The sequence below is a fragment of the Balaenoptera musculus genome, chromosome 4 (genome assembly GCF_009873245.2).
Source record: "Balaenoptera musculus isolate JJ_BM4_2016_0621 chromosome 4, mBalMus1.pri.v3, whole genome shotgun sequence".
Classification (NCBI taxonomy): Eukaryota; Metazoa; Chordata; class Mammalia; order Artiodactyla; family Balaenopteridae; genus Balaenoptera; species Balaenoptera musculus.
In genome coordinates, this window is record NC_045788.1 from 38,366,390 (window position 1) to 38,433,929 (window position 67,540).

Genomic DNA, 67,540 nt, shown 5'->3' on the forward strand with positions numbered 1-67,540 from the left:
TGCGAGATCTTAGTTCCCCAACCAGGGATCGAACCCGTGTCCCCTGCAGTGGAAGCTGGGGGTGCTAACGGTTGGACCACCAGGGAATTCCCAATGAGAAATTCTATACACTTTTTCATACTAAGTCTTTGAAATCTGGTGTGCATTTTACACTTACAGCACACCTCAGATAGGACTAGCCACATTTCAAGTGTCAACTTGTCACATGTGGTGATGGCTACCTATTGGACAGTACAGAACAGTGATGATATTGAAAGCTATGGGGCTGGATGGGTGGAAGAGAGCCCAGGACTGGATTTTGGAGCACTTGAACATTTAGAGTTCAGGTAGAAGAGGAGGAGCTGACAAATGAGACAGCAAATGAGAGCCCAGTAAACTAGGAATAAAACAAGGCAAGTGTAGTGTCAAGGAGGCCATGAGAAGGGGGCTGTGAACTGCATCAACTGACGCTGAGAAGTGGAGTAAGATGAGGACAGAGAAGTGACCACTGTGATTGGGAAGATGGAGTTGTTAGTCATCTAACAAAAGTCAGCTTTATTAGACCGAGGGCTCCTCCTTTGGAGCTGAAGAGACCATGGGAGGTGGAAAGTGGAGTCCTCTTGTGCAGACATCTCAAAGGCAACACATTCCAAACTGATCTATCTTCTCTGGCATCCTCCTCCACTCTCTTCTCTTCCTATATCCTGATCTCCATTGGGGAGCCCACGCTAGAAATCTGGGAGACGTTCTCAAAACCTGCCTTTCTCTCAGACCTCATAAGCTACTACTCACAACGTCATCCATTTCACCTGCGAAATACTTAATCTGTTTCCACTCCTCACCCCCTCCGCCGCCACGTTACCCCCAAAGCTAAACTGTACACTTACTCTCCCTTTCCCAAACGCCTTTCCCAGGCATTCCTATAGAATTCAGTGCTCATTTCAGCCGCTGTTCTCACTACATTCATCTATTCACCAAACTGGTCTCTAAAGTATCAGTTTCTGTCGATCTCTCCAACTAAATCGTGAACTCTTTGAGGTCCAAGAGCTTGTCACACTCCATTTTGTATTCCCAGTACCTGGCACGTAACTTGATACATCATAAGGTGCTCAGTCAACTGTGTGTTATTAAGAGTAGCCAAACAGGCTGCGGAGAGCAATGCTGCGAGAAGGGCGGCGGGCGTTTTCGCCTTTTTCGCGCAGGTGGGATCACGCCTGGCGTCGGGCCCGAGGGGAGGCCCGCACTTACTCCGAAGGAGCGGCGCGAGGGCTGCAACGAGAGCAGGGCAAGAAATGAGAGGACACCGCAGTCGACGGTGGAAGGCTGGGGTTCCACGCCTACACAGCTTGTGATGAAAATGAACATCGCCGCCTCCCCTGTTTCCCTGCCGGCCCTGCCCACCACGTGATCACGCCCACTCACGTGAGCGTAACCCTGCTAGACCTGCCGCGGCGTCACATGAGCAACTGCGGTCACGTGAGCACTGTTTTCGCTGGGCTCGGGCAGCGGCTTCTTCCCGGAGTTGCAGTCGCTGTCGTCTCTCGGTCTCCCGTCGGCCCGATGGAGGAGGAGGAGGAGGAAGCGAGGGCGCTGCTGCCTGGCGGCCCCAACGAGGCCGGCAGAGGCGCCCCCGTTACACCCCCTGCCCCCGGGGCGCTGCCGGCCCTCTGCGACCCCAGTCGCCTGGCGCACAGGCTTTTGGTGCTGTTGCTGATGTGCTTCCTTGGTTTCGGTGAGCCGGCCGGCCTGGTGGGGTGGGGTTGATAATAAGGAATTCCCGATTTTCTCTCGGAGCTGCGCTGAGCTCCTAGGTGCCACGCGGCCTCAGGGAAGCTACTTGCTTCAGCTCCTGGGCTTCCCTTCTTTTCCTTTCGCGACCGCATCCAAGCCTGTGGACGTTGCTAGCTATTCAGCGTCCCGAAGGTGGGGGTCAGGGGACTGAGCTGGGCGAGTTTTGTCCCACTCCTTTGCTCTCCAAGAAGTCCCAAAGGCTAGCAACTTGGCCCCTGGGGCCACAGATACGAAGGAATTCCTAGATCGTCAAGGTTACTCTCATGATACTTTTCTTTTAATCCTTTTTAAAAAATTTTTTTATTGGAGTGTAGTTGCTTTACAATGTTGTATTAGTTTCTGCCGTACAGAGAAGTGAATGTTATACGTATGCATATATCCACTCTTTTTAAGATTTCCTTCCCATTTAGGTCACGACAGATCATTGAGTAGAGTTCCCTGCTATACAGTACGTGCTATACAGTACGTTCTCATCTCTTTTATTCATAGTAGTGTATATGTGTCAGTCCTAATCTCCCAGTTCGTCCCACTCCCCCCTTCCACCCTTGGTAACCCTCTCATGACACTTTGTTCAGAAGGAATTCATAAAGATTTAACTGGCCCCCTTCCCCCAAAGAAACCCCACACATACTTTAAAATTTTTGATTGAATAATTCGTTGGCAGTTATTTATATGTTTCTCGCCCTCTTTGGTAAAACATATGAGTGTGTCTTGATAGCTTCAGTGAGTAGATGTGTTCTTGTACTCTTCCGCTCTGCCAATGTGAAGCAGTCATAACTGGATTGGGGTGGTGTTTGGTTTCAGTCATGAAATTTGGTGACTCTGACAGCAGTTAGTTTCTGGAGATAATTTTTAAAATATCTGCCTATTATATTCCAGCAACTAATTTATTCAGCAACATTCTAATGTCAATATCAGTTTGGTATGAAAGTAGTAATGTGTTTTTCATGGGCTGGCTGGAATCGGTGGAATCAACAGATTTAGGAACATGACGGTGGATTACTTTATGCTACTGCTGGAATATATAACTAGGCATGGAGGATGCTTTGCGCTTTAGTTTCTTTGCCTCTCTTTTTGTTCCCCCTCTTCTCACTTTGTGGAAAGATGGTGCCCATTCATTTGCTTTAAAGCCTGAGATTGGTATCCCTGACAGTGATTAAAGCAGGAATCATAAATTGCTGAGTTTAGGAACAAAACACAAGAACAACACGAAACACTTAAAATACCACGTACTTAAGCAATTTATTTTTAGTAAATTATGGTTACCTGGGTGGGTTTCAGAAGCCAGAGTCATACCTTTCTAATGACAGTTTTCTTTCTTTTGAACTCGTGGCTTCTAATGTATTCTTCTAGACAGAGTTCGTGGAGAAATGGAGGCGGCATTATCCTGTGCCTGTAAAAAAATCTGTCGATTTTATTACTGTAAAAATAAATCTGAGTTCATGGATGTCCAATCTCTCTCCAGTTCTCTTTCTTACCCTCCAAAAGACGTTATTATTATGTTTTAATTTAACCCTTTAGAACTCTGTTTTATTTTTCTTCATTCCTGGCACTGTATTTGCTAAATTATTTGATCTTGGGTATGCTGTTTGTAGAATTAGAGTTCTTGTTTTAAAAACAGGTTTAGTCAGAGTAGTTAAACTCCATTCCTCTGCTCTCAAGGTAAGTGGTGGCTTTAGGTAACATTACTAGGAAACTGCTGAGGATGCTTCTGAAATTTTTAGTGTATGTGTGTTTTGGTAGCTTTAAGGAAAATACAGCTGTTTCATGAAGGTGCTAATAAAACAATAGACGTACAAAACATGATGAAAGTAAGGTGGAAGAACAATTAGTTGTTGATTAACTTCTTAATCCAGGTTCCCAGTATTTGCTGTGTATGCAGGCTCATAATTTGTAAATAACTTGGCATGTTTTCTGTGGATTATTTGGCTGCAATTTAGAGAATATTGGTGGATAGGGAAGTGGTCCAAAAAAGGTTCCAGTGTCAGTCTTCGAGCCCCTAGTATAGACATTTAAAATCAGCATTTGAGTAGTAATTGCAGCTTGAAACTTTTATTTGGAAAGTATTATTACTTAAAAGAAAATTGCTTTTCCTTTTTCTAGGCAGCTACTTTTGCTATGATAATCCTGCTGCCCTTCAGACTCAGGTTAAACGGGTAAGTTGACTTTTCACCTTTGTTTCTTTTGTTGGCTCTGGAACAGGTATACTGTTGAGGCATCATCAGCTCTCAGGTTGCCGGGTCGGAAACATTGTCTAATGAATCCATTTTAACATCCATTGTCACCAAATTTGTGTGGGCAAGGAGTATTCTTGAGTTGGAATGAATGGCCACAAAAAATTCATTCATAGCACTTGTGACTTGATATCGTTTCACATCTTAGATAAGTAATTGCTATTTCTACAGTATTGCCAAAAAGTATTTTGGCAGATTTTTGTTTGCATTTCTCTCATTGTGTAATCACTGGAATGACAAATGATTTGGTAGGATAGCATTTTGCTTTCTTAAATATGTTTTTGTTGTTATTTCATTTTTAAAATGCGGCTACGGATTCCAGAGGATTGTCCGTGTCAGTATTTTTAGTCTGGCTTTATAAAAATATATTTGATATTTACAGTTTCTTGTGTATTTAGATAGTTTTTTTTTCCTTTGTAAGTTTTTTCACCTTTGGATAGGAAGAAATACATAGATTGGCCCTTTACATTCTAGAATGAAAGGGAAGGAAGATAGGAATTAGTGGAGAGGAGGGAAGGGATAAGCTAAGATCGCCCTTTTTCATGTGGGTGTAGAACCCCACAGCAGGTTGTACATGGGGAATAAAATGTAGAAGATACAGGCAGATGCAGACAGAAGTGGTCCCAGTAGTGGAAGAGCTGATTGATCCTGAACTCCATGAAGCGTCTGAAATGACTGCACACTCAGGAAGTTCCTCGGTGTGACCATTTTTTTGGGGTAGCGGCCATAGCTGTCATGAGAGTCTCAAAGCACTTAGCAACTGCAAATGATTAAGAAACGCCTGCCCTTCCAGAAAGAATGTTTTGATTTGTTAGTTGCTAAACTTAACTGGAAAAAAATAGTTTTGTTTTCTTTCCGTATAGGATATGCAAGTGAATACCACGAAATTCATGCTGCTGTATGCCTGGTATTCTTGGCCCAATGTAGTTTTGTGTTTCTTTGGTGGCTTTTTGGTAGACCGCGTATTTGGAATACGGTAAGCTTGGGAAAAATCTCACTTTCGGGTAAATACGATTATTAAGAAAACACAGAACTAGATTAAGTATTTCTAGAAAGAACTGAATAAACTTGTGTATTGACTGTGATAATCTGCATTAGTTTTTGTGTGTGTGTGATTTTTATATCTCCGGAATTTTTTTTTAATACATTTATTTATTTTTGGCTGCATTGGGTCTTTGTTGCTGTGCAGGCTTTCTCTAGTTGCAGCGAGCGGGGGCTGCGCTTCGTTGTGTGTGGGCTTCTCATTGCGGTGGCTTCTCTTGTTGCTGAGCATGGGCTCTAGGCACGTGGGCTTCAGTAGTTGTAGCGCACGGGCTTAGTTGCTCTGCGGCATGTGGGATCTTCCCCGACCATGGATCAAACCCACGTTCCCTGCATTGGCAGGCGGATTCTTAACCACTGCGCCACCAGGGAAGCCCCTGGAATTGGTTTTCGAAACTTGGTTGGTATTTCAGTTAAGGTAAATGCTGCTCAGGGAATATGGTAGCTCAGTTATCTAAAGGTAAATTATGTCCTCACTTGGAATCAGCAAAGCAGGGTCTGAATCCTTTTGCTGCCACTTGCTCAACTTCCTAGCTCCTTTGAGCTGTTCCTAGCTTCCTGATCTTCAGTTTCCTCATTGGTAAAATATGGATAGTAATTCCTGCCTTGCCAGGTGGTTATAAGGATTGAGAGAGATGGAAGGACAGTATTTGGCACGTAGTTAGTGTTTACCTCTCCCAGCCCCAGTGAGATTTTCTCTTTTGCCTTTCTTTAGGCATCAAACTTTTTGTGACCACTCCTCTTAGCTGAGGAAGGCATACATTATAGGCTCTGTCAGTTTTCATCCTAATGATTGATTGTGTGTGTGCTGTTAGTGGGGACTTTAGGAGGGATGTAGTCTGGGAATATTTTCGGAAGGCAGAGGGCAAAATGACGGGTTTTCCAACCATGTTTGGTGGAAAAGAATTGAAGAAACTATAAGTGTTTAAATTTGGGGACTAACTTTTAAACATTTTGAAGAGTGTATAAAGGAGGACTTAAATTTACTTTGCTTGGTCTAAAGGGGTAGAATAAGTTTGAAATTCAGGGAGCCAGATTCCACTTAGTATGATGGAAACTTTGCTTGATCAGGGTGACAGGTGGGGCTGTGAGTTGCCTTGGGACCACAGTGAGTTTTCCAGTGCTAGAGAACATTCAGAAGACTCTGGTATGACCATTTCACAAGGATCTTTGGAGGGATTTGAGTTTCAGAAGAATGATTTACTCATAGGATCTTTAAGAACTCTCCTAATACTGGTATTTTATTACTCTGGGGAAACATTAATGAGCTATTCAGAGTGTGGGATACTAGAGTAGGCAGATTTATAAGTGTATTTGCATGGTTGCTATTTTTCCTTTTAAAGATAGTTTTCAGTTATCAAGAATTATAACCACTTAAAATTACTTAATCTAGAATTCCTTGGAGTCAGTCCTAAAATCAATAAAAATTTTATAAAGAATGTCCATTTTTAAATGGGAACCCTGGGAACTTCTTGAAGATTATTTAATAAGTTGTGTTTAAGATATGATAATGGCTTAAACAAGCGTATGCCATCACTAAAGCCTCTGGAATCCCCTTGGAAGTCAGGACTTCTGTAGGTCACCATGCAGCCTGGGAAGGCTGCTGACTTCAGAGGCCGACCCCTTTCTCTGGAGGGAATGCAGAGGGGTCAGAGAAACCCAAGAAGGACTCGGTGATACACTCTTCCTTCATTGTCTCTCTTTCTCTAACAGGTGGGGCACCATTATTTTTAGTTGCTTTGTTTGCGTTGGACAGGTAAGAAAAGACAAAACGTTCATTGATTCATTGTGACAGTGACTCTTGAATTCTTGTCTCATTCCACCAGCAAAGATGTGTTTAGTGAATGCCTGACTTAATTAAGCAGGGCTCACAAATTCCCGTGTAATGTAATGCATAGTCCATTTTAAGCCTTGAGACAGATGAACCTTGATACTTACATTTCACAGATTTACTAAGAAAGAATATTAAAATCATTGTAGAGGTTGTGTTTCATCATAAGTCACTTATTTCTCTTAGATTCCTTGAATTTACTTTTTCTTTGATCTTACGTTATATTCTACATTACAGGTTGTTTTTGCTCTGGGTGGAATATTTCGTGCTTTTTGGCTGATGGAATTTGGAAGGTTTGTGTTTGGGTAAGTTATGCATGATTTCACTTATCCCAACATATTACTGTTTTAGTGTTCATCTGTCAATTTATTAAAGATTTACAAAAAAATATATTATTGTATCTTCTGGAGAATTACTTCAAATCCTTGAAATCTAGCTATATTTGTAAGATTGTTCAATGGTTGTCTTAATTTTCCTTTAAAGTAAGCAACAATTTTGAGGGGTCATAGTTAACTCTGTGTAGGGTTTGAATATTAAATAGTTCTCCAGAAATGATAATTTTCTTAAGTGTTTTGCTTTTCTGTTGTATTGAAGACTGTGATTTAAACCTCATTTAGAAAAACATAGACAATCATTTTCTAGGTTGGTGATTAATGGACATTTTGCTGCTTCTTAGCGGGTATGTGTAGGTCCTTTTGAACCATGTTGAAGAGGCTTGAAGGAGTAAATTACCAGAAGACTAACTGCTCTTAATGAATTTCAGTGTCTATTCAGTAAGCCCATTCTGAGTTCAGCCTTGGGCTTCCTGCCCAGAGGGATGCAGATGACATAACTTACTCATGCTTTTTACAGGTACCAGGGACATGTAGACATAGGTGACACACCCACAAAAGTGCTCTAAGTGAGAGAGAAGGAAAAAAAATGTATATAAACATATGAAAGGAATTCAGAGATGGAAATGTGGTCAGAAATGGCCTCGTGGATGAAGTGGGCCTTGACATCAGTATAGGATTTGGATTAGTAGAAGAGGGGAAATACTTTTGGACGAGGACAGTGATGAGGAGGGCTCAGTGTTAGGATGCAGGGGAGAGGAAGCTCCTACGTAAAGGTCAATGTGTAGAACTTACAGAAGGAAAATTAAAATCCGGGAAGTAGGAGAATGTCGAATATGGAAGATACTGGCCTGAAAAGTGTGAATTTTTGTGTTTTCACAAGTATGGACTGCTCTCCCCACATGAACATTTTATATAGCATAGATGGTGATGTGGTAGCTCAAACTCCTTTTATTGCTGATCGTGGTTGTCATTGCAGTATATTAAATTACCCACACTTAGCAGTATAAAACAACCCTTACATTGTGGGCTTTGTGGGTCAGGAATTTGGACAGGGTACAGTGTGCACAGTGTGTCTGTGCACCTGATGTCTGGAGCCTGAGCTGGGATGACTTGAAGGCTGGCACTGCTGGCTGGAGCACCTAAACAGGGCCTCTCTTGGCTTTCTCATAGTGTGGCGAACTCAGGGTAGTTGGACTTCTTACAAGGTGGCTCAGGGTTCTAAGTGTGCATGCTTGAATGGAAAGGCACATCTCACCTTTTATAACCCAGCCTTGGGATCACACAACCCTGCCTCCACCACATTCTACTGGTTGAAGCAGTCACAAGCCCACTTAGATTCATGGGAGGGGACATAGACCCAACCTCTTGACGGGAGGGGTGTCAAAATTTTACACCTGCTGCTTTGCCAACTGGGGTATTTCTTTAAAAGCTGTGACTTTTCTTTCCTTATTTTAGGATTGGTGGGGAGTCCTTAGCAGTTGCCCAGAATACATATGCTGTGAGTTGGTTTAAAGGCAAAGAATTAAACTTGGTGTTTGGACTCCAGCTTAGCATGGCTAGAATTGTAAGTATGACACAGATAATGAAGCCAAATGGGAAGCAAAAGATTGAATGTTGTAGTTATCTCTTAAAGATTACAGGATGAAATGTGTTTGTGTATAAGTTAGGTATTGATTTTTTATATATTTTTCTAGACCATAGTATACCATTTACCTGACTTTAATTAAGGCATTTCTAACCTTATTTCACTTAGGAAACAGTCTAAAATGGCTAATTGAGCATTCGTTAGTTCAGAGAACCTGAGCATTGGGATGGATCATATAGATTTTGTTGTCTAATTTCTTTACCCATTTTCGGCGTTCCTGCAATGAAAGTCTTTACATATGGTCATCCACGTTCTGCTCACACATTTCTAGTGATTAGAAGCTCACTCTGTGATGGGACCGCTCGTCTACTACAATTAACTCTGTGAAGCTCAGTCTCCCATAGAGATGAGATCTGCCTGTACAAGTAGCTTTTAGTGATTGTTCCAACTTTTGCCCTCTAGTGAGTGTTCATTTTCTCTGCTGTTCAGCAGCACTTGGCTTATGAAGACAACTCTGAAGGTCTTGGTCAGACATGCTCATTTCCTGTGCTTGTCTAAGCCACATGACATGGGTTTCAGCTCTCTTGACTGTGGTGCTCCCGCCTCTCTGGACTTCATCACAGGTGGTCAGTACTCCTCAGCAGCATTTGGAACCTGGAAGTGATCATGGTGTTTCATGATAGGGGATCTGGTAGAGGGTACCCAGGGGAACAACATTATGCTATTATAAATGCAACCTGGAAGGTGTTTTGGCCATCCCAAACCCTGTTAGGTTTTTTCCTTTATGAACTCCTGTGAATAGAGTTTTTTAAAAAGATCCTTGCCATTAAAAATCAAGGTTTTAAAGACTGAATGGCATGAAAATGCTTGGAACATAGTCTTAAGGGAAGAAATCCAATACAAAAAAATCCAGTACAAATGAAATATTTTTAATGTAATATTTCATCTTATGAAATATATAACACATACATATGTCATACATATATAACATTTCTATATTTTTGTGCATGTAGGCTCTTTCTAATTTTCCAGTATTATAAATAGAGCTGTTGTGCAACACTCCAAAACTTGTCTGCATCTCTGATTATTTCCTGAGGCTAGGTTGCTAGGAATGGAATTATCACTGAGTCAGAGGGTTTGTTAGGGTTTCTTAGGGCTGTTGAGACATATTTCCACCTTTTCCTCTCAGAGATGTTTGCATCTCCATCTGTGGGATATGAGAGGATCCTTTTTATTGTAGCTTTGATAGTACTTTAAAAAAGTCATTTTATCAATTTGATAGGAAACACCTAAACATTATTTTAATTTGTAATTCTTTGATAACTAGTGTGGTTTTCCACATTTTCTAAATTTTATCCACAAGGACATTCCTGGTACTTCCTTATGTATCTTGTGCAAGTCAAGACACGTCTGTGGCAGCTGGTGGATCTCATCATCTAATAACTTCTAAAAGAAGGAAATAGGAGCAGTTGAGCAAGACTCATTCTCAGGGATGCCATTGTGGTTACTAGTGATCTTCACGTTCTTTTCTGTGTGGTCACAAACTAGTTATAATCCATTCACCTGCGTCCCAAGGAGCCCTAAGTTTCTAGAAAGGAATCTCAGGGGCTTCTAGGATGCGGGGTGGAGGTTATGGGAATGGTGGGGGGACCTGAGGAGGAGGTGGAGGGAGCCAGATCTCAGGCAGCCACCTCTCCGTCAGCCAGGGTGGCTCGGCTCTGATCTGGTTGGTGTATTTAGGGTCCTTGTGAGATGCACGCAGGAGACCAAAGGACTCCATTACAGAGTTGCTGGGGTGGATGGAGGTTCAGTCTTTTTTGTGCTTCTCTTGGCCCTGCACATACTCAGAATGATCATAGAGGTCCCGGCTTTACCTCGCCGTGATTTTTTTGTTGGCTGAGCTGTGAGTTTGTTTGATTTTAGACCCTTGGACTGTTATCATTCAGGCAGTGGACTTTTCACTTTTCTTATTATTCATGTCTTAGCTGGGGGTTGGAAGTCCAGCACTCTTTTGATTTTCCTCTGTAATTTGTTACTTTTAAAAACTCCTTATTTCAACAAATATTTATTGAGTACTTGCTAAGCCAGGTCATGTTAAGCATTTTAGAATTAAAGGGTTGTTAAGACAATATGTTTTTGAGGGGCTTGTATTTTTGCTGATATTGAGGAAAGTTTCCAGTAGGTCTCCATTTATACCTTATTCAGATGAGCATCTGAATAATACCACTGGCTAACATTTTGTGAGAAATAGCCATGTGCGATTTGCTGCTGTATTTGCTGTGGGAATATGGTTGAGGACATGTTCATTTCTCAGTCTCCTTATCAGTAGCGTTTAGCACAGTTGACACTCCCCTTTCCTTGATTTCTTCTCTTGGGTTCTAGGGCTCTACAGTCTCATAGTTTTCCTCTTGCCCTTCTGTCTGCTCCTTCTACCTCTTTTGCTGGTTCCACCTCAGTCTTCTCAACCTGTAAATGTGGGTTTGGTCATTGGACACCCTCTCATTTCTTTTTTTTTTTTTTTTAATTTTTATTTATTTATTTTATTTATGGCTGTGTTGGGTCTTCGTTTCTGTGCGAGGGCTTTCTCTAGTTGTGGCAAGTGGGGGCCACTCTTCATCGCAGTGCGCGGGCCTTTCACTATTGGCCTCTCTTGTTGCGGAGCACAGGCTCCAGACGCGCAGGCTCAGCAATTGTGGCTAACGGGCCTAGTCGCTCCGCGGCATGTGGGATCTTCCCAGACCAGGGCTCGAACCCGTGTCCCCTGCATTGGCAGGCAGATTCTCAACCACTGCGCCACCAGGGAAGCCCTCCTCTCATTTCTTTTGGCACTCACTTCCTTGGTAATCTTATCTAGTTTTGAAGTTTTAAATAGTGTGTCTTTGCTCCTGAAGTTATATTGTCCAGGCCTTTCCCCTGAATTCCACACCCGTATTGTGCAGCTTCCTCCTTGACATTTCCACTTGGATGTCTAGTAGGCGTATCAAACTCAACACAGCCAAAGCCCAGCTCTTAATGTTTCACCTACCGTCCTCCAAACCAGCTCATGCTGAAGTTTTCTCATCTTCAGTTATGAGCAACTCTGTTCTTCCAGGTGCTCAGGCAAAAACTTTGATGTCACCCTGGACCACTCCTTAACCCCATCCCTAACCGCACACTCTCCACGTATTTTCCATTGGCAAATCCTGTTAGCTCTACCATCAGAATATGTCTGTATTCCGACCACTTCCCACTGTGCCCACTGCCAGTGTCCCCAGTCCAAGACCTATCGTTTCTGTTCTGCATTATTGCAGCCGCCCCCAGCTGATGTCCTTGCTTCTGCACCGTCCTCACTTATAGTCTGCTTTGGATATAGCAGCCAGAGGGAGTCTCTTAAAACGTAAGGGATTGTGCCGCTTCTCTGCTCAGAACCCCAATGGCTTCCCATCTCACGCAGAGTAAAAGCCAGAAGTTCTTATTACCAATAGCTCGCCTTCCCACCAGTTCCTCTCTGGGGACCTCGTCTCATCCTCTCCCTTCTTCATTGACACTGTTCTAGTCTGTACACTCCTTGCCTTGAGCACGCCGGACAGCCTCCCTCTCGGGGCCTGTGCACTGGCTCTTCCTTCTGCCTGGAGTGCTGTGCTGTTCTTCCGGTAGCCTCCCAGCTTCCTTCAAGTTCTTAACCCAGAGTCACATTCTCAGCAAGGTCTCTACCCCTTTTTAGTCTCCTTCTAGGCTTTATTTTTTTTTCCTTATTTTTTAGAAGCACTCATTGCTGTTTCATATACTGTATATTTTACCTCTTCTACCCCACTAAAATGGGGTTGCTCTCTATGAGAGCTGGAAATTTTTCTGTTTTGTTCTTTATTTTATTCCCAGTAACTAGAACAGTGACAGGCATGTAATCAGGGTTCAATAACTGCTAAATGAAAGAATAAATGAATGAGGGTAGTACTATTACTGTCTTCTAAAGGACGATCAGAGGATGAATTTTTTTTGTCAGATGTCAGGATCAGGAAAAGCTGTGCTTTTTCTGAGCCAAAGTTTATTTTTGTCTTGGGTACCCTGTGAATTCTATAAGTTGTGTTTCATTTTTGTTTAGGCTACTAGGAAGATCTAGATGTACTGTGCTGTTTTGAATGCTAGCATTTTCTATAAATTGGCATTTTTGTGTGGTAATCTTACCTGTGGCTTTATCCTAGGTTGTTAGCTCTTTCCTTGTAGTGTTTTTTAAAAAAATTATCTGTTGTTTAATCTGAACCCTATTATACCTATTTCTCTAAGCTGACATCCTTTTTTTCTGAGCAAGACAGATAGAAATGAAAATTATGTTGTTTTTTTTTCCTTCTCTTTCAGGGAAGTACAGTAAACATGAACCTCATGGGATGGCTGTATTCTAAGGTTGAAGCTTCTTTGGGTTCTCCTGGTCACACAACCCTTGGGGTCACACTTATGATCGGTTAGTGAATCCTGAAGTCCCACCTTTTATCTGTCCTGAAAGCTTGTCATAGGAAATGGTATGACAGAGAGGAAAGAACACGGGAATTGCGCTTAGACCACTTGGTTATAGTTTTGCCCGTACAGTTCACTAGTTCTTGGACCTAATTAGACACAGTGAACATAGTGGCAATCATTCACCCCATTTGTGTTTTTATTTCCACTTTCTTAAAATAAGGATCTTATACCGCCATGTGTGCTTCAGGTTTTTTTTTTTTCTTTTTAAAATAAGGATAGATTTTTAAAAATATATATTTATTTATTTATTTTATTTTTGGCCGCATCGGGTCTTAGTTGTGGTGCTCTCCAGAGCGTGCAAGCTCAGTAGTTGCGGCACATGGGCTCTCTAGTCATGGCACGTGGGTTCCAGAGCGCGTGGGCTCTGTAGTTGTGGCGCGTGGGCTCCAGAGTGTGTGGGCTCTTTAGTTGTGGCACACGGGCTCAGTAGTTGCTGGGCACGGGCTTAGTTGCCCCACCAGGGGTTGAACTTGCGTCCCTTGCATTGGAAAGTGGATTCTTAACCACCGGACCACCAGGGAAGTCCCTGTGCTTCGGTATTGTTGTGATGAGCAAATGAGAGTGTATGTGAGAACTCTGAAAACAGTCAGGGAGTTTGTACCTCTAAGGTGTTCATTAATAGTCTGTAGCAGAAGGGAGAATTGTTTCCTTTTGATCAAATTCATTTCATGTGTTTATGGAGCTTAGATTTTATAGAAGTCAGAGGTGATAGGATGTGATGGGAAATCCACTAAGTTGGGAGCCGGGAATCTAGGTTCTGGTCCTGGCTCATTTTGGACAGGAAGTTAACCTCTGTGTCTCAGTTTTCTTCTCTGTAAAATTGTGGATGTTGGACTAAAACTGTATAGGCCCCTTCTGACCCTAAGTTCTGTTGGCTAAGGCTGGGTTCTGCCGGTTGCTGGGTGGGTCACTGAGAAGTGGATGATGCTCTCTAGATTTACCACCTGTGCTTCTTCTCTGAGCAGTGAATTTGTCTAACTGAGCCCCACAGGATGTGGAGAGCTGCTTGCAGAGCCCTAGGGAGACCTGTGGGTGCTGGGTTGAAGGTTCTGTGCCGTCTTTTATTCTTTATATTCCTTGGTACAGGCTGGTAAAGGGAGGACAGTGAGAGGTAATCCTAGACGGGCAACTTGTGTCTAGAGACTCCTTCTTTCTCCCCCTCCCTATCAAATCCTTTGCCACTTAAAACCTCTTTCTTACTTTCAAATTCTCTTCAGTATTCCTTCTAGTTCTCTCCACAGTGGAGAATTTGAGAATTTTAGAGCCAGAAAAGATCTGTGCCATCAGATCAAAGCCTCTGATTTTACACTTGGGAAAATTGAAGCCCAGAGAGGTTAAATTCCTTGCCCAAGATCAATCAGCTTGTTACTGCCAGAAGTAGAACCCACGTCTACCGACTCTTTGCAGTTTTTCATATTATGTCATATTATGTCAGCCAATTAAAGATTTCATTTACTTTACTAAGCTTCTTTTTATTAAAAATTTTGAGAAGTGTACACTTTATTCACTGTTTATCCTGATTCGCTTTAATGATACGAGGTCAGCATTAGTGAGTAATGCCGAATACCTGAAGGAGAGTGAGCGAGCTGTGCTGTGGGAGGATTGGGGCCCTTGGGGCTGCCACAGGGTAGGAGCAAGAGTTAGACTTGGGAAGGAATCAGAAGGAACATGAGGTGATCACGGAATCAGACTTTGCTTTTACAGTTTGTTCCCCCTGGCATCCATCAATAATTGGTGCTTAGACTGAATTAAGAAATTAGGACTAATTTGCTAGCTGGTCATCAGCTTTCTTCAATCTATATTCTGATTATAAGACTAGACTAGTTTGTTCTAGTCTTTCCCCTCTAATCTCCAACCTTCTACCGGGAAATAATATACAATAGTAATAGCGACTGCTGTTCGTTGAGTGCTTCCCAGTGCACTTCCTTTCCTTCTGTCCTGATTTAGTAATTGTAGGCTTTTCATATGTGTGTCTAGATGCCATTCCTTTAAGTTGCTAAGTATTTTGCTGTTAATGTAATGTGCTGCCTTTTAGGAACCTTCATTTTGGTTCTCTTTTAAAAATCTCTTTTTTTTTATTATAGGGGGTATAACATGTATTCTTTCACTAGTCTGTGCCTTGGCCCTTGCTTACTTGGATCAGAGAGCAGAACGAATCCTTCATAAAGAACAAGGGAAAACAGGTTAGTCTAAATGCAAGAAAAAGTTAGGCTTTTAGGAATTATGGCCTTTTTGAGATAATTTACAATGAGGTAAATTCCTAATGTAGTGTTTTAAACCCAGTGAGGCTTAATACATGTTTATTAAATCTCTTTTTTTCCACTTTAAAAAATTTTTAATTTTATATGGGTGTATAGTTTATTTAAATCTTTTATTTCCAAATCTATTTCCACTTGTCTAAATTTTTGGATACTTTTTTTTGTCCCCTTAAGCGGTTTTGGCAGAATTTACATTCTTGATTGTACTTTGTATATTTGCAAAGTGATGAGTGTTTCTGGAAGAGAGAAAGAAGGTAGATACTAATCTTAGATTTTGCATTTTCTGTTGTCTTCTTAGGTTATCCGAGAAACTATATTCTAGTGATTTACTGAGAAAAGTATTTTTTAACTGAATTGCCAAGGTTAATCACATGATAAAAGAAAAATAATCTTGACTTAGAAATGCAGAATTACACTGACAGCATCTTCCCTTTCTTCTGTAAGGTGAAGTTATCAAGTTAACTGATGTGAAGGACTTCTCCTTCCCCCTGTGGCTCATATTTATCATCTGTGTCGGCTATTATGTTGCTGTGTTCCCTTTCATTGGACTTGGAAAGTGAGTATTCTCTAGCATTCCGTTTTTGTTGGCTAAATTATAATGAGAATTCAATCACATAAATGTAATTGTTTTAAGATATAAATTTTGCTTCTCTGTTATGGTTTATATTTTCACAGGAATTGTTTTACATCCTGGGACACAACTGATTTTCTTAGCTTAAGGTTTAGTGTTGGTTTAATACTTGTTTTAGGTTTTTGAAGAAACACCTAAAACAGTTTTTGATACATAATATTGATTTACTTTAATGCTTGATTTTGGATTTGTATTCTTTTTTATTTCCTCTTTATTTCTTTGTTAGGAAGCCTCTTACTGAGAAAGGAGACAGTGCATTAGCTCATAGTGACAGGGCATATCTCCATTTGTTAGGACTGCATTTCTGCCAGACTCAAATTCAGGGTTTAAATCAAATTCTTCTTTGCTTTATCTTCTACCTTCTCTCCGTTTTCATGGGCAGCTACTTAAACAGAGCAGTGTGTGAGTGTGAGTGTATTTGTTGAGATGCATCTTTGTAATTATAACCTTTAAATTCAGGCTGTCATTTTACAGTTTGAGACAAGAACCTTATGCATTATTTAGCAAAGAACCCGTCCAGTATTGCTTTTAAGGAAAAGAAGCCATCTTAATTCCTTGTAGTAATACATTTGGGTTTCTGAAAATTTGTGTGTATTGTTTGCTGTACATGTAAAAGAGGAAAAAATAGGTATTGATATATTTTATTTAGTTGGTGAAGTACTTACGTAAATACTAAACCTTTAGCCAGTTGCTCGAAGATGGATATCAAATAAGGTGGGAAAACAGTATAAAGAAGGGAAAGTTGACTAAACTTATTTTTATTCAGTGTTATTTTGCCTTTATTTTTAAAAAACAGAATAGTTCTTTCTAAAGTGTCTGGTTTTTTTCCTCTCTCTTTTTATTTTAGAGTTTTCTTTACAGAGAAATTTGGATTTTCCTCCCAGGCAGCGAGTGCTATTAACAGGTATTCCATTAATTCTGTAAGTGCTTAGTGTGGGTCTTTAATTATAACCCGATGTTATAAGAGACAGAAAAGACATATGTGAACTAACATCTACAGTGTGAAACAAAGGCTGTCTTGGGTCTTGATTCTGAATGGCCATCTTTGCATTAAGGGAAAACCAAAGAAGTCTTGGACCACTGTTTATATCTTTATATTTCTATTTACTGCTGACCATTTTAGAAGGATGTTAAATTAAATGAGCTAGGGTTTGCTTTACCTAATCATTTTAGGATTTAGGACTTTCTGTATTTTTAATTTTTTTTTTCCTGTGATATATTTTATTAAATATCTTTTATATTTTCTGGGCAGTATTGTATATGTAATATCAGCTCCCATGTCCCCAGTATTTGGGCTTCTGGTGGATAAAACAGGAAAGAACATCATCTGGGTTCTGTGTGCAGTGGTGACCACTCTTGCTTCCCACATGATGCTGGCCTTCACTCTGTGGAACCCTTGGATTGCTATGGTAAAGTCGCTGCGAACACCTGGGGGGCTCAGGGCTTCAGGGAGGACTCTGTACAGCACGTATCAGAAGCCAGCGCTCCGCTCTTCTGATAGTAGTGCCTGTGACAGTGGGAAAAACAATGACAATTTCAGTTTCTGCAGAATAGCTATTTTTAAAGTATATAAATATTAATCATTGATGCATAAGATGTTTTTGATTTCATTTGGCCTATACAATAGTACCCTCAATGCTGCTATAGAATTTGAAATAAAATAGTCTTATAAAAGCCAAATGCTTATTAGTTCCGTTTATTTTTCAGTACTTCATTAAAAGAAGTCATTCCATCATAGGTGGCAAAAACATCTGTCAACCCAGTATCCATGATTTTGCGTTCTTTTGTCTTTGACTCTTAGTAGGTCAAAAAGTAATAATGAATTCATCAAGTGTTTGTAATTGTTCTTCAGAATGTCATTTTTAAGACCACAGGCCAAAGTGCTGGCATTTCTTACCTGTTAATAAAAGAATATCTTGAACATACATATTTGTGCACTTCGTTAGAATTCTCGAGGACAGATTCCTAGAAGTAGAAATGCTAGAGCGGAGGCTTTGCACAGTTAACATTTTGATAGATACTGTGAAACCTCTCCTCTAATAACTTTCTACCCATTTATAGCTTTACCAATAATACATGAATGTGTTTGTTTTTTAGTATCCTTGCCATTGTTAGACGTTGGCATTATTTTAATTGTTGCCAATCTGATAAATGATCTTATTTTAACTTAAATCATAAGGTTTCTTCTTTAATTGAAGAAAAAGTTAGCATTAGGTGATGTTTATCAAGCGGTGGTTGTTGTTGGTCCTCTGCTTGGCTCTCCAGTTGGGTGGTGATGACCCAGAAGTAAGATAATGGACTATTGGCGTGATGTTACCTTGATTGCTTAATTTGTAATTCTTAATGAATACTGGGAAACTAGCTTGCCTGAAACATTGGTACTGACTTTTTGCAAATTAGCTTTATTTTCTTGTTTGGTCTTTGACTGCGCCCTGGGCCCAGCCAATTATGTATTCATATAATATAAAATGGTTAAGACAGTGTTGTGTGTATCTTGTCCCTAGAGGGATACTGTTAGAGAGGCCCAAGACCGTTTTGTGTTGAATATGAGTTTTTAGCCTAATTATTTTGCAACACAATTTGCATGGATATTCATATATTAGTTATTATGTCACTCTTGCTAATCTGCATCAAAAGAAAATCACCTTTTGGTAAATATAAGACTTCTTTACTCTTTTCCATATTGCTTTCTATAGTGTCTCCTGGGACTCTCCTACTCATTGCTTGCCTGTGCATTGTGGCCAATGGTGGCGTTTGTAGTTCCCGAACATCAGCTGGGAACTGCATATGGCTTGTAAGTGTTTGCACTATGGATCATATAATGTCTCTCTCTGCTGTGTCAATTTAATTATCTTATAAAACTCCAGGTCTCCTGAATCTAGTCGTCTTCAGGCTTTTGGGACAGCTCTGAACCTGGAAATAACCAGAAAATCAGTTAATCTATTTGTATTATTATTGTGGCAAAAAAAATGCTCCGAGCCTCCAGCAAGAGAGCTGGAGATAAGCTACCCCATGAATGAGAGGTCATTGCTGACATGACCATCCCACTGCCCGTTTATCTGAGGGCTTCTCAGTGAGAAGTTGAGTTCCCATCTCTAGCACAAAAGGCCGAACAGGGAACCCACATCTCTGGTTGGTATTCACTTAGCCCTTAGATTCATTCAGTGGGAAGGTGTTGAGTTCAGACTGTACTTGCTAAGGCAAACTCCCTTGCCTTTGAGCCTAAAGTTTAGTAGTGGAAACAGTCATGGGATTAAAGAAACAAATCTAATCAGGTCATTCCTGGTTGAAAACCCTCTTAACACTAATAGTAATGTGGTTTATAGATACTAATATTTATAGTGAATTGGTACTGTGTGTGTGAAGACTTTAGAATTGAAATGTTTGTTTGTTTTTTTAAAAATTTCTTTAATTGTAGCATGCAGTCCATTCAGAATCTTGGGTTGGCAGTCATTTCCATCATTGCTGGCATGATACTGGATACTTGGGGATATCTGTTTTTAGAAGTTTTCTTCATTGCCTGTGTTTCTTGTAAGTGCGCCACCTGGCAACATTTAGTTTCTTTTAATATGCAGCAGAATGTTCTCATTTATACTTTTAGGTTTTTGTTGTTATTGTTCTTTTTTCCATTTTTTTAAACCAAATCCCTAAGATGTATCATTCAGGTTTGCCTAATTCTCAGCCTGTGCATCAGTTTCTCAGCTGGTGACTTTTTAGTTTTCTGAAGATTCACAGGAATTTTTCAGGAGATTCCTGTTCTTAAAGGCAGCAATGGAATCTGCTCTATATTCTGTTTTAAATATTTATGTTTTTTTTAAAATGGTAAATGTCATGTTATGTATTTTTAATTATAATGGAAAAAAGAATGTAGTATGGATACATGTTACAATATCAGTGAACATTAAAAACATCCTTAGTGAAAAAAGCCATACAGAACAGGCCACCCAGATCCCATACTCATCTTGTCTGTTTTATAAATATTTATGGTTGTTAAAAACCACTTTCCTCTTTAGAGTGGAACCATTTGAAGGGTCCTGAGTATGTCCCTGGTGTGAATGTGTGGACATTAGTGTGGCTTAGGTGTGAGTGCTCATTGTTTATTCATTAGTCTATTTTGAATTGTTTTTATACTTAGTCCTGTTATTTAATTTTTACCTGTAATGATTCATTGGTTAAAAATAGGAAGCATTAGGAAACTGCTGAAAACTACAAAAATAAATCAGTATTTTTTCACTGTGTTCGCCTTACACATCAATTGTGTTCATCTGAAAAAAAAAGTTCACATAACATATCAGATGTCTTTTATACTTCGATAAATTGTGTTTAAAATGGCAAGCCCGAGTGATGATTTTATCCGACTTCATTTTCATTTACAGGAATAAAGACTGTCTATACTTGAAAAGTGGTATTTGCAGATGATTGCTTATGAATAATAGCCTGAATGCATTTTATTATCTCATAATTTTAGAAATTAGCACATCAAATTTTAAAAATATATTCTTAAATAGTGGGCCATATACGAATTCATAGTACTAGGTTGTGAAAGTGTTTTTGTCTATTTTTGATGCCGCAGCGTGTGGTTTAATTTCAGTCAATGGTTCCTTATAAATTTGGTTCTCAAACCAAACACCACTCCATTTAAAAAGGTTTTTGTTGACGTATTAAAGTAAGTTAAGTGTGCCACACTTGTTTAAGTGAAAAGCCAAGTAAGTACCTGACTTTCTGAGGCCTTTACTGGCTCTGGGTTTCTGGGAGTTTAATGACCACATTTTAATATTTGGTTAATTTGTAAAATGAACATGGTGTTTTCAGACCTAAAACCCCCAAAGGATTACTTCTGTTTGGCTCTCTGTAAAAACATAAACAGTCTAGCAGCTGGCAGGGTTTTGGGGAAGTGCTGGGAACTACCAGCATTACAAAGGGAGAGGAAAGAGAAATGATCCATGGGGGGGTTGGCCCCTTCTCCTGGGGGCAGATGGGTCTCAGTTTCTCTTTTTCTGTCCCTGCCATCCCTGGGCTCAGGTTTTAAAAATTCATTTCTCATGGAGAAAATGGTGTGTAACTTATTTTTAGTGCTTTTTGGAAAATAATGTGAAGAGTGTTTTCATTTTTAAATGCTAGTTAATAAAGATTTGATTTTCTAAGCTTTACTTTGTAATTATGATTACATAGGAATCATTGGGAAAAAGTACATGTTTTTAAGGACCTTATGTTTTTTTCATTTCCAGTCTCACTTTTATCTGTGGTCTTACTCTACTTGGTGAATCGTGCCCAAGGTAAGTAGAAGTTCAGGTATTTTCTTCTTAAACCACAGTGGATCATCGTTTTTTTTTTTTTAATTTAATTTAATTTTATTTGTTTTATTTTTGGCTGCGTTGGGTCTTTGCTGCTGCACGCAGGCTTTCTCTAGTTGCGGCGAGCGGGGGCTACTCTTTGTTGCCGTGTGCGGGCTTCTCATTGTGGTGGCTTCTCTTGTTGTGGAGCACGGACTCTAGGCGTGCAGGCTTCAGTAGTTGCAGCACACGGGCTCAGTAGTTGTGGCTCGCGGGCTCTAGAGTGCAGGCTCAGTAGTTGTGGCACACGGGCTTAGTTGCTCCGTGGCATGTGGGATCTTCCCAGACCAGGGCTCAAACCCGTGTCCCCTGCCTTGGCAGGCAGATTCTTAACGACTGCGCCACCAGGGAAGCCCACAGTGGATCATCTTGTGGGGCTCCTGGATTGTCTCCATCCAGGAGAGGCTTTATTTCATCTAATGACATTCTGTTCATAGTGATGAAACACATTTTACTTCATAGCATATAATTATGTATTTTGGACCTTCCCATTTATTAAAATCGTTGTCATGTTTTTTCTGGCCAGTTCAATTTAAGTTTTGTAATATAAAATTTTAGATGTTCTTTTTATATTAGCAGAAGGTCATATTAGTATGACTTCTAAAAAAATAACCTAAAGCCCTTCCTATGTTATTGTCTTATATTTTTTAAAAATGAGAAGTAAATACATTTATAGCTGCAGTTTGCATTTTAAGGTTGAAAGTGTTTAATATAGAATGAGAAATTATAGATTTTTTTTATTTGTTCGTATCTACTACATTTATTTTTGCTTTTTTTGTTATTTATAAGATTTTGATATTACCTTTATTAATTTTTCTAAACTGGCTTGCCCCTAAGCATTGTCATGTATTTAGAAGAATGAATACATATGCTGTTTAAATAATTTTAGGTCATTTACTTGAATGCCTCTTAATTTTCACTATTACTGAATATTGATAGTGTCCCAAAGAACAAAACCTCGAGCAATACATAAGTCCAAATTTTTTAAAAAAATGCTAACATTAAGGAGTGATTATTTGTATCATATAAGGATTCTTAAAAAACATTTTTTCCCCCTTGGGAAGTTTCCAGGAGATAAACTATTTCTTTCTCACCTTCCATAGCCTTTTTTGTTACTTGAAAGCATTTGTATGTTTGTGTGTGTGCATGTGCATGTTTGAATTCTACTTATGATAGTTGTGTTGAAAAGGTTCTATGCTTATTTGTATTTTAGGTGGGAACCTAAATTATTCTGCAAGACAAAGGGAAGAAATAAAACTTTCTCATGCAGAGTAAGTATTGAAAGAAAGAAAATTTGTCTTTATTATGAAAATCTTAAAACAGCATTTTATTTCAAGATATTGGGTTTAGACATTTAAGAAATTAGTCTTTTTCTTAAGTTTTGAGAGCCAACGATTATCTCTGGAACTACTGTAACATAATTTTTCTTTGTGTTAGAAAAATTTTAAAGGGTGGATATCAAAGGTTAAAATGAAGGTGATAAAGATAAAGAACAAATTGGGCTTTAGCTTGCCTTCTGAGAGGAGAGAGAGAGAGACCTGCAGTATTTGTAATTTATTGGAGGAAAGGTCTTTGTCCTGACTTCCTGTGCTGGGCTCACCCTTCCATTCTTTCTCGTATTTTCTTTTTCTTAACTAGTTGAGATAATCTTTTATTTTCTCCTGGTACTAACATGCCATTATGTGTTTTCTGACTCACTTGGAACAGATTAAAGTACATAATGTGGGGTTTAAGTTAAATTAATTTTTTCCATGAGTGCATGCTAAAGCATAGTAGTGATTCTATTTCTTGTTGTTATTTCTAGTTTTTTAGACATTATATTTTTTATGATTTAAAAAATTTATTTGTAAATATATGCCACGTGACTGTAAGTTTTATGAATTTTGAGTAGGTTAAAATCCGGTAGAACAAGGCTGTGTTTTCTGGGGCTTGATTCTTGGCCATCTCAAATTCCCTTTTCACATAGTAAATCTTCTATAAACAAATGTTGTTAAAATCATGTTTTAGAAGGATTTTTGAAGTCAGAGATACTCAACATGCCATGTGTTAAGTAAACAAAAGGTAAAAATGCAAATATAATATCCTAATTTTATTCAAGAAAAAGTTTGTAGGCATGTGTATTTCTTAAATCCATTACTTACATATAATAGAAAAAATGCTGAAAGAAAAATCCCCAATATTAACAATTCCATTTGAATGGTAGGGTTAGAAGTGGTTTTTTCTTGGCGTTTCTATATTTTCCAAATTTTCTACGTCGATCCTCTATTACTTTTATGATCAAGAGGAGTGAAAAGATTATCCAGCAAAATGTGTAACTTAATATTTGGCACTGCATGTTTTATAGTGGTTATGGTTTTCATTTTGTAATAATGGGGTTTCATGTTTTTTTTCCTCCCTTTTTTGATAATGTATTGCACTGTGTTTTGCAGGTGAGAAGTTTAAGTGACTGTGTCATGAGAATGGGCTGCACATATCATTGGTTTGAAAACCTCCAATTTTTTTTTTTTTTCTTTAGAGTTTAGTCGTTAGGAAAAATAATGGTCTGGAGAAATATTTATATTTTGAATATATCTATTTTAAAGTATAAATGTGAGGACTGTTTTAGCCTGTGTCTTTTGTATTGCTGAAGAATTCTGCTTTGGAATAGGCTCATCAATGATGAAGTTTAGAAAATTGCATCTGGTACATGCAGGTGATTTTGAGTAAGGACACTAAATAATGGAAATCTTTGGATCTTGTATTGAGATAATTTTCACAAAGTGTATCTTAGGGATATGGCCTTTATCTTAAAGCAAAAAAAAAAAAAAAAGCTTTTAAGGGAGTAGAAAGGATATTTTATATAGAATAAACAGTGGCATTTGTTGTTTAAGCTTTTCCTTCTAAGCTTACCTCTGCTTATAATGAAGAATTTGGGATGAGGTGTGTGGGGTCTCTGTCTCTTCCTTTAGGTTGTAAGCCCCATGAGGGCAGGGACTGTGTCTGTCATGTTGATAATGATTGTGTTGATAGAGCCTAGCGCAAATTAGGCACAAAATAAATATTTTTTGAATGATGGATAAATAAAATGGAGAGTAATTTGGAATAACCTTTTTGGAGGGTAAATTGGCAATATGAATAAAAAGACCTAAAAAGCAGGATGGTGGTGGGCCGCATGTCTTTTGACTTAGCACTTCCATTTCTAATAATTTAAGGAAACCATCAGACAAATATACACATAAATATATTTTAAGAAAGTATCTTCGTTGCAAGGTTGTTCATAACAGCCTAAGATAGGAAACAACCATTTGTTAGGTATGTTGTATGATTTGCTTAAAGTGGAAGATTGAGCAGTCTTTACATGGTTTCATAAGAGAGCATATTGACGTGGAATGGTGGCATTATGTGGAAGATTCAGAGTGCTGTTGTTTTTGTAAAAACAAACACAAACATGTCTGAAGGATATGTACCTAAATGTCTCTGGGTGCTGACTTTTTTTTGGTTATTTGTTTTTTCTAATTTTTCAACAGTAAATACTTACTGTATAATAAGAGTAAAAAAACCCACAAAGAACCAAATACAACAGAAATTTAAGTGCTACTGTTTGAAGAAAGTGGTAGTTAGGGTTCAGAAGGGACGGAGGTAACAGGTAGCGTTTTCCAAAGAAGTTTCGGAATGTAGGTGGGAGTTAAACAGGCCCTGAGTGAGAAACAATTTGCATTGACAGGAAGGAAATTGAATGTGAAGGGAACCACAGGTGAAAAAAACGATAGAAAATAGGCGGTAAAGGCACTTATATTTTGGTCCCAGTGGTAGCAGAGAGCAGCTTCAAGTTGTCTGCAAGCTGTCCGTGATTTCTGGAATGACTCAGCCTCAGCCTCAGCCCCCTTGGCTTCTGCCATTTGCAGGTTCTTGGAGCTCTGAGCAGAGATTTGCTGCCTTGAGGGCAATGGGGAAAACTTTGGTGTTTTGTAAGAAATACTGAAAAGTTTTTGACATCATACAGGCAGGACAGACAGCCAAACTTACTACAGAATCATTAGTACTTATACCCTTGAGGTGTTCTTATATATGGTCATGCACTCAAGTGAATGTGTCCTCTTCTTGGTGGATCTTTATCAGTCCCAGTTCTTGGCAGCTACCCTGCCCAACTTACTCTGCTCCCTGGACTGATTTTTTTCCCGCATAGGTTTGACTGCAAATCAGTTGTGTAATGAAAATCAGTGGACTTATGAGGCATTCCATTTGGGATTTGCATCTACTTCTTAGGAGTTTGTCTTTTTTGTTTTTTTGAAGAGGATTGCTTTCGGTGCTGTCTCCTAAGATTTAGTAGGGTAGTAGCTTTCTGTGCTTCCATTTACTGATTAGCAAAATGGAATATCACTAGAGTTCCTCCTACCACTCATGTTCTTAATTTATGAAACATATAAGTATGGTTAATTGCCATATGTTAGATATGTATTCACTGATGGATGACCTAAAACATTGTCTAGAGAAATAGCTATCCATTCCTTGCATTCAGTTGATGGCTTGGACAGGATGGGCCCTCTTAGGATGGCGTTCAGATTCCTTTGGGCCTTGGCAAGCAAATGAAGCATGCTCGGACATTTCTAGGATACAGTGGGTTGTTCAGAAACAGCCAAAAGTGTGAGATGGTGAGAGTTTCAAGCTTCTTGCCAGGCTCATTCCAACCCCCTCCCCCCTGCTCCTCCCCGAATATTGAGGCTGGTTCAGTTTCCCAAGGAAAATCTGATTATTTCCAGGGTCTGTGTCTTATCACTTTCAGGTAGTTTTTAGCCGTTCAAAGCAGACCCTATCTGCCTGAGTAAATAAAAGTATCAGGACAAAAGGCGAATCCCTCTCCCCCTTCCCCACCCCACTGGAGCCCAGATTTTGCAGGCTACAGTGGACAAGAGGTGGTCAAACGGTTGATGGAGTGAAGTGGGAGGAAGATGAGAGGGAGAGGAGAGAGGGTGGGTTTGAGCTGGCAGCAACAGGGCTGGGAGAGCTGGGATGAGAGAATCAGCTGCAAGGGGAACAGGGCCTATATGAGCAGCAGGAAGCCTGGCCTGGGACTTGGAGGTGGTGGGGAGGTGGGCCTGGAGACGGGCCATCAATGGAGAAAAGACAGCCTCTTCAATAAGTGGTGCTGGGAAAACTGGACAGCTACATGGAAAAGAATGAAACTAGAACACTCCCTAACACCATACACAAAAATAAACTCAAAATGGATTAGAGACCTAACTGTAAGGCCAGACACTATAAAACTCTTAGAGGAAAACATAGGAAGAACACTCTATGACATAAATCACAGCAAGATCCTTTTTGACCCACCTTCTAGAGAAAGGGAAATAAAAACAAAAATAAACAAATGGGACCTAATGAAACTTCAAAGCTTTTGCACAGCAAAGGAAACCATAAACAAGATGAAAAGACAACCCTCAGAATGGGAGAAAATATTTGCAAATGAAGCAAGTGACAAAGGATTAATCTCCAAAATATACAAGCAGATCATACAGCTCAATATCTAGAAAACAACCCACCAAAAATGGGCAGAAGACCTAAATAGACATTTCTCCCAAGAAGATATACAGATTTCCAACAAACACATGAAAGGATGCTTAACATCATTAATCATTAGAGAAATGCAAATCAAAACTACAATGAGGTATCACCTCACACCGGTCAGAATGGCCATCATCAAAAAATCTACAAACAATAAAGGCTGGAGGGGTGTGGAGAAAAGGAAACCCTCTTGCATTGTTGGTGGGAATGTAAATTGATACAGCCACTGTGGAGAACAGTATGGAGGTTCCTTAAAAAACTAAAACTAGAACTACCATATGACCCAGCAATCCCACTACTGGGCATATACCCTGAGAAAACCATAATACAAAAAGAGTCATGTACCACAATGTTCATTGCAGCACTATTTACAATAGCCAGGACATGGACGCGACCTAAGTGTCCATCAACAGATGAATGGATAAAGAAGATGTGGCACATATATACAATGGAATATTACTCAGCCATAAAAAGAAACAATATTGAATTATTTGTAGTGAGATGGATAGACCTAGAGTCTGTCATACAGAGTGAAGTAAGTCAGAAAGAGGAAAACAAATACTGTATGCTAACACATATATATGGAATCTAAAAAATAAAAAAGTTCTGAAAAACCTAGGGACAGGACAGGAATAAAGACGCAGACGTAGAGAATGGACTTGAGGACACGGGGAGGGGGAAGGGTAAGCTGGGACGAAGTGAGAAAGTGGCATGGACATATATACACTACCAAATGTAAAATAGATAGCTAGTGGGAAGCAGCTGCATAGCACAGGGAGATCAACTCGGTGCTTTGTGACCACCTAGAGGGTTGGGATAGGGAGGGTGGGAGGGAGACATAAGAGGGAGGAGATATGGGGATATATGTATACGTATAGCTGATTCACTTTGTTGTACAGCAGAAACTAACACAACAATGTAAAGCAATTATACTCCAATAAAGATGTTGAAAAAAAAGAAATCAGGTTTGGGAGGAAGGTGATTTCAGTTTTGGCTTTGTGGAACTTTCAGTGCCCAAGGGACTGCTGTATGGACAGAAGCATGGGTTTGAAATGCAAGAGGATTTCCCTGGAGAGAGGTTTGGGAGTCATCAGTGGGTCCATCAGGGAGTCAGTGAGATCGCCCAGGAAGAGTGTGAGGATAGAGTAGAGAGTGCCAAGGACAGAGCTCTGGGCCCACCCAACCACACTTAACGGGGCTGGAGTAGGAAGAGGTGTGAAGAGAAGCAGGAGAGAGTGCATTCTATGGAAGCAAGAGTTTAAGAAGGGAGTGGGTGACAGTGACAAATGCCATGGAAGCTCAAGCAGGATAAGGCCTGACCATTCAATTTGTAACTGGAAAGCCGTTGGTGTGTTGTCGAGAGCAATTTCAATGGAGTGGGATGGTGGGGTGGGCAGCAGCCGGCTCATAATGATTTGGCATATGAATTCAAGGTAGAAATTGCAGTAAAAAGTGTAGCCTATTCTCACAAGAAACTAGGCTATAAAAGAAGAGAGAACAAAAAGAGTGTTCAGCGGCTGTGTCTTTGATTGTTGGGTTAATGCTTTCTAAAGGTCTTGTGGCTAATGTGTTTTTCTACTTGCAGAATGGAACATTCTCAGACTCTGATTCTTTAATTTTCTAAGTGGCACTTTTTGCTTCTTGTTTGTGATTTAACCGCTATAAAAATGCCCAGCTACAGCTTGCTGCAGGAACATAAGTTCTGCTTCTTATCATGGAATTGTTCTTGAGGCGGTTACCTTTGAAGTTGTTTGGTACATTAAAAACAAACAAACAAAAAACCTCAACAAAACAAAAAGTTGAGAAATTGCAAGAGATTTGGCTTGTTTACAAGAAAGTAAAAGACAATGGGAATACATAACTTTATAAGCTTAGGTTATGTTTAATTGCAAACGAGTTTGTGAAAAATTTCCCATCTTTACTGTCCTTGAAATATGGGCTAAAAAGTGAGAATGCTTACAGGTGTTGTGTGTTCTGGAATTGCTTTGAATTGCAATTGGTGAGTGTGAGAACGAATAAATCCCAAATGATTTGTGATTTAGTTTTATAGGCACACATTCATAAACTGGGTTCAGGCAGTAATTCCAGAAAAGCATACGCAGGAGTACAGGAGTACTCCACAAAAATTTAGCGAGTACCCATATATTCAAGCCTCTGTTAGATCCTGTAGGAGGGGAAATAAGGGGACTTAATGCTGCTCATACTTGGTAGAAGGGAGATGTGCCTTAATAGATGTGGACGAAGGGTCAGAGAAGGGAAAGAGCCTTCTGATGGGTGATCAGGGTAGGCTTCTTGGAAGAGGTGGCATTTGAGCTGTTTGCTGAGAGAAAGCTGTTCATTCTCTTCGACTAGTCTGTTTCATGTGATACCCTTGACTACTCTCTTTCTTAAAACTGTGCCCTCGTTTGATTTTCCAACGCTCTGTTATCCAGCACCACCTCCTGTCCCTGTGTTGCCTGGAAGGATTTTTTTTTATGGTTCTTGTATCTCCTAGGTCCTGTGTTCTTTCTCTTCCTTTCTTCCTGAGAGATGTAATTTCCATCTGCAGCTTTGAATAGTTGCCTGGACAGATAACTCTAAACCCAGAACTTGAGCCTAAGCTGTCTCTGAACCTCCATCCTACATTTCCAACTTGAGGCCTCACTAGCAGCTCATGTTTAACTTGCCTGAACTCTCCCTCATGATACATAGGCTCGTCACCTCCCTCCTTCCCTTCCTTCCTTTTTCTTTCCCCAGTAACTGTTGAGTGCCCACCATGTGCTAGGTGCTAGTTGATCATTCTTTTGATTCCTCAGGCTTGGAGTCTCAGAGCCATTTTTGTTCTGTCTCCCTTACCACCCATGTCTCAATAATTTATTTCATTTCTCTTCATTCTTTGTTTCTATGACCACATTTTATTTTATTTTATTTTTAATTTTTATTGGAGTATAGTTGCTTTACACTGTTGTGTTAGTTTCTACTGTACAGCAAAGTGAATCAGCTATACGTATACATATATCCCCTCTTTTTTGGATTTCCTTCCCATTTAGGTCATCTTCATTCTTTCCAATATGTTTTAAAATCTTTTTAGTTCTACTCATGCCCGTTATCTGTACACTTGCATCACTGCAGTGGTCCTGTGAATGGTGATCACCTTCCTCTTCCTCCTCTTCATCGTCAGCATCACCATTGCTTACTGAGTGTCCACCATGTTCAGAATGTTGCTAGGATGCCATAGTCTATAGACTGATAAATGGAGTAGAAGGGGAGATAAAACAGACCTGAATGATACAGGAGCCCATTATCAACTCCAAGGTGATAGGCCCAGTGGGTGAGTCAGCAGTGCACTGTGAGATCAGAGGAAGTAGACCCCAAGATCTGGGAAAGATGAGTCCCTAGGCATGTGGAGAAGGTTTGGGGGAGGGTGTTGAGTGGTAAATGGTGGCCCCATGGTGAACATGTGAGAGGTGGAAATCCACATGGTATGGTGGGAGACCTGTGAGTTTAAAGTTTAGCTGGAACTGGACTGTGATGGATCTGGTAGACCAGCATGAGAAATCTAGGCTTTATCCCATTAGAAGTAAGGATATAGGGAGAGGGAATGGACAGAAATAGGGAGAGTATGATCTACGAAAAATGTCCTTTAAAAGAAAATCTGGAGGTGGTGTGTAGGCTGGCTTTGAAGGGAAGGAAGGCCAATTAGGAGATCTCACAGAAGCCTGCTGTGACATTTTGTTTCTCTTCTCTAAACACAATGGCTGCCAGATTAAGTTCCTAAGTCACAGCTTTGATCCTGTCACCCTCCTGCCCAAATGCCCTTGGTGGGTCCCCATGCCTCGAGGAGTGGTTCTTTTGCTGGCTTTGGGACGGCGCTTCGTAATCACACTTCAGCCCACCTTCCAGCATTGTCTCCACCTCCTACCCGTCAGGAACCAACCATTGGTCCCCACACAAATTTTCCATTCTCTCCAATGCTTGGGAAATTCTAATAATGGCAGTTTCACCCAGCCTTCAGCATACTCATGACGCCGTTCATGGTCCCCACACCCTCTGCTCGCTGCCGAAACTTCCCTCATATTGACGGTGTGGTTTGTTTTTGATTAATCAACAACTGACATGATTTTTTTCTGTAGCTGCTGAAGTTGTTAATTAGTGCTCATACTGTTGTTTGTACGTTTTGGTTTTGTTTCTCCAACAGTCTGTAACCTCCTCACGGGCTGGCACTGTGCTTGACACTTGTAGGTGGCTACAGCCATCATATTTGCATCCAGTACTGCCCCAGTCGTGGTATCTCGAACATGATATTTGCTGACCTTCTATTTTGTTTTAACCTGTCCAAGCAGCCAGGCAGATTATGCGAGATGCTCGGGGCCCAGGGTGACAACACATTTGAGGATGCTGGCTTTCACCAGGGTGGTGGGCATTGAATGGGGAGATTCAGGAAGAACCTTTGTTTCTTAAAGTCTCCTTGTCCCCTTGTGTAGATAGGTTTTTGATAACCACAGGGGAGTCAGGAGTATCCCCTTGACTTTTGTTGGGCAGTGAGTTCCCAGCTCCCCTTTCAATAAGGCCCTTTCTCCAAAGGGAATAGTCTGCTTTGATTCTTGTCTCTTGAGATAGCTATCCCTGAAAACCAGGATACGATGACAACTAAGTTAAACTTTTTTGATACCAACTAGCAAGAAATAAGTTAAAAGTGGATGCTTATACTTTGCTGTTAAGTAGGTCAAAAGATTCTGCAGAAGCAAAATGAGCATTATATGAATCAGAGAAATAATTGCAAGCACATAGGTTAACAAGGACTAAAGGCTGGAAAACTTTGGCCAAGGGTATAAAGCGCTTGCTTTTTACATAAAGGCGATGCATCCTGAAGAGTCTAGATTAATTTTCTTCCCATTTCTAGGGTCGGCAGGCTGGTGGGCATTAGAGGTAATGGCTAAGTGGCACGTGGAATGGCTTTCAGCTTTTACTGGGGAGCCTATGTACCAGTTCTCCAGGAATGTTAAACCTTGCTCACTTGTAAGGGGTGATAGGACTGTAGGTCAGCTGAATCTTCCCTGTGTGTTGATGAGAAGAAAGGGACAAAAATTAATAATATAAGACAACTGAGACAACTGAGAGAATATTCAAAAGACCAAACAGTTTTAAGCTCTCTCAGCTACTATAGTAGCACTTACTTATGTAGAAACAGCTGACCTGCTAATTAGAAAACATCCTTGCCTATTCATTAAACTAATTATCCTAAGGAATTCTGCTAGGCAACACTTAGTTTACTTCTAATTATTGTGTGCCCTTGAAAGCAATAAACTGCACTTTTAGAATAAAATTTTATAATTTAGATATGTACGTGGTTTACTCAGACAGTTCCTGTAAATAGAGTGGGGTGGTAATGAGGGGTTTCACTTTGGTTTTTACGAAAAAGGCTTATGTACCTCTTCATAGGGAGATTATAATGAATTATTAAATAACGTATGTTTAGATCTGAGAACTCCTTGGAGATCATTATTGTTTAAATATGAGAGTTTTTTTAAGGGTTTTTTTTTGGGATTACCTTGGATTTTTCTTTTTTAAGAGGATGAACATTACATTATGACTTAAGACAGTGGTAAAACTTTTCTGTCACAAACTGAGACATTATGTTCAAATAAGAATAAGGTGGACCATTATTCACACAGCCACTTTACCCTGCAGAGCTTTTTCTGACCTTAGCCAGAACACTGGTTAAGAAGTGTAGGAAGAGAGCACTCACTGCATACCCAGTGGTCTGCTGGTAACAGCAGTTATGTAAACAAGTGAGCTGGTGCTGTCAAGGAAAACTCAGCCAGCTCTTTTTTTTAAATTTTATTTTTTTACATCTTCATTGGAGTATAATTGCTTTACAATGGTGTGTTAGTTTCTGCTGTACAACAAAGTGAATCAGCTATACGTATACATATATCCCCATATCTCCTCCCTCTTACGTCTCCCTCCCACCCTCCCTATCCCAACCCTCTAGGTGGTCACAGAGCACCGAGTTGATCTCCCTGTGCTATGCAGCTGCTTCCCACTAGCTATCTATTTTACATTTGGTAGTGTATATATGTCCATGCCACTCTCTCACTTCATCCCAGCTTGCCTTTCCCCCTCCCCATGTCCTCAAGTCCATTCTCTACGTCTGCGTCTTTATTCCTGTCCTGCCCCTAGGTTCTTCAGAACCATTTTGTTTTGTTTTGTTTAGATTCCATATATATGTGTTAGCATACGGTATTTGTTTTCCTCTTTCTGACTTACTTCACTCTGTGTGACAGACTCTAGGTCCATCCACCTCACTACAGATAACTCAAAATCATTTCTTTTTATGGCTGAGTAATATTCCATTGTATACGTGTGCCACGTCTTCTTTATCCATTCATCTGTCGATGGACACTTAGGTTGTTTCCATGTCCTGGCTATTGTAAATAAAGCTGCAGTGAACATTGTGGTACATGACTCTTTTTGAATTATGGTTTTCTCAGGGTATATGCCCAGTAGTGGGATTGCTGGGTCATATGGTAGTTCTAGTTTTAGTTTTTTAAGGAACCTCCATACTGTTCTCCATAGTGCCAGCCAGCTCTTGATCAGTGTTTGGATTGGGCCATCTGCTTCAATCTTAGGGGTATGTGCTTCAGAGCCAGTGCTTGGGTTCAAAGCTTCCATCCAACACTATGATCTGAGCATTCTCCAGCTGGGTGACCTTGGATAAGCTACTTAAAGCTTTGTGCTTCAGTTTCCTGATCTGTAAATGGGGCTAACAGTAGCTCCTGTATCCAAGGGCTGTTGTGAGGATTAAATGAGTTACTTCTCATAAAGTGCTCTTACATATCAAGGGCTCCATCCATGCATCCATCCACCCACTCATTCAGCCCCTACCTGTTGTGCACTCACCATGTGCTGGGCCCTGCTGTGGAGGCTGGTGTTAGGGGTACAGCACTCAGACAGAAGAGGTCCCTGTCCTATTGGAGCCTACAGTTTAGGGGGAAGAGACCTTAAAAAAACAAACAAATGAACAAGTCTAGGTACTAATAAGTGTTACAAAGACAATAAATAGGGAAATAGAGAGTGACTGGGTTAAGGGGAGAGAGGTCGACATTGGCTAGGGTGGCAGGAGTGGATTTGGAGGAGGTGATGTTTGAGCTGAGATCTGAATGACCAGAGATAAATGTCAGCTCTCATTAAATTAAGAAAGTTTTCCTTTGTGTTGGTGACTCTTTCAAACATTCTTATTTAAAAATCTCTTATCAATATAAAATCCTTTCTAGCAGGACACCACTAGGAGATCTTGAGCCCCTCTCCCACTAGCACATGCCTGTGTTCAAACAGGTCATTGTCAACATCTTGGAGCTTTTCCCCTGAACCTCTTCTTGACAGCACCCAGCTGTGCCCACCCCTGGGTCTCTCTCCCTTGGCTCCAGCTGGGTGCTCACCCACCTTGTCATGCCTCAGTTCCTGGAAGAGCCTGACTCTGTTGTGCCCACCTGACAGAAAGTACAGGACTGGGTTGCGGCAGCTGCTCAGGCTCACCAGAGGCCTCCATATCTTGTAGGCCAGGCTGGCCACCATCGAGAGCTGGCAGTTCTGTGAAGGTAGGAAGCGGAGCGTGAGGTAGAGGGAGCGTGTTATGTGGAAGGGCACAAAACAGAGGGTGAAGAGGCTGCACACCAGCAGGGTGGTCCGGAGGGACTTGGCTCGGGCCGCGCTGCCCACCATCATGAGAGTCTCCCCTGGCTTGGTCAGGCTCCTGACCATCAGCGAGTAGCACGCCAAGATGACCAAGGAGGGAAAGACAAAGCAGGACAACATCAGGACCACGCCGTAGGCGGAAAACTCATCAAAATGCTCTGGGCTGGTCATGTCGTGGCAGACCATCTGGCCGTTGATGTAGTCCATTTGGGAGAAGACCAGCGTGGGCAGCAGCTGGGGGACCAACAGGGCCCACGTGGCGGCGGTGCCCAGCAGGGCATGCCGGCGGGTCTGGTAGGGCAGCGAACGCAGCGGGTGGCACACGCGCAGGAAGCGGTGCACGGAGATGCAGGTCAGCAGCAGGATGCTGCTGTAGAGGTTGGTGTAGAACAGGAAGTGCACCAGCTTGCAGAGCAGCTCCCCGAAGGGCCATCTGTCACCCAGGGAGTAGGTGATGATGAGGAAGGGCAATGTCAGCACATAAAGCAGGTCGGCTACCATCAGGTTCACCAGATTGATGGTGGCACAGCTCCAGCGCTTGGTTTGGTGCCAGGAGAGCCACAGAACAGTGCCATTCAGGGGGAGGCCTAGCATGAAGATGATACTGTAGGTCAGGGGGAGGTAGATTTGTTTGTAGTCCTCCGAGAAATAGCAGAATCTTTCTTCCTTTGAGATGTTGGTATCCAGCTTCTCTATCTCCTGGGAGGCTCCCTCTGGGAGCACAGCTGTTCCTGCTTCTCCTTCCCCTGGGGAGAAGCAAAATGGATGGCAGAGCATCATGACCTCAGCTGGGTGTTAGTGTCTGCCTTGATTTGGCATGCAACTCCCAAAATCTGGTCAGAGTCCTTGTCTGAGAGAGACCAGCTCCAGAAAAAAAAGAGTTAACCCCAAGGGCAAAGCAGTCTTCAAAAGCAGGGCTTCTAGACTTACCAGGTCCACAGGGCTGCCCTTACCCTGACTTGTATGCTCTTGGCTCCAGGCTGGGTTGGTAGGAAGCTCAGATATAAATGGTGGCAGGAAGTTGCTGCTGTCATTTGAACAGGACACACCACCTCCAACGCTGTGACTTGTTCTCACCCCACATGCCATGGTGGAGTACAAAGTGATCCTTGGGGGTTAGGGAGGATTAGGGAAAGCACACGTTTTGCCTGCAGGCTGTGTGGGAGGATTTTGATTTGTATCTCTTTCAGGATTTATTAACTGCATATTTGAATCCTGAGGCTGATTTGCTTATTAACCATCTCAGCATCCCGGACATCCAAGAAAACAGATCTGAGCCATGAAGCCAGGTGCATCTTCTTTCCTACCCCTGTCCCTGCTGACAAAACAGATCCAACAGGCAGACCCACAGAGCTGAGGCAGCTGTGTGTGGAGCCTGCAGTTTCTGGTGCGTTGAGAAATCAGTGGGCCAGTCAGCATGGAGCCTACAGGGGTGGAATGAAGTTGATTTCTAGGGGTTAACCTTCAGAAAGATGAGTTAATACGGGGCAAGAGAGAAAAGTTTAAGTTGGGTAATTTTGGGGTACATTGAGTGTTGGCTGTAAACTGTACCATATAGATGTTTACTCACAACAGAAGGAACAGAGACCTCATGCATTCTATCAGTCAACAAACACTTACGGAGCATCTATTGGTCAGGCACTAGGGATAAAAGGTGAATAAAGCACGGTCCTCGCTCTCCAGGCTCTCACAGTCCGGTGGGGAAGACAAGCAGATACATTGCCTTGCAATGTGGGAAATGGTCAACCAAATGCTCGGAAAACCAGCAGGGTGCTGAGGGAGTCAAGTGAAGGCTTCTTAGACTAGTGCCATGGGAGCTGCTTGGGGGAACAAAGAGGAGCTTGCTGGGAAAGAAGGGTGAGGGGTATTTGGGGCAGGGTTGGGGGCACAGCACATGCAAGGAGACAGAGCCGAAGGGTCCTGGGATGGCAGGATTACCAGTGTGGAGGGTGAAAACTGAGGAGGCATAAGGAGGATGATGGATGTGCTTAAGCAGGACAGTGACGGGATGAGGCTGTGTGTCAGGAAGACACCCGGCAGCAGCACGGAACCAAGGCTGGAACAGTCAGACTGTAAGGGCGCCGGAGCAGTGCATGCAGGTGGGAGATGCTCAGGACCCCAAGTGAGGCCATACAGGGTTGATGAGGAGAGAGGACTTGACTCCAGAGGCACTGCTGAGGCAGGAGCAACAGGACAGATTGGATGTGGGACGTGAGCCAGAGGAGGTGTTGAGGGTGTCCCTGAGACTGGGCAGGCGGTGAGGCCAGTGCCTGAGCTGAAGCCTGAAGCCTGGGACCGATGCTCCGAGGTGGTGGGGACGTGCTGCAGCCTGCCAAGGGGCTCGCCACCTCGTCACCTGACTTGAAGATCTGCCTGACTGGGAGAGCAAAGCTTTTTGGCTGGGTGAGTAAAAAGAATGTCGTTTTCATTCATTTTGTCCCATCACCTTCCACGTGGAGGGCTGGCAAATGCTTAGTTATTTCCAGCGAAGCTGCCTTCCCAGCTCGGTGTGGGTGCTCAGAGGGAGGCTGAGGAGGGGAACCAGGCTTGTCCAATGCAGACTCGGGTCTGCCAGTTCACACCGTGATTTTGCTTAGTCCTCAAAACAACCGTGTGGATGAAGCATAGCTCCATTTTACTGTGAGGAAATCGCGGGTCAGAGAAGACACCCTGGTGTCCTGGGGCTTGCTAAGCCCTCCAGTCTGGTGGGTTTGCTCCTGATGGGGGCTGTGGGCTTCTGCCCCCTCACAGCTGTGGTGAAAAGCACTCAAATCCCAGCTCTGCCAGGGACCATGAGTACAGTCTGAAGAAGCAAGTTACCTTATCTCTCTGAGTGACAGTCTCCCCAGTTGTAACATGGGACAGTGTCTCTGGTGAGGTTGCTGTGAGAATTAGCTGGAAGAAAGGCACACTCACAAGGGAGTGACCCAACACGTTTTGGTTCTCTTCCCCCCCCCCCTCCCTCTTCTGATAGAGACCATGGTGCCCTGGAAGCCTGAGCTCTTTGGTTTATGTGGAAGGATGGGAGGATGAGTGTGACTTTACCACCTCATAACTGACAAGGTCACTTTTCTTCCTGGCTATGACCTTCTGCTGTGGTCTGAATTGTGTCACCTACAAATTCATGTATTGAACCCCTAACCTGTAGTGTGACTACATTTGGAGTAAGGAAGTAATTAAAGTCAAATAAGGTCATAAGAATGGGGGCCTACATATACCTGGAGAAAACCATAATTCAAAAAGAGTCACGCACCACAATGTTCATTGCAGCTCTATTTACAATAGCCAGGACATGGAAGCAACCTCGGTGTCCATCCACAGATGCATGGATAAAGAAGATGTGGCACATATATACAATGGAATATTACTCAGCCATAAAAAGAAACGAAATTGAGTTATTTGTAGTGAGGTGGATGGACCTAGAGTCTGTCATACAGAGTGAAGTAAGTCAGAAAGAGGAAAACAAATACCATATGCTAACACATATATATGGAATCTAAAAAAAAAAAATGGTTCTGAAGAACCTAGGGGCAGGACAGGAATAAAGACTCAGACGTAGAGAATGGACTTGAGGACACTGGGAGGGGGAAGGGTAAGCTGGGACGAAGTGAGAGAGTGGCATGGACATATATACACTACCAAATGTAAAATAGCTAGTGGGAAGCTGCTGCATAGCACAGGGAGATCAGCTCAGTGCTTTGTGACCACCTAGAGGGATGGGATAGGGAGGGTGGGAGGGAAACACAAGAGGGAGGGGATATGGGAATATATGTATATGTATAGCTGATTCACTTTGTTATACAGCAGAAACTAACACACCATTGTAAAGCAATTATACTCCAATAAAGATGTTAAAAAAAAAAGAGTGAGGCCCTAATCCAGTAGGATTAGTGTCTTAATAATAAAGGACAGCAGAGAGCTTTCTCTCTCTTGTGAGGACGTAGCAAGAAGGTGGACTGTAAGCCAGGACGAGAGCCCTCATCAGGAACCAAACCCTGCAGTTCTTGAGATTTTGGACTTCCCAGTTTCCATAACTGTGAGAAATACATTTATGTTGTTTTAAACCACCCAGTCTGTGGCATTTTGTTCCAGCAGTTTGAGAAGACTAAGATATCTTCCATGCATTTCCAGGCCTACCCAGTCTGGAGGGACAGCTTTTGGTGAGAGATTGACCATCCTTAGTTGAGACATTGTGTAAGAGAACTACACAGTGTTTGGACCAGTGCATTATTGAGGCTGCTATTATGGAGAAAGGAAGAGGGAGAAAAACTCAGGCCATAAAGGGTTAATTCACTTGCCAAAAGCTGTGATGACGTTGACCACCTCCTCCTTGAAACCTCTTTTCTAGCCTCTGCAATTCCCTGACTTTTCTCCTGTCTCCCTAGAACTCCTAGCTTCCTCCATTCATTGGGATGCAGCATTGAGGGGCTATTAGCTATTCACAGAACAAAGGAAAAGACTCAGTGGAAGAGAAGCAGGCTGGGGTTTTACAATAGAGATAAGAGAAGTTGGGGGACAGTTGCTGTGATGAATGGAATTCTCAGGAGAGAGATGTCCTCACTTCTAGAAAGTGAGTGTATGTTGTAACATGTAGTTTCCCCTCTTTGTCAGCATTTCTTCACAAGCTTTCAAAAAGACTGACATGGTTTAGAGTTGGAATTTGTTTCACTGTTGGACTCAGTGGGGATTTGGGCCTTGAGAAAATAATGAAGCGAGAATCCTGAATGTGGGTTAAATGGGTACCATGACTTCTGATCTTCAGCCTAGAGTTCTTCCCACTGTGGGTCTCCAAGAGCCTGGGCCTGTTTCTGGCTTCCTGCTAAACAGGGGTCTCAGCTAGTCATCCCCGGAGCAGCAATGACCTCTGAGTACCACGGTGGACATCTTCCCAAGGGGACAGGGAAGTCTTTATCATTTTCATGGTTTGAAATAGTTATTACTACCCAGAGGAATGACTCAGCTAAGATGAAGAAAGAGGTATTCTCTCTCCTTTAATAAGTATTTGTAAGATACATATTTCAAGAGTTCAGAAAAGGGAAAAGTTATGAATAAATTTGAGTAGCAACGAAATGTTAACCGCCTTTCAGTTGTGGAGGAGTGGTTGTTGAATTGAGAAAATAAGATCCCCTTTAAAAAAGATTTTGGATCAAAGGAGTAGGCATTGCTTATTTTCATTTTTAAAATGCCACTATTGTATTATAAATGTGTTTAAATCTATAAATTGATTTTAATATTTAATATTTTACTTGTATCTAGAGACCTTTCTCAGAGAAATGGAGCTATTTAATGGAGTCTCATAAATGCCTTCAGACAGTAAATTTGTTTTTACAAGTTATTCCTTAAAACTGTTGATAAATATATGCATTTCTTTAAAATTTTTACTTTTACCTTTAATTTTTAATACACATTTTAAAGGTTACACTCCATTAACAGTTATTACAAAATATTGGCTATATTCCCCGTGTTGTATAATACATCCCTGAGCCTCTCTTACACCCAATAGCTTGTACCTCCCACTCCCCACCCCTATATGCCCCGCCCACAGTGGTGTGGAAAACAGTATGGAGGTTTCTCAAAAAGCCACTGTAATATATGCATTTCTTAATTTCCAAAGATGAATTAGAAATTTATTATTCATACTCATATTCACAACATAATTTTTTTATTTTTCAATAAGTTTTAAAAAATAGGGCCCCAAGGTACATTTAATTAGGTGGTGGATTACAATAGTCAGTGGTTTACTTTGAATTACTTTTCCTATGTGTTTCAAATCCACTAGATAGTTTGGTGTTATTTGGCCAATAGACCACTGGGTGGCGATGAAGACTGACAGACAGGTTACAATTTTTTCCTCCAGAAGGAAGCAGAAATTGGGACTGGGCTCAGGTCCAGCCATAGCAGCTGTGGATAAGATATAATTCATTGAGGACATACAGAAAATCACAGCAACCAAACCACCTCCTATTGGTCTTTTGTCCAAAGTTACTATGTTAGGTTCACACAATGAAATGGTGTTGCAATCAGCTGAAAGCAGCCTTGCTGGGATTGATTTTTAAAAAGATCTTGTGAGATAGGCATGGCCAGCATTATTTCCCCCATTATACAGCTGAGCAAACTGAGGTTCAGTGGAAGTCTTATCTGCAAAGATTTGGGAAAAGCCTGGGCTTCTTTTACAAAGCAGAGACTCAGCAAATTTCCAGATTTCCAGGGAATGTTTTTTTTTTTTTTTTTTAGCTACCTTCCCCCTTCTCACCCCCCTAACCACATAACAAAGAAAGAAGACAAGGAAATAAAAGAGCAGGTCATCCCTGAAGTCACTAGATGTAGTGCCTTTGTTATAGATAACTGAACCCTAGCTCAAAAAGCATGGTCTAGAGATAATGGTAAAGAGAAAGAGGACAAAACGGAGTTTTAAAAAACTGTCAAGAACGAGATCTACCTAGCAACCCAGTTTTTTTAAAAATTAATTTATTTATTTATGGCTGCGTTGGGTCTTCATTGCTGCACGTGGGCTTTCTCTAGTTGCGGTGAGCGGGGGCTACTCTTCGTTGTGGCGCGCGGGCTTCTCATTGCGGTGGCTTCTCGTTGCGGAGCACGGGCTCTAGGCGCGCGGGCTTTGGTAGTTGCGGTGCGCGGGCTCAGTAGTTGTGGCTCACGGCCTTAGTTGCTCCGCGGCATGTGGGATTTTCCCAGACGAGGGCTCAAACCCGTGCCCCCTGCATTGGCAGGCAGATTCTTAACCACTGTGCCACCAGGGAAGTCCAGCAACCCCGTTTTAAAGTGTACCTTGAGTCTTAAGATAAAAGGCACTCGTTAGCCTTTTAATGATTTTGTATTATATTTTTCCAGTGTGGGCTTACGCCTGCTGTGTACCTAGATCCCTCTTCCATGTGTGAATTGTCTCCAAACCTAAGAGCCCAAGTGCTTTTATTTTTCACAAGGAAAAGCAAATTGGATCCTTTAAATAATTTAGAAGACTGTCGAGAGACAGTGAGTGCTTAATTTCAATAATTAATTTAGCAGCTTGCACATTTTTGTTTTCTGTTGACAAGGATCTGACATAATTGGCAGCTTCAAATTAGTGTAAACACAGGGAGGGATTGGGAAACATCACTCTGACATTGTATTGTCACAACAGAGAAGGTGGCTGCCCTGAAACTGACGTTACTCTGTCTGGAAAAATAATCACTACTGAAAAAATAATCTTTTTACTTCATCTATACAAATGTGTAATACCACCCCTCCACTGACTTTGAAATCAGAATTTTTAGCATTAATGGTGCAGTAAAAATAATCTTGGCTACAACATCCTGTGGCTCTGGAAGTCCATCATTGCCTCTGGGCTCACGACCCTGAAAGGAGATCTTTATGAAACTTTTTCCTTTTCCTTTCATTTGGCATCAAAGATATTTAAACGCGTCACGACTGAGTCTTTCCCTGTGTGCTCTGTGCAGAAATGTAGAAAGCTGGTTTGGTTTGGGGCAAGAGAGGAGATCAGTGGTCGAGTCTGGGGCTTGAGGACTAATGGTAAAGTTGCCCAAGGCATCTGCAGAGTAGAGGGCTTGTATTTTAGGACCCTATCTTCATCCACTCTTCCCCTTAGGCATCAGGTTCCGCCCACAGCTTCCCTAAAGTGCCCTTTACAGCAGTAACACGCTGATGGATGTGTGGTCCACTGTCAGAGTCTTTCCTGTTGCTAGGGTGTTGCTAGGGTAGGGGGGAGGAATCCACGATGGCTTTGGACATTCAGCACAGGGGGTGAGAGGCAGGAGGGTGTGCTACCATCATGTTTGGGAGTGCAATCCCAGGGAGCAGGGTGAGGGGCACGGGGAGTGACCAGCGAAGGAGGGACCCTGCCTTCATCCACTCTTACCCTCAGGCATCAGGTTTTCTCACCAAACCCCAGTTTTTTTTGCCCTGTGTGGTGTTCCCCCTTCCTCCCCACACACTTCTGTGCTGCTTCTACGTGGGAGATGAGGGGCTCCTGCTGTACCTGGACCGGAATCCTTTTGTATGAAGTGATTCTTCTAGTTTCTTCTTGCTCATTTTTTCTATTGAGTTGTCTGTCTTTTTGTTATTGAGTTTTAGGAGATCTTTACGTATTTTCAATAAAAATATTTTCTGTTACTCATGTTACAACTATTTGTTTTCCTACTCTGGCTTTCCCTGACTTAACTGCATATATATATATATATATATATATAGAGAGAGAGAGAGAGAGAGAGAGAGTTTGGTTTTTTTTAAAGGAATGAAGTTTTTAATTTTAACATAGTTGAAATGATCAATATTCCTTTTGTTTGTGCTTTTTGTATCTGGTTTAAGACTCTTTCTCTACCCTGAGGTCATAAGGATATTCTTCTGGATTAGCATATGAAAGACTTTCCCATTTAGATCTATTTGATTTTTCCTACTAAAGGGTTTAATGTGTGTGTGTGTGTGTGTGTGTGTGTGTATCTAAGAAACACAGAGAAAGATGATTAGATTAAATGCTGTGTGGAGAGCAGGGAGTATTGGAAACAGGTGAGGGAGCATTTCCTCTAGTCTAGAAGGGACATCATGGTAGCTTTGACCTGAGTGGTGAGGGTGGGAACAGAGAGAAATGGGTGTATTCAGTGGACATTTAGGAGGGAAATGAGTGTGACTTGCTGTGAATTACATATGGGGGAGGGGCTGAGGACTACCCCTAGTGAACCCTTTTTCTGCTGCTCTAACCAATGCACTCACCCTTTTCTTTTTTTCTCGATTTCATTGCTTCTCCATTCAGTTTGTGCTTCCTCCTTGCTTCTCCTGACTTGGCTTTCCCTCTGGGCTTCCTTTGGCTTCTAGTACTGTTGCAGATGGCTAACTCTGCCCACAGAGCCATAGAAAATTTCCCAAGAGGCTCTGATTGACCCAGGTATTCACCATTATTCCTGTTTGGATAGGACTGCCACAGCCAGGCCTCTGGCATGCTGTGGGTCTGCACAGACATGGGCTGCCTGGGTGGCCCCTTCATTATGGCCAGGGGCTTCTGTGATGGGATCACAGAGTTAGGAGCAGGGCCACACTTGATGGATGAGCACTAAGGGTTGCTTTTTCTGTGGAGGTTTTGAGAAAGACAGTTCCCCTCAGAGGAGGGCTGTGAGCAGCTGGCACTTGGTGTGTTTTCTGTGAGTACAGAAGAGCATTAGAAAGAGAGGATACACCTAAGAGAATGGATTTTCTTTTTCACTAAACCCGATTTTTCTTTAATGATGTCTAAATTATGAACTTGCTTTCTAAAACACATACTTATGTTAGAAACTTCTCATGACTCTTAAAGCGACTGTAGATAGCAAACATAATATTTGAAGATGGTCTCCAACACAGAGTTTCATTTATTAATAGTATACCAGTCAGAGCTTTGACTCTGAGATATTTTGTTCATGCATAAACCATACATTTGAATTGACAGTCCTATTAATGAAGGAATGCTGTTATGTATGCTTATGGTAAAAGAACCAACTGGATATTTTTTGAACCTCATTATATGCAAGACATATTAAAAACAGGAGTTGTAGAGAGTGAAAACAGGCCTTGATGTCATGTTCAGTAAAACACGTCAGAGGTGAAGTCTCAGAAAACACTACAGTGAAATACGAGGGGAAGGTGTGGAGTTGCATTTAAACACAAGCCTCATGTATTAATATCTTCATTGATATATTTTTTATGCCAATATGTTCTGACATAAATATGGTGATCTATAATGTATCGGCCATAAAAGTCAACATTATTTTTAAAGCTGACTCAGGGAAATAAAACCTCATTGTTAGTCCTGATATATACGGTATGTTACTCTGTGGAAAAATTAACCTCTCCTGTCCTGTTCCCGACTGAGCTAAGTAAGAGGGATTCATTTTAATAGCCACTGACCTTTGGTGCATGTTTTGCTTCCTGGCCAATGTCCAGTTTGCGATGGGATTGGCCCATGGTGTGAAGTGAAGAGCAGGGCATATTCAACATTCCAGAAAAGACTCTGCCAAGCACGGAAGCCAATCAGCAAATATCTTTTCATTTTAGAAGGTCAGAAGGACTGTGAAACTCTCCTGGACAGATATTGTGGAGCCATAACTTGTGTCTTCTGTATGAGAGCAACAATGAGAGCAGAAGCGGCATGGAGACCCCAAAACAGAGAGGACATGTGGGGACAGTGTCAGCCTTGGATGGTCACAGAGAAGAGACTCTGTCTGGAATGCCAGAGGCAGGGAGCACACTCCAGTGCTGTGCTCAAGCCAATCACATCAGTGATGTGGACTTCAGTGAAATGATTCTATGAAATGAAAACCAAGCCAAGGAGAATTTAATTTAGCAGCATAGTAGAGAATGCTAATGGGGCTGGGGCCAATTTGGATGACTTCCACTAAGTTTCAGAACAGAACAAGTTTGCTGAAAATAACAAAATACTGAGAATTTTAAAGCTAGAGGACCCCCGGGTGCAAGGCAGGGGTAATCACTTGATAGATGAGGCAGCTGTAAAACCCCAAGAGATTAAGTCAGCAGTTTGCCCAAGGAGACACAGCTGGTTAGTGGCTGCACTGTATCTGAGGTCCAGATCTCCCAGTTCTCTATGCAGGGCTCTTTCTGCTCCATTTTATCAATTAGGAGCCATGACTGATAACACACATGCTTGGAGGATATTCCACAGAACCACCTGAATCTGGTTGCAAACCTACCAGTGCACTGAACTGGTCTTTTCAAGGTTCCCTATGGTCCCCATGCTGCCAAATTCTCTGCATACTTTTCTGACTCAATTTAAACTTCTAATCAGCATACTGCAGTTGAGCACTCCTTGAAGCATCTCTTCTCTTGCTTTCTCCATTAGTTAAGATTCGTTGCTGGTGAGAGAAACCCATGCCAAAAGTGACAAAACTAAACGATAATTGATTCGCTCATGTAATCACTGTCCTGGGGAGGCTGGCTTTAGGCACGGTCTGATACAGGAGCTCAGATAGGGTTACTAAGACTGCTTTCTTTATATATATTTCTTGGTTGCATTTTCTCCAAATTGGCTCCATTCTCATACATACTCTCCCCTCATAGTGACAAGACGGCTGCCATGAACTCCACTCTTCCATTTAATTATATGCAAATCTGGCAGGAAAAATTATGCCTCAACCAGAAAGTCCTGGGATTAGCAATGATTGGTCCTGTTGTCTTGTCCTAAGCTCAGTGTCCATCCCTGAACCAACCACTATGGCCAGGGTATGGGATGCACTGATTGGCCCAGGCCTTGGTTAAGTGTTCCACCCCTAGGACCTAAGGGAGAATTGGCTTCACCCAAATCACATGTATTAGAGTGAGGAAAGGGTGGTTCCCCTAAAGCATATTTGGGGTCCTGTTACCACAAGAAAGGGACTGAATACTAGACAGCAAAAATAACAAATGCCCAGAGCAATTTCTCTGATACCACACTTTCCTAATATGCCTCCTACTTCTCTCTTTTCAGTCTCACTCATTGTGTCACCCACTTCAACTTGATCTCTCATGTTGGATATCCCCAGGGCCCAGCTCCAGAGCTTCTAACCTTCCATGACTATACTTGTTCTCAAGGCGATTTCATCCAGTCCATTGTGAAAGAAGATGGACATAGCCCAAGGCACTTTGAGTCAACCTTGGCTCACATGGTAGTTGAGACTGTAGGCCATGGAATTTAATGAGAAACAGTATTTAAATGGGAAATCTTAAGAGGAAGGAAGACTGTTGACACAAGTGTATCTGAGAAAGCAAAGCACTGAGCTACTCCTTATCCTTTGTTCCAAAGATAAGGGATAAGGTTGGAGAATATTTACAAGTAGTTACCATAAAGGCACAAAACATAAAGTGTATTTGCCAGGTGGGTTAAAAGTCTTGTTAAGGTTAGATCTATAAATACTTGCTCTTCTTCTTGTGAAATTGAATTTCTGGCGTGTTTGCTGAGAAGGTAAAGAATTCTCCTAGGATATTTCCCTTCCTTATTATAGAGGTTTATTGTAATCATCTATGGACTACAGTCTTTAACCTCGAGGCTATAGTAACTGCAAAGCTTGTTTTACATATTTGTTGTGGGGAATTGCATTTATTCACTATCTGTCTGGTATAAGAAATTGTATATATTAGAATATGTCTGGGTAGGAGATTGGATTTATGTACCTAAGCGGTCATGTGCCCACCAGCACTGTTAATGACTTCACTAACTGTCCCATAACTCTATTTCTACATAAATTCATAAACCCAGTTTCTAGCAGGAACTGTTAAGCCCCTTTGTCTTGACTTTCTTGTTACAGGGTTTATATGAGGAAAATATATTTGTGATTCTAGAAGAATAATTTCTAAACAGTATGTGAAGCTTGTTTTCTTCACACCATCCGTGTCTTGATAACTCCCTAATCCATACCCACAGCTCTGTTCTGTGCCCTGAGCTCCAGACTTGTATATCCAATTGCCCACTTGGAACTACCTGGATATTTTGCAGATTTCACCAACCTAATGTGGCCAAGAGTGAACTCCTAATTTCCTCATTTTTCTCCAACCAAATCTGTCTCTCTGCTCAACATTCTTTATCATTTCAGTAAATGGCACTATTACACATCCAGCCGTTCAAACAAAGATCCCAGAAATCATTCTCCATTCTTCTCTTTTCCCTTCTCCCACATCAGTCCATCACCAAGTCTTATCAAATATCTGTCACACCATCCACTACTGCTAATTCACTTCCACCACCCTAGTGTTTGCACTGTAATCTTTTGCCCACTTCAGCTGTACCCCTCACTGGTCTCCATGCCGCCTTCTACCTGCTCCATGCACAGCAGCCAGGGTGATCTGTATGAGGCATAAATCAGACTCTGTGCCCTTCTAAAGGCATTCTGTTGCCTTCCTATTGTCTTTCAGAATAAACCCCAAATGTCTTCCCATGGACTATAAGGTCCTGTGTGGTCTTATCCCTGCTCCACACTCCAACCTCGTCTCATCTTCTCTATCCCCTAGTTACGGGGATGTAGCCACACCAACTACCACCTGCAATGTGTCAGGTGGGTTATGGGTTAGCAACAGGCAATCTCTCTCTCTCATACACACACACACACACACCCTGACTGGGGGAGTCAAGGCCCAGAAACTTTTCAGAAAAAGGGTGGCCACAGAGGACAGGAGCAGATGCAATCTATTCTGGTAGGGCTTTTTCCTCTTTACTAGTTCCCCCATGGCATGTCCACACAGAACAGGATAGGGGCCTGCTGTTTCTAAGTAAATGGCCAGATTTTTGCTGTACCACGAGTCTTTTATCTTCACATCAAGACTTAGCCTAACCTTCTGTATACGGTGCCCTTAGACTTTCCAGCTTTGAACCAAATTCAGCATCAGCAAAGCCACATTATCAGTGGAGGAGAGTCAATATTCAGTTAAGCCTGAGAAATATGTCTGCCTGTAGCTTTTAAGCATTCTAGAAAACCTGTTTCCCCATAGTCCATTCCTTGACTCTCATTCAGTCTGGATTATTCTGATGCCGAATTTGGTTCCAGGACCCCAATCACAAGTCCATTTCCCTGAAGGCCTACCTGTCCCCTGAATATGTCATGCTCATTCATGCCCCAGAGTCTTTGTTATTCTTGCTTCCAACTGCTTGGAGCACACTTTCCCCAGCTTTTTCTCTGTATGATCGTATTCATCTTATCCTTCAGATCTTAGCTAAAATATGTTCCAAGAGGGCTTTTTACTATCTAAAACAATTTGTGCTGTAATTCCTTCCTATGAACCTTATTTACTTTCCATATTTTCACACAGTCTGTTTATTATTTTGCTTTTTTTTCTGTTAAATATAATTTGAGGTGAGAGACCTTGTCTGTCTTGTTCTTTTTTATATCCTTGGGCCTAACAGCACTTTGCAATTAGTTGGCACTCAACAGATCTTAGCTGAATGATGGAGTGCCCTGTTTACTGTCCCAGAAGGGAGGGAAACAAGTGTGTTGCTCTGTTGAGGGTCATGCTGCCTTTCTTATCCCATCAGGGTGGACTTTATTGCTGGATTCATACAGACAATTACAGGCTAGCCTCTGAGACAATGGTTGTTGGGTAACCACCATCATGGATGGACACAGAGGAAAGTAGCTTGAGCCTTCAGCCCCCAAAGTCTTGACTTTTGGTGTGTTGAATTCCTTTATGGCCCCTGCTCTCCAGTCTCCTCTCTAGAAGCCATAGGTGATCAGGTAGAACATTACAGTTTCATGCTCTCAGGTCTTGATTCCTTTAATATGAGATGTGTGTTCTTGAGGATAAGTGAGAAGGACCTATTGGGTTGGCCAAAAAGTGCTTTTGCCTTTTTTTTTAATTGACTTTTATTTTATATGCAATTGTAACAAATTTTTTTGTGTTCCTTTTTTTTTTGTTTCTTAGTGTGTGTGTTTTTTTTTAAAAACATCTTTATTAGGGTATAAATGCTTTACAATTGTGTGTTAGTTTCTGCTTTATAAAAAGGGAAACTGTTATACATATACATATGTCCCCATATCTCTTACCTCTTGCATCTCCCTCCCGCCCACTCTCCCTATCCCACCCCTCTAGGTGGTTACAAAGCACCGAGCTGATCTCCCTGTGCTATGTGGCTGCTTCCCACTAGCTATCTATTTTACATTTGGTAGTGTGTATATGTCCATGCCACTCTCTCACTTTGTCCCAGCTTACCCTTCCCCCCTCCCCGTATCCTCAAGTCCATTCTCTAGTAGGTCTGCATCTTTATTCCCGTCTTGCCCCTAGGTTCTTCTGACCATTTTTTTTTCTTTCTTTAGATTCCATGTATATGTGTTAGCATACGGTATTTGTTTTTCTCTTTCTGCCTTACTTCACTCTGTAGGACAATCTCTAGGTCCATCCACCTCACTACAAATAACTCAGTTTCGTTTCCTTTTATGGCTGAGTAATATTCCATTGTATATATGTGCCACATCTTCTTTATCCATGCATCTGTGGATGGACACTTAGGTTGTTTCCATGTCCTGGCTATTGTAAATAGAGCTGCAATGAACATTTTGGTACATGACTCTTTTTGAATTATGGTTTTATCAGTGTATATGCCCAGTAGTGGGATTGCTGGGCCGTATGGTAGTTCTATTTTCAGTTTTTTAAGGAACCTCCATACTGTTCTCCATTGTGGCTGTATCAGTTTACATTCCCACCAACAGTGCAAGAGGATTCCCTTTTCTCCACACCCTCTCCAGTATTTGTTATTTGTAAATTTTCTGATGATGCCCATTCTAACTGGTGTGAGGTGATACCTCATTGTAGTTTTGATTTGCATTTCTCTAATGATTAATGATGTTGAGCATCCTTTCATGTGTTTGTTGGCAATTGGTATATCTTCTTGGGAGACATGTCTATTTAGGTCTTCTGCCCATTTTTGGATTGGGTTGTTTGTTTTTTTGATATTGAGCTGCATGAGTTGCTTGTAAATTTTGGAGATTAATCCTTTGTCAGTTGCTTCATTTGCAAATATTTTCTCCCATTCTGAGGGTTGTCTTTTTGTCTTCTTTATGGTTTCCTTTGCTGTGCAAAAGCTTTTAAGTTTCATTAGGTGCCATTTTGTTTATTTTTGTTTTTATTTCCATTTCTCTAGGAGGTGGGTCAAAAAGGATCATGCTGTGATTTGTCATAGAGTGTTCTGCCTATGTTTTCCTCTAAGACTTTGATGGTGTCTGGCTTTACATTTAGGTCTTTAATCCATTTTGAGTTTATTTTTCTGTATGGTGTTAGGGAGTGTTCTAATTTCATTCTTTTACATGTAGCTGTCCAGTTTTCCCAGCACCAGTTATTGAAGAGGCTGTCTTTTCTCCACTGTATATTCATGCCTCCTTTATCAAAGATAGGGTGACCATATGTGCGTGGGTTTACCTTTGGGCTTTCTATCCTGTTCCATTGATCTGTATTTCTGTTTTTGTGCCAGTACCATACTGTCTTGATTACTGTAGCTTTGTAGTATAATCTGAAGTCAGGGAGCCTGATTCTTCCAGCTCCGTTTTTCTCTCTCAAGATTGCTTTGGCTATTCGGGGTCTTTTGTGTTTCCATACAAATTGTGAAATTTTTTGTTCTAGTTCTGTGAAAAATGCCAGTGGTAGTTTGATGGGGATTGCATTGAGTCTGTAGATTGCTTTGGGTAGTAGAGCCATTTTCACAATGTTGATTCTTCCAATACAAGAAAATGGTATATCTCTCCATCTATTTGTATCATCTTTAGTTTCTTTCATCAGTGTCTTATAATTTTCTGCATACAGGTCTTTTGTCTCCTTAGGTAGGTTTATTCCTAGATATTTTATTCTTTTTGCTGCAATGGTAAATGAGAGTGTTTTCTTAATTTCACTTTTAGATTTTTCATCATTAGTGTATAGGAATGCAAGAGATTTCTGTGCATTAATTTTGTATCCTGCTACTTTACCAAATTCATTGATTAGTTCTAGTAGTTTTCTGGGAGCATCTTTAGGATTCTCTATGTATAGTGTCATGTCATCTGCAAGCAGTGACAGTTTTACTTCTTCTTTTACAATTTCGATTCCTTTTATTTCTTTTTCTTCTCTGATTGCTGTGGCTAAAACTTCCAAAACTATGTTGAATAATACTGGTGAGAGTGGGCAACCTTGTCTTGTTCCTGATCTTAGTGGAAATGGTTTCAGTTTTTCACCATTGAGAACGATGTTGGCTGATGGGTTTGCCATATATGGCCTTTATTATGTTGAGGAAAGTTCCCTCTACGCCTACTTACTGCAGGGTTTTTATCATAAATGGGTGTTGAATTTTGTCGAAAGCTTTCTCTGCATCTATTGAGATGATCATATGGTTTTTCTCCTTCAATTTGTTAATATGGTATATCACGTTGATTGATTTGCGTATATTGAAGAATCCTTGGATTACTGGGATAAACCCCACTTGATCATAGTGTATGATCCTTTTAATGTGCTGTTGGATTCTGTTTGCTAGTATTTTGTTGAGGATTTTTGCATCTATGTTCATCAGTGATATTGGCCTGTAGTTTTCTTTCTTTGTGACATCTTTGTCTGGTTTTGGTATCAGAGTGATGGTGGCCTCATAGAATGAGTTTGGTCGTGTTTCTCCCTCTGCTATATTTGGAAGACTTTGAGAAGGATAGGTGTTAGCTCTTCTCTAAATGTTTGATAGAATTCGCCTGTGAAGCCATCTGGTCCTGGGCTCTTGTTTGTTGGAAGATTTTTAATCACAGTTTCAATTTCAGTGCTTGTGATTGGTCTGTTCATATTTTCTATTTCTTCCTGGTTCAGTCTCAGAAGGTTGTGCATTTTTAAGAATTTGTCCATTTCTTCCAGGTTGTCCATTTTATTGGCATGTAATTGCTTGTAGTAATCTCTCATGATCCTTTGTATTTCTGCAGTGTCAGTTGTTACTTCTCCTTTTTCATTCCTAACTCTATTGATTTGAGTCTTCTCCCTTTTTTTTCTTGATGAGTCTGGCTAATGGTTTATCAATTTTGTTTATCTTCTCAAAGAACCAGCTTTTAGTTTTATTGATCTTTGCTATCGTTTCCTTCATTTCTTTTTCATTTATTTCTGATCTGATCTTTATGATTTCTTTCCTTCTGCTAACTTTGGCGTTTTTTTGTTCTTCTTTCTCTAATTGCTTTAGATGTAAGGTTAGGTTGTTTGAGATGTTTCTTGTTTCTTAAGGTAGGCTTGTATAGCTATAAACTTCCCCCTTAGAACTGCTTTTGCTGCATCCCATAGGTTTTGAGTCGTTGTGTTTTCATTGTCATTTGTTTCTGGTATTTTTTGGTTTCCTCTTTGATTTCTTCGGTGATCTCTTTGTTACTAGGTAGTGTGTTGTTTAACCTCCATGTGTTTGTATTTCTTACAGATTTTTTCCTGTAATTGATATCTAGTCTCATAGCATTGTGGTCAGAAAAGATACTTGATATGATTTCAATTTTCTTAAATTTACCAAGGCTTGATTTGTGACCCAAGATATGATCTATCCTGGAGAATGTTCCATGAGCACTTGAGAAGAATGTGTATTTTGTTGTTTTTGGATGGAATGTCCTATAAATATCAATTAAGTCCATCTTGTTTAATGTATCATTTAAAGCTTGTGTTTCCTTATTTATTTTCATTTTGGATGATCTGTCCATTGGTGAAAGCGGGGTGTTAAAGTCACCTACTATGAGTGTGTTACTGTTGATTTCCCCTTTTATGGCTGTTAGTATTTGCCTTATGTATTGAGGTGCTCCTATGTTGGGTGCATAAATATTTACAATTGTTATACCTTCCTCTTGGATCGATCCCTTGATCATTATATAGTGTCCTTCTTTGTCTCTTGTAATAGTCTTTGTTTTAAAGTCTATTTTGTCTGATATGAGAATTGCTACTCCAGCTTTCTTTTGATGTCCATTTGCATGGAATATCTTTTTCCATCCCCTCACTTTCAGTCTGTATGTGTCCCTAGATCTGAAGTGGGTCTCTTGTAGACAGCATATATACAGGTCTTGTTTTTGTATCCATTCAGCCAGTCTGTGTCTTTTGGTTGGAGCATTTAATCCATTTCCATTTAAGGTAATTATCAATATGTATGTTCCTATTACCATTTTCTTAATTGTTTTGGGTTTGTTATTGTAGATCTTTTCCTTCTCTTGTTTTTCCTGCCTAGAGAAGTTCCTTTAGCATTTGTTGTAAAGCTAGTTTGGTGGTGCTGAATTCTCTTAGCTTTTGCTTGTCTGTAAAGCGTTTAATTTCTCCGTCAAATCTGAATGAGATCCTTGCTGGGTACAGTAATCTTGGTTGTAGGTTTTTCTCCTTCATCACTTTAAATATGTCCTACCACTCCCTTCTGGCTTGCAGAGTTTTTGCTGAAAGATCAGCTGTTGACCTTATGGGGATTCCCTTATGTGTTATTTGCTGTTGTTCCCTTGCTGCTTTTAATATTTGTTCTTTGTATTTAATTTTTGATAGTTTGATTAATATGTGTCTTGGCATGTTTCTCCCTGGATTTATCCTGTGTGGGACTCTCTGTGCTTCCTGGACTTGATTAACTATTTCCTTTCCCATATTAGGGAAGTTTTCAACTGTAATCTCTGCAAATATTTTCTCAGTCCCTTTCTTTTTCTCTTCTTCTTCTGGGACCCCTATAATTCGAATATTGGTGTGTTTAATGTTGTCCCAGAGGTCTCTGAGACTGTCCTCAATTTTTTTCATTCTTTTTTCTTTATTCTGCTCTGCAGTAGTTATTTCCACTATATTATCTTCCAGGTCACTTATCCGTTCTCCTGCCTCAGTTATTCTGCTATTGATCCCTTCTAGAGAATTTTTAATTTAATTTATTGTGTTGTTCATCATTGTTTGTTTGCTCTTTAGTTCTTCTAGGTCCTTGTTAAAAGTTTCTTGTATTTTCTCCATTCCATTTCCAAGATTTTGGATCATTTTTACTGTCATTATTCTGAATTCTTTTCCAAGTAGACTGCCTATTTCCTCTTCATTTGTTAGGTCTGGTGTGTTTTTGCCTTGCTCCTTCATCTGCTGTGTGTTTCTCTGTCTTCTCATTTTGCTTAACTTACTGTGTTTGGGGTCTCCTTTTTGCAGGCTGCAGGTTTGTAGTTTCCATTGTTTTTGGTGTCTGTCCCCAGTGGCTAAGGTTGGTTCAGTGTGTTGTGTAGGCTTCCTGGTGGAGGGGACTAGTGCCTGTGTTCTGGTGAATGAGACTGGATCTTGTCTTTCTGGTGGCCAGGTCCACGTCTGGTGGTGTGTTTTGGGGTGTCTGTGGCCTTATTATGATTTTAGGCAGCCTCTCTGCTAGTGGGTGGGGTTGTGTTCCTGTCTTGCTAGTTGTTTGGCATAGGGTGTCCTGCACTGTAGCTTGCTGGTCGTTGAGTGGAGCTGGGTTTTGGCATTGAAATGGAGATCTCTGGGAGATTTTCGCCATTTGATATTACATGGAGCTGGGAGGTCTCTTGTGGACCAGTGTCCTGAACTTGGCTCTCCCACCTCAGTGGCACAGCCCTGATGCCTGGCTGGAGTACCAAGAGCCTGTCCTCCACACAGCTCAGAATAAAAGGGAGGAAAAAAAGAAAGAAAGACAGAAGAAGATAAAATAAAATAAAATAAAATAAAAAAGTAAAATAAAATAAAATAAAGTTATTAAAATAAAAAATAAAAGATAATTATTAAGAAAAAAAATTTTTAAGTAAAAAACAAACAAAAAACAAACAAACAAACAAACAAAATGGACAGACAGAACCCTATGACAAGTGGTAAAAGCAAAGCTATATAGACAAAATCACACACAGAAGCATACACATACACACTCACAAAAAGAAAAAAAGGGAAAAAAAAATATAACATTGCTCCTAAAGTCCACCTCCTCAATTAGGGATGATTCGTTGTGTATTCAGGTATTCCACAGATGCAGGTACATCAAGTTGATTGTGGAGATTTAATCCGCTGCTCCTGAGGCTGCTGGGAGAAATTTCCCTTTCTCTTCTTTGTTCGCATAGCTCCCGGGGTTCAGCTTTGGATTTGGACCCGCCTCTGAGTGTAGGTCGCCTGAGGGCGTCTGTTCTTCGCTCAGACAGGACGAGGTTAAAGCAGCAGCTGCTTCGGGGGCTCTGGCTCACTCAGGCGGCGGGTAGGGAGGGGTACGGTTGCAGGGCGAGCCTGCGGCGGCAGAGACTGGCATGACATTGCATCAGCCTGAGGTGCGCGTGTGTTCTCCTGGGGAAGTTGTCCCTGGATCACAGGACCCTGGCAGTGGCGGGCTGCACAGCCTCCCGGGAGGGGTGGTGTGGAGAGTGACCTAGGCTTGCACACAGGTTTCTTGGTGGCGGCAGCAGCAGCCTTAGCATCTCATGCCTGTCTCTGGGGTCCGCGCTGATAACCGCGGCTCGTGCCCATCTCTGGAGCTCCTTTAAGTGGCGCTCTTAATACCCTCTCCTTGCGCGCCAGGAAACAAAGAGGCAAGAAAAAGTCTTTTGCCTCTTCGGCAGTTCCAGACTTTTTCCCGGACTCCCTCCTGGCTAGCTGTGGCGCACTAACCCCCTTCAGGCTGTGTTCACACCACCAACCCCAGTCCTCTCCCTGCGATCCGACCGAAGCCCAAGCCTCAGCTCCCAGCCCCCGCCCGCCCCCGCGGGTGAGCAGACAAGCCTCTTGGGCTGGTGAGTGCTGGTTGGCACCGATCCTCTGTGTGGGAATCTCTCCGCTTTGCCCTCTGCACCCCTGTTGCTGCGCTCTCCTCCGTGGCTCCGAAGCTTCCCCCCTCTGCCACCCGCAGTCTCTGCCCACGAAGGGGCTTCCTAGTGTGTGGAAACCTTTCCTCCTTCACAGCTCCCTCCCACTGGTGCAGGTCCCGTCCCTATTCTTTTGTCTCTGTTTTTTCTTTTTTCTTTTGCCCTACCCAGGTACGTGGGGGAGTTTCTTGCCTTTTGGGAGGTCTGAGGTCTTCTGCCAGCATTCAGTAGGTGTTCTGTAGGAGTTGTTCCACATGTAGATGTATTTCTGATGTATCTGTGGGGAGGAAGGTGATCTCCGCATCTTACTCTCCCGCCATCTGAAGCTCCTTCTGTGTTCATTTCTTGTTTGTTTTGGTGGTCCACACAGGCTGACCTTCAATTCATCGTCTGGTGACATGGTGTACAGATTCCAAGTCTATTTGTTGTTAAGATTTTAAGGATTCCAGTGGGAAATCTCTTGCACATACTGAGCTTAAGCTTAGGTTGCTGTCTCTCTCTGGAGTTTTTGCTGAGGACACAGTGGGATTTGATGCACTGAGATTTGAGGTAGATTTTCCAAAAATTTTCACTGTCTTGCCTTGTCCTGCTAGTGTTGGAGGGTCTCCTGCAGAGGCGGGAGGTGGCTGTGGCTCACTGTGAGGACAAGGACACTGGCAGCGGAAGTTCTGGGAAGTACTCTTTGGCGTGAGCCCTCACAGAGTCTGCCATTAACCCCACCAAAGGGCCTGTAGGCTCCAGTGCTGGGTTGCTTCAGGCCAAACAACCAACAGGAAGGGAGTGCCTTTGGTTTTTAAGTAAAAATAAAAGACACATTTTTGATTTTCACCAAGAACTTTATTGAACAACGTATTCTCCCTTTTTTCCACTACCTTCTGCCATTTTTCAGGCAACTTCATAATTCCATCTTCCCAAAAATTTTTATTTTTTTGACCAAAGAACTGTTCCAGGTGCCTTTTACAGTCTTCCAGTGAATTGAAATTTTTTCCATTAAGAGAATTTTGTAAAGATCAAAATAAATGTAAATCTGAAGGTGCAATTTCTGTTGAATACGGTGGATGAATCAGAACTTCCCAGCCAAGCTGTAGCAGTTTTTGCCTGGTCATCAAAGAAACATGTGGTCTTGCATTATCCTGATGGAAGATTATGTGTTTTCTGTTGACTAATTCTGGATGCTTTTCATCGAGACTTAGTTGCTTTCAGTTGGTCTAATTGGGAGCAGTACTTGTTGGAATTAATCGTTTGGTTTTCTGGAAGGAACTCATAATAGAGAACTCCCTTCCAATCCCACCATATATACAACATTAACTTCTTTGGATGAAGACCGGCCTTTGGTGTGGTTGGTGGTGGTTCATTTCGCTTGCCCCACGATCTCTTTCATTCCACATTGTTGTACAGTATCCACTTTTCATCGCCCATCTCAATTTGTTTTAAAAACGGAATTTTTCATTATGTTTAAGTAGAGAATCGCATGCGGAAATATGGTCAAGAAGGTATTTTTCGCTTAACTTATGGGGAACCCAAACATCAAAGCGGTTAACATAACCAAGCTGGTGCAAATGACTTTCAGCGCTTGATTTGGATATTTTGAGTATGCCGGCTATCTCCTGCGTGGTATAACGACTGTTCTCAACAGTGTCTTGATTTCATTGCTATGAACTTCAACTGGTCTACCCATCCAGTGAGAAATCTCCAGCATGAAACTTCACAGACCACTTTTGACACATTCAATCAGTCACAGCACCTTCTCCATACACTGCACAAATCCTTTATTTGTGTTTCAGTTGCATTTTTACCTTTCTTGAAATAATAAAGCATAATATGCCAAAAATTTTGCTTTTTCTCTTCCATCTTCAATATTAAATTGGCTACACAAAAATTCACCGATTTTGATGTCTTTTTTTAAATGCACGCTGGTATGACAGCTGTCACATACAATCTAACGAAATTGTTTTAAATGAGGTTAAAGATAACTAAGTGCTACTAGAGCCATCTTACAGAAAAAACAGAATGGACCTTTTGGCTAACCCAATAGTAATGATTCCATAGCCAACTTTTCACTCTGCTCTTGGAAAAGAAGTTCTGTACAATGTGAAAGTGAATAGATAAAAGAAAAAAAATGAATTATGAATTGTCTTCATCTTCAAAAATAATGTATTAGGTTGGTCTCTCTACTCACTTTTTTAAAAAAATAATTTTATTTATTTATTTATTGGCTGCATTGGGTTTTCGTTACTGCGTGTGGGCTTTCTCTAGTTGCCGAGAGCGGGGGCTACTCTTTGTTGTGGTGCACGGGCTTCTCATTGTGGTGGCTTCTCTTGTTTCAGGCTTCAGTAGTTGCAGCACGCAGGCTCAGTAGTTGTACTCACAATTTTATATGAGTTGTTTTGTGATGACTGACCAAGCATTTTTGTGGTTTTTGCTGTTTGTTGGTAACTGTGTCAGTCAGCTTTTATTAGGTTATGCTGCAATAACAAAGAACCCTAAACTCTTAATGGCTTAAAACAGCAAAGGTTTGTTTCTCATTCCCAATGTGCCAATGTGAGTGAGGGTCAGCTCTTTTCCATTCTCTTCTTCATCTTAGGATCCAGGCTGAGGGAATGGTCCCTGTCTGGGACATGTTTGTCTTATAGCAGGGGGAAAAAAGAGAGAGGAAATATACAATGCATTTTAAAGCTTCTGCTTAGAAAGGCATGCTTCACTTCTGCTTGCATGTCATTGGGACAGTATAATTCTCTCATAGGGAGGCAGAGCAAATGATTGAGAATGTTAATATAATCTTCCACAGGAAGTTTCTAGTGATCTAAAAGTACTGCTGCTGAAAAGTTTTGGCAACTTCTAATGAATGAAAATTTAATAAAGAATGAATATTTTAAATTGTCATGATATACCAGCAGTATGTGCAAGCCACATAATGCAGGACAAAGAGCATGATATGGAGAATTTGGAGTCTTTGTATGCCGATAGTTTACTGAGTGAGCCTGGGCAAGACATTTAGTATCACTGGGCTCCCATTTCTGCAAAACAAGGGGTTTAAATTAGAGGATCTCCAAGTTCATTGTAATAAAAACATCTACGTTTCTCTGATTCCAGGTACATGCTGTGTGGTGTGTCTGGGTGACAGTAGTAGTAGTATTGAGGGCGTGATTTGTGGGGCCTCTTTGGGCTGTTAGAAAGCATTGCTCTGCACTTTGTAGGCAGGTGGGGAGATGTAAGACTTTCACCCTTAGCCAGCCTTAGAGCGGATGAATCCTCTACTTAATTTCTTCCCACTGCAGCCTTGCCACTCGCCCACATGGGACTGCTGTTCAGTTTAGAAGGATTTTTCATTCTCAATTCACTTAGCCAAAGGGCAAGTTCTGACAAGGTGGTTGTTTGAGTTTTGTTGATGAGTGATGATGAAAAAAGCAGCAGTAGGATGTGAAGGGAAATCCTGACTCCAGCCTGGCCCTAAATTGTTAGTTTTGGGAAAGAAAAAAAAATCAGGAAAGAAAAATCAGACTTTGAAAATCTCATTGATCTATAGCTAATTCTGTATAATTCTTCGTGTTGGATGAGCCTCAGGGGTTTGGGAAACTTATTCAGTGAGAAGCTAACCTGAACATGTCAAGATTTTTTTTCTCTCAGTACATCTATTACCTTTTTTCCTTGTTATTTAGGTGTACTTGGCATATATCTTAAATTAGAAATGCTTAGCTCTTTCAACCAGAGTTTCAGCTTAGATCAGACCCTGCAGAGCTTCAGCCACTGGATTAAAAACTTGACGAAGTTCTGGTTGACCTCTAAATGCCCATTCTTTATCTCTACAAAAGTGATTTCATTTATTTTTGAATATGTGTCCTGAAAATGGTGGCTTCGAACTATTCCCTGTAACTGAAATATACCCCTGTCATTGTCATCACTGCTAGCAATTAGAATATTAGTTCAATTTAGTGGACTACCTTCCTGTAATGTGTTAAAACATTTTACATAAACATTGTCTCTCAGAGGAGCTCTCACACATGTGCATCAGGAGATAGATAAATGCAAGGATGTTCACTGCAGTTATTGTTTGAGATCAGGAAAAAAAAAAGAATGCCCAAATATCCACCAATAGGAGAATTGATAAATATATTGTGCTATAATCATACAGTATTCATGCAGCAGTTAAAATGAATGAACCAGAACTAAATGTATCAATATGAAAATATCTCAAAAACATGTTGGGTGAAAAAAAGCAAGTGGCCCAATTATACATATCGTATGAAACCACTTAAAGTTTAAAAACATACAAGACTCCATATTATATATAGGTATACACATTTATAATAAAAGTAAAATGTAAGAGAAGGATACACAAGAATTTCAGAATGGTCACCTTTGGGGAAATTAGTTTATGTCTGTAATGTTTTATTTCTCAAAAAAAAACCCCATAAAAACAAAAAACAAACAAAAAACCCCCCAAATATTATAAGACGTTAACCTTGGCTAAATCTTGCTGGTGGGCATGAGGGTATCTGTTATTTTTTTTAATGCTTTTTGGTATATGGGAAATACTTAATAAAATGGTCATTCCCCTTCCCCTTTTCCCCCCTTTTCCTCATATCAACCTCAGAGAGATGTTGTAGCATTGCATGTGGAAAACAGCCTCTAGAAGACTGGGTTACCTTCATGTGGTTTTGAGAAGGTTATCTCTTCTTTTTTAATTTAAAAACATTACCTCAAACTCAGATTCAAGATACATTTTGAAAAAGAGCTGGACTCTCAGGGCCTTTTCGTTCATAATGGTTTTTTTTCAGGAGTCCCTGAGGTCCTTCCCCTGCTTCGGCCACTCCCATGGTCAAAACCCTCCCGTGGCCCCCTGCTGTCCTCAGAATGAAGTCCAGGTGGCCTGCAGCCTGCAGCATCCGGCCCCAGGTACCTCCCCTGCCTCTTGGACTTCGGTCTCCTACCACGTTCCCCCTTCTCTCCCACCAGGTCTTCACAGGGCAGTGGCCTCTGCCTGCCTTACTGTTGTCCCTCATCCCCCTTCAGCCCTAACCTCCAGGTGCTTCTCCAAGGACGTCTTCCCTGAGCCCCTCACTGGGGTCTGTGTTGGTCTCGTTTTCTGTTGGATCCCCATTGCTGGGCAGATGATCTAAACATATTTATTAACTCTCACTAACTAACCTGAAATGAGAATTGTAGAGATTAAATGAATCAGGTCACACTCTAACACCCTCTTATCCCTCTTTATGAATGGAGATATGTCTATTTATTCTTGCTTCATTTTTGCTATACATAAGACAGCAATAGGTGTAAAGTTAATTATCTTACCAGATTAATAGAAATTCCTACCATGTTTTTTGTATATATCTAAATTTAATATTATTTAGTATTAGTGACATTAATATATTAATGGTATTAATTAGTGGTATTAATATAAAGGGAATATTGCCTCATGAATTAAGTATTAGTAGTTATTTTTAAGTCAGTTACCTCTAAAATAGATGATCTGTCCTCCAATTCAGTAGCATGTGTTGGTAATAAAGATTCCTAAGATTTTCTGTTGAGTTTACTAGCAGTATTGGCAAGCACTATGCATGGGAAGAAAGTCACTGAAACACATTCCATGTAAAGCAGGCTTGTTTTAAACCAAAGACTTTAATTATTGAAGTAAGGGTAATTTTTTTGATAGTTTCATTGTATCAGTCAGTTCCTTGGAAAGGATTCATGAGGTGGTGTTACAGTCAGAATCCTCTGAGCTTAATAACGCAAGTGAAAATTTACATAGTGTCTTTCTTGACTTTGTGTAAGGGGCTGAAAGTCTGCAGATCTTAATAGGGTATGTCTAATAACATGTTACTAACTCACAAATTGTCAGCTTTGGACTACAGACCTGGAGTGAAAGGGCCTTCATAAATTATACATGTCTGACAAATAGGCGATACATTTTTCAAATCACATAAACTCTTCAGAATCAAGTCTGCTCTGTGGAGGTAATTAAAGAAAATCAATGTGTGTCGATTGATAGATATCTGACTTGAAACACATTCTCCACGCTGTCTCAGACAGTGGGGCGCCTGAGCTTGAAGACCACTGTTCTCTGAAGGTGGCGCGAGGCGGCGGGGTCCAAGGCTTGAGTGTGCTGGGTGTGGTCCTCATGACGCCACACGCCAGGTTCTCACCTTGGTGCTGGCCCTGACCCTCACCCCCACAGAGCTGAGGGCACCTGACTTGACCTCCTATCTCTGTCTCCTTCCCTGAGTGAAAGAGTATGACTCTGTGTTTTTGTCTCACTAGGACCGTGGGAGGCTTAATTCATCAATGTTGGTAAAGTGCTAGGAAGATGAGAAGTGCTGTGTCCATCCTAAGCAACATTATTGATTCCATTTTTTCCTTGTGGTTAACATAAAATTCTCCACATATCAGATAATGGCTCAGCATTGCATAAACAGCCAAGAATTGCTGGCAGAAGAGATGTGGCCTGTGTTTTCCCCTAGGAAAACTGATGTCTGTAAAATGCCTTCTCTTTCTCTGAAAAGACATTATTTCTTGATTTAAACTGATTATACTGTTACTGGATTTTATTTGCCTATCAGAGTATTTTCTTTTTGTTTGTTTTGATTTGCTTTTCAGCAACTATCAGTGGTAATATTGAGCCCAGTAAATGCTTTATATTACGGAAGGCCTAGATTGGTAAACATTTTGCTTATCCATTTTATTTATTTATTTTTAAAGTTTTATTTATTTATTTATTTATTTTTGGCTGCATTGGGTGTTCGTTGCTGTGCGTGGGCTTTCTCTGGTTGCGGTGAGCGGGGGCTACTCTTCGTTGTGGTGCGCAGGCTTCTTATTGCGGTGGCTTCTCTTGCTGCGGAGCACAGGCTCTAGGTCCGTGGACTTCAGTAGTTGCGGCACACAGGCTCTAGGTGCCCAGGCTTCAGTAGTTGTGGCACATGGGCTCAGTAGTTGTGGCTCACAGGCTCTAGAGCACAGGCTCAGTAGTTGTGGCACATAGGCTTAGTTACTCCGTGGCATGTGGGATCTTCCCGGACCAGGGATAGAACCCATGTCCCCTGCATTGGCAGGCGGATTCTTAACCACTGCGCCACCAGGGAAGTCCCTGCTTATCCATTTTAGATAATCCTGTTCATCAAATAATACGGAGGATACATACATACCTACATACACAAATGTGTGTTCATATATGTGTGTGTGGGTGTATCTATCGTTATATGTAGTGTTTGTGTATACATACATAGAAATATAAAATGGTAATTTGCATTATCCATAATGTGTAATCCTGTTCATTAAATAACAGGATGTATGTATGTATGTATACATAATACATATGCATGGATATACATATATTATGCTAATATGCTTATATATGTCTGTATTATTATTCTACAAAAATAATGTAGCATGGTAAGTAACTACTAATTATGACATTTAGTTAATTCAGCATTCTTGAAAAGATTTTACGAATTGCACTCTTGAAATTAGTTTCCACAGGGATTTTAAAAGTGTATGAGGAATCTAGACTAGTTACTTTATCATCATAATTAAAAAACACTGAAATGGTGTGATATAGCTGGATCATCTAGCTTATTATTCATCACACTTGGTTCTGGATCACTTTTCCAAATTCCAAACACATTCTAACAAAATAGAAGGTTCAACACCGTTGGTTACTGTGAAAGAGAAAGTGCAGTGGGCTGTGAAGATTGCATTGAAGGTGAAGACTCTTCTTTGTTACATAGGGTCTGGTTTGTTTGATAAAAAAAATTCTGTTTCTAATGGTATTATGATCATGGCTTTTAAAAAGTCCTTATCTTTCCATTATACATACTGGAAAAAGAAATCGGTTTCATTATTTTATGGTCACACTATTTGTGTGTAGCTCAGCCGTGAAAATAGTCTCCATAAACACTGCCAAGATTTTAAGAATTTGCTTGTTTCATTTGTCATTCATCAATTCTTTTCCTACATCATTTATTGGTTGCTTGGTATGTGCTAGATGCCATGTAACACATTAAAGAGGAGAAGGTAGTCCTTACTCTTAAGGAAGTTGTGATCTGGTTGAGTCAAAGAAAATGTTCTAGAAACAAGAGATTAAATAAATTTTTATGGACAGAGGCTGGTAGGTGTCCCCCAACATCTAGTCTCCCCTTCTTCCTCAGTAACGGAATTCCAGTTTTTAGCTGGGCACATGGTCGCCCAGAGTAAAAATGCATCTCTCAACCTCCCTCGCAGTTAAGTTGTGGCCAGTGCCATGTCTGGATGATCCTGTATAAGAGGAAATGATCTGTGGCAGCTTCTGGAAGCTCCCTTATATGTCAGTTATGTCTCCTTTGGCCCTTCTTTTTCATGTTTTCTTCTTGTTCATTGGATGTGGATGTAATTGCTGGAGTGCCTGTGACCATGCTGGATCACACAGATGAGGGCCTCACCCAGGAATGGTGGAATGGATTCCAGGAGCGGCTGGGGGCCCTGCATTTGTGGGACTGCCATACGGCCATGGGGCAGCTACACCTGGGCTTCTCCATGAAAGATCAACAAACTGCCATCTGTATTATTTTGGGTGTCTGATACTTTCAGCTAAATGTAATCCTGACAGGCACTTCCTACAAAGCGTGCATTTTAAATGTGGAGGGGACAATATACAGAGCAGTGATCAGAATGGGGCATTGCAATGAGGGAAGGCTTCTTGGAAGAATATGCTATCCTGGCATGATTCTTCTTTTTTTTTTTTTGGTATGATTCTTCTCTCACCTGCTCATTATTTCTTCCATCTCACCATTTCCTGAACATGATAACACTTTCTCTCTTCCTTACCTTTGCTCATGCTTTTCCTTCTGCAACGCTTTCTCTACGTACCTTCCTTCCCGTCTAATTTTATAATTATATTAAATTATATAATCCACATAAGCACTTAACACAGTTAATTAAACTATGTAAACACGCAGTACATTTAGCTGTTATCCTCATTGTCATTACTGGCCAGCTCAAATCTGGCTTCTGTTCTGAAACCAATCTCAAGCCTCCCCCACTTTTATCAGAAACAACTGTCCCCTTAGTGCCCTAATACCAGGCACTGAGCAGTACTCAGGGAATTGTACTGTTTGGGGAAAGCGGCTGGCTAGTTATTTGTGTAGTTACTGCTCAAGAGGAATGGAGGGGCAGGGGGAATGTTGCTCTCCGACGTTCCTTCTTTACCTTCTGGCTGCTTCTTTGCCATTGTGGGCTCCCCATCCCCAGGCCGCCGTTTCTGTGGCCAATTCTTCGTGTTCCATAGCAACACAGTTTCAGCAACACAGTTTCAGCTCTGCTTTAGCTTTGCCAACTTGAATTCTAACTTCTGCCATTTGGAGGGTCAGGGACATGGTGGCAAACAGATCAGAGTGTGGGGCTGAGGGCAGGCAAACTGTGCTTGCAAGATTACCCCACCTCCTTTTTGATAACTACTTTTTGATAAGGACTGGCATTGTAGGACCAATGATGCTGTGCCGCTCTTTGATTTCCAGGTGTTTCTGCTTAGATGGGATTGCTATGCCAACACAACAGATTTGTGGGGCTGCGTCTCAGACACACCCGCACTCAGCTGTGCTTAGGCGTCCTCCTGGCACTTTCCCCCCTCCAGCCTGTCCTGTGGGCTGGGGGCACAGTCACGCAGGTGTCTGTGCAGCTGACCGTGGGTTGGGCTTGTACAGAGACTTCTTGCTTGGTCTTTGGGAGTTCAGATGCACACACACAAAATTCCCCTGTCAGGAATAATGAGGGCCTTGACGCTGATGGGATGAGGCAGATTTCACTCCAGATGGTGGTCTTTGGAAAAAGAAAGTGGTGCTGTCAGATTTGAGGTGTTCAGTCACTGAAAAAGAAGGAATGATTTCGAGGATCATTTACACAGTCCCTCCCTGTTTCTTGGCCTTGTCGGTTTAGAGAACTAAGTGAAGAGGTCCGTCCAGCTTCCTCCTGTTGCTGCTGCCCTACCTATGTTGGCTGGGTTTTTGTACCACATTTCACAGTGGCATGTCCCTAAGGCTGGCATACATGGGGGCCATATTTCATTGTAATTGCCAATTTCATTGAGGCCCTTTTACTCTTGGCTAATTTACCCAGTAGGGCAAATTCTTACTTCCTTATTCAAAAGCTTTCTCCTGATAACAGGTGATTACAATATGGCCCTTCTTCTAAGCCCATCCACCTATGATTCCCAAAGAGCAAAGTTCCCCAGGTGAATATTGGCTATCTTTTTATTAAAAACATTCTTTAAAAATAAAGAGGTTGGGAAGATTGAGCTCTAATATTTCTTTCAGTGCTATTGTTTTCTCAGTCTTGTTTTATTGAGTTAATGGCATTTTAAAAAAATACAGTTAATCCAGGCCTCCAGTATGAAAAACTGCATAACTTTGGTTTAGTAAAAAGTAAAACCAAATTAAAATTAATTTTAATTTGGTTTAGTAAACTTTTTTTTAGTAAAAAGTACCAAGTGAAAAGGAGAATTTAAAGTGTTTCTGGAATTGTTAAACTAGAAAATACCCTTAAAGAAACCCACAGCATACAATGGGTAAGGAACCACCTAATAGCTGAAATATAAACTAAGGGTATCTGATGTTTTCTTCTGGGTTTTTCAAAAAACCCGGATTAAGTAGGATTTACAGATGGGGGCAAATCTGGCCTCCAAACACTGGGGAAAATGCTCTTGAGTTTCATCGCTTACATCTCATTGCTTTGCACAGGAGGAATTTCATGATTTTCCAAACAGCTCTACTATTTCATCAGGACAGAGTACGAAAAATGCTTCTCCCTCTTTTATTTATTGAAATACAGAAATGAGAGTAAGTAACTATAATATTTCTCCTTGCCGAGAGAACGCCGCTCCCCGCGTGGTTGGAGCCGTGCGTCTCAACCACCTTTGCGAACCCTGCGCCGCTCAAAGCATTGTGGGAGTGACGGAGGCAGGGCCCGGAGCTCCGGCAGCGGCGCGCGGACCCGGCCAAAGAACGCCCCGAAATCCGGTGACATCAGCTACCTTGGGAGGAGTTACAGGCTTTAGCGTTTCCCGTGTGCCCATTTCTCTGGAAGACGTACTCCAGGATGGAAAGACAGGTGATTTAAGTTTCTGTTCAGAAATGTGGGGTCCCCTCCGAGTAGATGTGGTGTTGGGGTCAGGTGTGCAGTGAATGTGGTATTCTCAGGACCGTTCTTTGTTGGATTCCGGAGCCCGCCGAATTGCAGTGCAATTTGGAGAGCAAGACTCGAAGCTGCCTGGGTTAGCTTTGCCTGCACAGCAGTAACCACTGGAGATGATTGCGTTTGTGCTGCCCGTGCTCATCTTTAACGAGACCTGCACCCCAAAGGTTGAGGGGAAGGCCGGGAAATGGCAGAAAAGCTGTCAGTTCTCTGTTAGGAAGCCAGGTGACTGAGGCTCATGTATGCAGCTGTCAGAGGTTTGTCATCCTGCCTCAAAATACAGGGACCTGAAGGCTGGAGTAATGGTACCGCATTGGACAGCCAAAGACAAACACTGGTCGAGTGCTTTTTAAAGGAGGGTTGAAAACTCGTGTTCTGGCCGGTCTCAGCACTCCTGCAAGGGAGTTGTTTGTTCTGGTTTACAAGCTG

The 67,540-nt window shown here is 41.3% G+C and overlaps 2 protein-coding genes across 3 annotated transcripts; one reads left to right on the top strand and one right to left on the bottom strand.

Moving 5' to 3' along the window:
- The first annotated feature begins 1,435 nt into the window (after positions 1 to 1,435).
- On the top strand, positions 1,436 to 24,647 carry MFSD1 (major facilitator superfamily domain containing 1). Of its 2 annotated transcripts, XM_036851541.1 has the most exons (16): positions 1,436 to 1,711; positions 3,874 to 3,926; positions 4,868 to 4,980; positions 6,759 to 6,801; positions 7,114 to 7,181; positions 8,667 to 8,775; positions 13,132 to 13,234; positions 15,375 to 15,473; positions 15,993 to 16,104; positions 17,027 to 17,083; positions 17,432 to 17,588; positions 18,876 to 18,973; positions 19,598 to 19,710; positions 21,408 to 21,455; positions 22,726 to 22,783; positions 23,942 to 24,647. In XM_036851541.1, exons 1-16 carry the CDS (start codon positions 1,438 to 1,440, stop codon positions 23,943 to 23,945), a joined length of 1,509 nt encoding a protein of 502 aa, XP_036707436.1. In that variant the 5' UTR covers positions 1,436 to 1,437; the 3' UTR covers positions 23,946 to 24,647. The 2 variants fall into 2 exon arrangements, with proteins under 2 accessions (XP_036707436.1, XP_036707437.1); XM_036851542.1 differs by lacking the exon at positions 23,942 to 24,647 and having other exon boundaries at positions 1,452 to 1,711; positions 22,726 to 22,787.
- A 9,672-nt stretch (positions 24,648 to 34,319) lies between these two features.
- LOC118893958 (P2Y purinoceptor 4-like) lies at positions 34,320 to 35,507 on the bottom strand. The gene is given in 3 exon segments (XM_036849647.1): positions 34,320 to 34,530; positions 34,532 to 34,833; positions 34,836 to 35,507. Coding segments are annotated over 3 exon segments (1,185 nt in total).
- Positions 35,508 to 67,540: the final 32,033 nt, after the last annotated feature.

Bases quoted from the DNA above. Each gene is read 5' to 3' on its own strand.
- MFSD1 (XM_036851541.1), top strand. From the start codon at position 1,438: ATGAGCAACTGCGGTCACGTGAGCACTGTTTTCGCTGGGCTCGGGCAG. The intron at 13,235-15,374 runs GTTAGTGAATCC...TTTTTATTATAG, and splicing joins TGGGGTCACACTTATGATCG to GGGGTATAACATGTATTCTT. The intron at 15,474-15,992 runs GTTAGTCTAAAT...TTCTTCTGTAAG, and splicing joins TAAAGAACAAGGGAAAACAG to GTGAAGTTATCAAGTTAACT.